Source organism: Narcine bancroftii, chromosome 1 (assembly GCF_036971445.1).
Source record: "Narcine bancroftii isolate sNarBan1 chromosome 1, sNarBan1.hap1, whole genome shotgun sequence".
NCBI lineage: Eukaryota > Metazoa > Chordata > Chondrichthyes > Torpediniformes > Narcinidae > Narcine > Narcine bancroftii.
In genome coordinates, this window is record NC_091469.1 from 311,783,036 (window position 1) to 311,855,124 (window position 72,089).

Here is a 72,089-nt window from a genome sequence, read left to right on the forward strand (position 1 = left end):
GTCTGATTCCCAGCCTCTCATTCCCCATGTCTGATTTCCTGCCTCTGATTCCCCGCCTCTGATTCACCATCTCTGATTCAGCACCTCTGATTCCCCACCTCTGATTCCCCATATCTGATTCCCCACCTAGGTTTCCCCGCCTCTGATTCCCCGCCTCTAATTCCCCATCTCTGATTCCCGGACTCTGATTCCCCACCTCTGATTCCCCATCTCTGATTCCGCACATCCGATTCCCTGCCTCTGATTCCGCGCCTCTGATTCCCCGCCTCTGATTCCCTGCCTGTGATTCCCCATCTCTGATACCGCACATCTGATTCCGTGCCTCTTATTCCCCACCTCTGATTCCCGGCCTCTGATTTCCAGCCTCTGATTCCCGGCCTCTCATTCCCGGCCTCTGATTCCCGGCCTCTGATTCAGCGCCTTTGATTCGCCACCTCTGATTCCCCATATCTGATTCCCCGCCTCTGATTCCCCGCCTCTGATTCCCCATCTCTGATTCAACGCCTTTGATTCGCCATCTCTGAATCCCCATATCTGATTCTCCGCCTCTGTTTCCCTGCCTCTGATTCCCCGCCTCTGATTCCCAATATCTCATTCCCCGCCTCTGATTCCCCATCTCTGATTCCCCGCCTCTGTTTCCCCGCCTCTGATTCCCCACCTCTGATTCCCCATATCTCATTCCCCGCCTCTGATTCCCCATCTCTGATTCCCGGACTCTGATTCCCCACCTCTGATTCCTGGCCTCTTATTCCCGGCATCTGATTCCCGGCCTCTGATTCCCGGCCTCTGATTCCCCGCTTCTGATTCTGATTCCAAGCCTCTGATTCCCCATCTCTGATTCCGCACATCTGATTCCCTGCCTCTGATTCCCCACATCTGATTCCCCATATCTGATTCCCCGCCTCTGTTTCCCCACCTCTGATCCCCCGCCTCTGTTTCCCCATATCTGATTCCCCGCCTCTGATACCCCAACTCAGATTCCCCGCCTCTTATTCCCCAGCTCTGATACCTGGCCTCTGCTTCCCTGCAACTTATTCCCCACCTCTGATTCCCCATATCTGATTCCCCGCCTCTGTTTCCCCGCTCTGATTCCCCTCCTCTGTTTCCCCATATCTAATTCCCGGCCTCTGATTCCCCAACTCTGATTCCCCGCCTCTGATTCCCCAGCTCTGATTCCCCGCCTCTGATTCCCCGCATCTGATTCCCTGCCTCTGATTCCCCACCTCTGATTCCCTGCCTCTGATTCCCAACCTCTGATTCCCCATATCTGATTCCCCGCCTCTGTTTCCCTGCTTCTGATTCCCCGCCTCTGATTCCCAATATCTCATTCCCTGCCTCTGATTCCCCATCTCCGATTCCCGGAATCTGATTCCCCACCTCTGATTCCCGGCCTCTTATTCCCCGCTTCTGATTCTGATTCTCTGCCTCTGATTCCCCACCTCTGATTCCCCATATCTGATTCCCCGCCTCTGATTCCCGGCCTCTGATTCCCTGCCTCTGATTCCCCGCCTCTGATTCCCCGCCTCTGATTCACCATCTCTGATTCCGCACATCTGATACCCTGCCTCTGATTCCCCGCCTCTGACTCCCCACCTCTGATTCCCTTCCTCTGATTCGCAACCTCTGATTCCCCACCTCTGATTCCCCATATCTGATTCCCCGCCTCTGTTTCCCCGCCTCTGATTCCCCGCCTCTGTTTCCCCATATCTGATTCCCCGCCTCTCATTCCCCAACTCTGATTCCCCGCCTCTGATTCCCCGTGTTTGATTCCCTGCCTCTGATTCCCCGCCTCTGATTCCCCATCTCTGATTCAGCGCCTTTGATTCGCCACCTCTGATTCCCCATTTCTGATTCCCCGCAACTGCTTCCCCGCCTCTGATTCCCCGCCTCTGATTCCCCATATCTCATTCCCCGCCTCTGATTCCCCATCTCTAATTCCCGGACTCTGATTCCCCATCTCTGATTCCGCACATCTGATTCCCTGCCTCTGATTCCCCGCCTCTGATTCCCCGCCTCTGATTACCTGCCTCTGATTCCCAACCACTGATTCCCCACCTCTGATTCCCCATATCCGATTCCCTGCCTCTGATTCCCAACCACTGATTCCCCACCTCTGATTCCCCATATCTGATTCCCCGCCTGTGTTTCCCGCCTCGTATTCCCCGCCTCGGTTTCCCCATATCTGATTCCCCACCTCTGATTCCCCATATCTGATTCCCCGCCTCTGTTTCCCCGCCTCTGATTCCCCGCCTCTGTTTCCCCATATCTGATCCCCGCCTCTGTTCCCCGCCTCTGTTTCCCCATATCTGATTCCCCGCCTCTGATTCCCCAACTCTGATTTCCCGCCTCTGATTCCCCAGCTATGATTCCCCGTCTCTCATTCCCCGTGTTTGATTCCCAACCTCTGATTCCCCACCTCTGATTCCCCATATCTGATTCCCCACCTCTGTTTCCCCGCCTCTGATTTCCCACCTCTGTTTCCCCATATCTGATTCCCCGCCTCTGATTCCCCAACTCTGACTCCCCGCCTCTGATTCCCAATATCTCATTCCCCGCCTCTGATTCCCCATCTCTGATTCCCGGACTCTGATTCCCCACCTCTGATTCCGCACATCTGATTCCCTGCCTCTGATTCCCCACCTCTGATTCCCCATATCTGATTCCCCGCCTCTGATTCCCGACCTCTGATTCCCTGCCTCTGATTCCCCGCCTCTGATTCCCCGCCTCTGTTTCCCCATATCTGATTCCACGCCTCTGATTCCCCAACTCTGATTCCCCGCCTCTGATTCCCCAGCTCTGATTCCCCGCCTCTGATTCCCCGTGTTTGTTTCCCTGCCTCTGATTCCCCGCCTCTGATTCCCCATCTCTGATTCACAACCTTTGATTCGCCACCTCTGATTCCCCATATCTGATTCCCCACCTCTGTTTCCCCGCCTCTGATTCCCCACCTCTGTTTCCCCATATCTGATTCCCCGCCTCTGATTCCCCAACTCTGATTCCCCGCCTCTGATTCCCCGCCTCTGATTCCCCATCTCTGATTCAACGCCTTTGATTCGCCATCTCTGATTCCCCATATCTGATTCTCCGCCTCTGTTTCCCTGCCTCTGATTCCCCGCCTCTGATTCCCAATATCTCATTCCCCGCCTCTGATTCCCCATCTCTGATTCCCGGACTCTGTTTCCCCACCTCTGATTACCGTCCTCTTATTCCCCGCTTCTGATTCTGATTCTCTGCCTCTGATTCCCCATCTCTGATTCCGCACATCTGATTCCCTGCCTCTGATTCCCCGTGTCTGATTCCCAGCCTCTCATTCCCCATGTCTGATTTCCTGCCTCTGATTCCCCGCCTCTGATTCACCATCTCTGATTCAGCACCTCTGATTCCCCACCTCTGATTCCCCATATCTGATTCCCCACCTAGGTTTCCCCGCCTCTGATTCCCCGCCTCTAATTCCCCATCTCTGATTCCCGGACTCTGATTCCCCACCTCTGATTCCCCATCTCTGATTCCGCACATCCGATTCCCTGCCTCTGATTCCGCGCCTCTGATTCCCCGCCTCTGATTCCCTGCCTGTGATTCCCCATCTCTGATACCGCACATCTGATTCCGTGCCTCTTATTCCCCACCTCTGATTCCCGGCCTCTGATTTCCAGCCTCTGATTCCCGGCCTCTCATTCCCGGCCTCTGATTCCCGGCCTCTGATTCAGCGCCTTTGATTCGCCACCTCTGATTCCCCATATCTGATTCCCCGCCTCTGATTCCCCGCCTCTGATTCCCCATCTCTGATTCAACGCCTTTGATTCGCCATCTCTGAATCCCCATATCTGATTCTCCGCCTCTGTTTCCCTGCCTCTGATTCCCCGCCTCTGATTCCCAATATCTCATTCCCCGCCTCTGATTCCCCATCTCTGATTCCCCGCCTCTGTTTCCCCGCCTCTGATTCCCCACCTCTGATTCCCCATATCTCATTCCCCGCCTCTGATTCCCCATCTCTGATTCCCGGACTCTGATTCCCCACCTCTGATTCCTGGCCTCTTATTCCCGGCATCTGATTCCCGGCCTCTGATTCCCGGCCTCTGATTCCCCGCTTCTGATTCTGATTCCAAGCCTCTGATTCCCCATCTCTGATTCCGCACATCTGATTCCCTGCCTCTGATTCCCCACATCTGATTCCCCATATCTGATTCCCCGCCTCTGTTTCCCCACCTCTGATCCCCCGCCTCTGTTTCCCCATATCTGATTCCCCGCCTCTGATACCCCAACTCAGATTCCCCGCCTCTTATTCCCCAGCTCTGATACCTGGCCTCTGCTTCCCTGCAACTTATTCCCCACCTCTGATTCCCCATATCTGATTCCCCGCCTCTGTTTCCCCGCTCTGATTCCCCTCCTCTGTTTCCCCATATCTAATTCCCGGCCTCTGATTCCCCAACTCTGATTCCCCGCCTCTGATTCCCCAGCTCTGATTCCCCGCCTCTGATTCCCCGCATCTGATTCCCTGCCTCTGATTCCCCACCTCTGATTCCCTGCCTCTGATTCCCAACCTCTGATTCCCCATATCTGATTCCCCGCCTCTGTTTCCCTGCTTCTGATTCCCCGCCTCTGATTCCCAATATCTCATTCCCTGCCTCTGATTCCCCATCTCCGATTCCCGGAATCTGATTCCCCACCTCTGATTCCCGGCCTCTTATTCCCCGCTTCTGATTCTGATTCTCTGCCTCTGATTCCCCACCTCTGATTCCCCATATCTGATTCCCCGCCTCTGATTCCCGGCCTCTGATTCCCTGCCTCTGATTCCCCGCCTCTGATTCCCCGCCTCTGATTCACCATCTCTGATTCTGCACATCTGATACCCTGCCTCTGATTCCCCGCCTCTGACTCCCCACCTCTGATTCCCTTCCTCTGATTCGCAACCTCTGATTCCCCACCTCTGATTCCCCATATCTGATTCCCCGCCTCTGTTTCCCCGCCTCTGATTCCCCGCCTCTGTTTCCCCATATCTGATTCCCCGCCTCTCATTCCCCAACTCTGATTCCCCGCCTCTGATTCCCCGTGTTTGATTCCCTGCCTCTGATTCCCCGCCTCTGATTCCCCATCTCTGATTCAGCGCCTTTGATTCGCCACCTCTGATTCCCCATTTCTGATTCCCCGCAACTGCTTCCCCGCCTCTGATTCCCCGCCTCTGATTCCCCATATCTCATTCCCCGCCTCTGATTCCCCATCTCTAATTCCCGGACTCTGATTCCCCATCTCTGATTCCGCACATCTGATTCCCTGCCTCTGATTCCCCGCCTCTGATTCCCCGCCTCTGATTACCTGCCTCTGATTCCCAACCACTGATTCCCCACCTCTGATTCCCCATATCCGATTCCCTGCCTCTGATTCCCAACCACTGATTCCCCACCTCTGATTCCCCATATCTGATTCCCCGCCTGTGTTTCCCGCCTCGTATTCCCCGCCTCGGTTTCCCCATATCTGATTCCCCACCTCTGATTCCCCATATCTGATTCCCCGCCTCTGTTTCCCCGCCTCTGATTCCCCGCCTCTGTTTCCCCATATCTGATCCCCGCCTCTGTTCCCCGCCTCTGTTTCCCCATATCTGATTCCCCGCCTCTGATTCCCCAACTCTGATTTCCCGCCTCTGATTCCCCAGCTATGATTCCCCGTCTCTCATTCCCCGTGTTTGATTCCCAACCTCTGATTCCCCACCTCTGATTCCCCATATCTGATTCCCCACCTCTGTTTCCCCGCCTCTGATTTCCCACCTCTGTTTCCCCATATCTGATTCCCCGCCTCTGATTCCCCAACTCTGACTCCCCGCCTCTGATTCCCAATATCTCATTCCCCGCCTCTGATTCCCCATCTCTGATTCCCGGACTCTGATTCCCCACCTCTGATTCCGCACATCTGATTCCCTGCCTCTGATTCCCCACCTCTGATTCCCCATATCTGATTCCCCGCCTCTGATTCCCGACCTCTGATTCCCTGCCTCTGATTCCCCGCCTCTGATTCCCCGCCTCTGTTTCCCCATATCTGATTCCACGCCTCTGATTCCCCAACTCTGATTCCCCGCCTCTGATTCCCCAGCTCTGATTCCCCGCCTCTGATTCCCCGTGTTTGTTTCCCTGCCTCTGATTCCCCGCCTCTGATTCCCCATCTCTGATTCACAACCTTTGATTCGCCACCTCTGATTCCCCATATCTGATTCCCCACCTCTGTTTCCCCGCCTCTGATTCCCCACCTCTGTTTCCCCATATCTGATTCCCCGCCTCTGATTCCCCAACTCTGATTCCCCGCCTCTGATTCCCCGCCTCTGATTCCCCATCTCTGATTCAACGCCTTTGATTCGCCATCTCTGATTCCCCATATCTGATTCTCCGCCTCTGTTTCCCTGCCTCTGATTCCCCGCCTCTGATTCCCAATATCTCATTCCCCGCCTCTGATTCCCCATCTCTGATTCCCGGACTCTGTTTCCCCACCTCTGATTACCGTCCTCTTATTCCCCGCTTCTGATTCTGATTCTCTGCCTCTGATTCCCCATCTCTGATTCCGCACATCTGATTCCCTGCCTCTGATTCCCCACCTCTGATTCCCCATATCTGATTCCCCGCCTATGATTCCCGGCCTCTGATTCCCTGCCTCTGATTCCCCGCCTCTGATTCCCTTCCTCTGATTCCCCATCTCTGATTCCGCATATCTGATTCCCTGCCACTCATTCCCCGCCTCTGATTCCCCGCCTCAGTTTCCCCGCCTCTGATTCCCCGCCTCTGTTTCCCCAATATCTGAGTCCCCGCCTCTGATTCCCCAACTCTGATTCCCCACCTCTGATTCCCTGTGTTTGATTCCCTGCCTCTGATTCCCCGCCTCTGATTCCCCATCTCTGATTCAGCGCCTTTGATTCGCCACCTCTGATTCCCCATATCTGATTCCCGGCCTCTGATTCCCTGCCTCTGATTCCCCGCCTCTGATTCCCTTCCTCTGATTCCCCATCTCTGATTCCGCATATCTGATTCCCTGCCACTCATTCCCCGCCTCTGATTCCCCGCCTCTGTTTCCCCGCCTCTGATTCCCCGCCTCTGTTTCCCCAATATCTGAGTCCCCGCCTCTGATTCCCCAACTCTGATTCCCCACCTCTGATTCCCTGTGTTTGATTCCCTGCCTCTGATTCCCCGCCTCTGATTCCCCATCTCTGATTCAGCGCCTTTGATTCGCCACCTCTGATTCCCCATATCTGATTCCCCGCCTCTGTTTCCCCGCCTCTGATTCCCCGCCTCTGATTCCCCATATCTCATTCCCCGCCTCTGATTCCCCATTTCTGATTCCCGGACTCAGATTCCCCACCTCTGATTCCCGGCCTCTTATTCCCGGCATCTGATTCCCGGCCTCTGATTCCCGGCCTCTGATTCTCCGCTTCTGATTCTGATTCCATGCCTCTGATACCCCATCTCTGATTCCGCACATCTGATTCCCTGCCTCTGATTCCCCACCTCTGATTCCCCATATCTGATTCCCCGCCTCTGTTTCCCCGCCTCTGATGCCCCGCATGTTTCCCCATATCTGATTCCCCTCCTCTGATAACCCAACTCAGATTCCCCGCCTCTGATTCCCCAGCTCTGATACCCCGCCTCTGCTTCCCTGCCACTTATTCCCCACCTCTGATTCCCCATATCCGATTCCACGCCTCTGTTTCCCCGCCTCTGATTCCCCTCCTCTGTTTCCCCATATCTAATTCCCTGCCTCTGATTCCCCAAATCTGATTCCCCGCCTCTGATTCCCCAGCTCTGATTCCCCGCCTCTGATTCCCCGCATCTGATTCCCCATCTCTTATTCAGCGCCTTTGATTCCCCACCTCTGATTCCACATATCTCATTCCCCGCCTCTGATTCCCCATCTCTGATTCCCGGACTCTGATTCCCCATCTCTGATTCCGCACATCTGATTCCCTGCCTCTGATTCAGCGCCTCTGATTCCCCACCTCTGATTCCCCATATCTGATTCCACGCCTCTGATTCCCCAACTCTGATTCCCCGCCTCTGGTTCCCCAGCTCTGATTCCCCGCCTCTGATTCCCCGTGTTTGATTCCCTGCCTCTGATTCCCCGCCTCTGATTCACCATCTCTGATTCACAACCTTTGATTCGCCACCTCTGATTCCCCATATCTGATTCCCCGCCTCTGTTTCCCCGCCTCTGATTCCCCACCTCTGATTCCCCATATCTCATTCCCCGCCTCTGATTCCCCATCTCTGATTCCCGGACTCTGATTCCCCACCTCTGATTCCTGGCCTCTTATTCCCGGCATCTGATTCCCGGCCTCTGATTCCCGGCCTCTGATTCCCCGCTTCTGATTCTGATTCCAAGCCTCTGATTCCCCATCTCTGATTCCGCACATCTGATTCCCTGCCTCTGATTCCCCACATCTGATTCCCCATATCTGATTCCCCGCCTCTGTTTCCCCACCTCTGATCCCCCGCCTCTGTTTCCCCATATCTGATTCCCCGCCTCTGATACCCCAACTCAGATTCCCCGCCTCTTATTCCCCAGCTCTGATACCTGGCCTCTGCTTCCCTGCAACTTATTCCCCACCTCTGATTCCCAATATCTGATTCCCCGCCTCTGTTTCCCCGCTCTGATTCCCCTCCTCTGTTTCCCCATATCTAATTCCCGGCCTCTGATTCCCCAACTCTGATTCCCCGCCTCTGATTCCCCAGCTCTGATTCCCCGCCTCTGATTCCCCGCATCTGATTCCCTGCCTCTGATTCCCCACCTCTGATTCCCTGCCTCTGATTCCCAACCTCTGATTCCCCATATCTGATTCCCCGCCTCTGTTTCCCTGCTTCTGATTCCCCGCCTCTGATTCCCAATATCTCATTCCCTGCCTCTGATTCCCCATCTCCGATTCCCGGAATCTGATTCCCCACCTCTGATTCCCGGCCTCTTATTCCCCGCTTCTGATTCTGATTCTCTGCCTCTGATTCCCCACCTCTGATTCCCCATATCTGATTCCCTGCCTCTGATTCCCGGCCTCTGATTCCCTGCCTCTGATTCCCCGCCTCTGATTCCCCGCCTCTGATTCACCATCTCTGATTCCGCACATCTGATACCCTGCCTCTGATTCCCCGCCTCTGACTCCCCACCTCTGATTCCCTTCCTCTGATTCGCAACCTCTGATTCCCCACCTCTGATTCCCCATATCTGATTCCCCGCCTCTGTTTCCCCGCGTCTGATTCCCCGCCTCTGTTTCCCCATATCTGATTCCCCGCCTCTCATTCCCCAACTCTGATTCCCCGCCTCTGATTCCCCGTGTTTGATTCCCTGCCTCTGATTCCCCGCCTCTGATTCCCCATCTCTGATTCAGCGCCTTTGATTCGCCACCTCTGATTCCCCATTTCTGATTCCCCGCAACTGCTTCCCCGCCTCTGATTCCCCGCCTCTGATTCCCCATATCTCATTCCCCGCCTCTGATTCCCCATCTCTAATTCCCGGACTCTGATTCCCCATCTCTGATTCCGCACATCTGATTCCCTGCCTCTGATTCCCCGCCTCTGATTCCCCGCCTCTGATTACCTGCCTCTGATTCCCAACCACTGATTCCCCACCTCTGATTCCCCATATCCGATTCCCTGCCTCTGATTCCCAACCACTGATTCCCCACCTCTGATTCCCCATATCTGATTCCCTGCCTGTGTTTCCCGCCTCGTATTCCCCGCCTCGGTTTCCCCATATCTGATTCCCCACCTCTGATTCCCCATATCTGATTCCCCGCCTCTGTTTCCCCGCCTCTGATTCCCCGCCTCTGTTTCCCCATATCTGATTCCCCGCCTCTGTTCCCCGCCTCTGTTTCCCCATATCTGATTCCCCGCCTCTGATTCCCCAACTCTGATTTCCCGCCTCTGATTCCCCAGCTATGATTCCCCGTCTCTCATTCCCCGTGTTTGATTCCCAACCTCTGATTACCCACCTCTGATTCCCCATATCTGATTCCCCACCTCTGTTTCCCCGCCTCTGATTTCCCACCTCTGTTTCCCCATATCTGATTCCCCGCCTCTGATTCCCCAACTCTGATTCCCCGCCTCTGATTCCCAATATCTCATTCCCCGCCTCTGATTCCCCATCTCTGATTCCCGGACTCTGATTCCCCACCTCTGATTCCGCACATCTGATTCCCTGCCTCTGATTCCCCACCTCTGATTCCCCATATCTGATTCCCCGCCTCTGATTCCCGACCTCTGATTCCCTGCCTCTGATTCCCCAACTCTGATTCCCCGCCTCTGATTCCCCAGCTCTGATTCCCCGCCTCTGATTCCCCGTGTTTGTTTCCCTGCCTCTGATTCCCCGCCTCTGATTCCCCATCTCTGATTCACAACCTTTGATTCGCCACCTCTGATTCCCCATATCTGATTCCCCACCTCTGTTTCCCCGCCTCTGATTCCCCACCTCTGTTTCCCCATATCTGATTCCCCGCCTCTGATTCCCCAACTCTGATTCCCCGCCTCTGATTCACCGCCTCTGATTCGCCATCTCTGATTCAACGCCTTTGATTCGCCATCTCTGATTCCCCATATCTGATTCTCCGCCTCTGTTTCCCTGCCTCTGATTCCCCGCCTCTGATTCCCAATATCTCATTCCCCGCCTCTGATTCCCCATCTCTGATTCCCGGACTCTGTTTCCCCACCTCTGATTCCCGTCCTCTTATTCCCCGCTTCTGATTCTGATTCTCTGCCTCTGATTCCCCATCTCTGATTCCGCACATCTGATTCCCTGCCTCTGATTCCCCACCTCTGATTCCCCATATCTGATTCCCCGCCTATGATTCCCGGCCTCTGATTCCCTGCCTCTGATTCCCCGCCTCTGATTCCCTTCCTCTGATTCCCCATCTCTGATTCCGCATATCTGATTCCCTGCCACTCATTCCCCGCCTCTGATTCCCCGCCTCTGTTTCCCCGCCTCTGATTCCCCGCCTCTGTTTCCCCAATATCTGAGTCCCCGCCTCTGATTCCCCAACTCTGATTCCCCACCTCTGATTCCCTGTGTTTGAATCCCTGCCTCTGATTCCCCGCCTCTGATTCCCCATCTCTGATTCAGCGCCTTTGATTCGCCACCTCTGATTCCCCATATCTGATTCCCGGCCTCTGATTCCCTGCCTCTGATTCCCCGCCTCTGATTCCCTTCCACTGATTCCCCATCTCTGATTCCGCATATCTGATTCCCTGCCACTCATTCCCCGCCTCTGATTCCCCGCCTCTGTTTCCCCGCCTCTGATTCCCCGCCTCTGTTTCCCCAATATCTGAGTCCCCGCCTCTGATTCCCCAACTCTGATTCCCCACCTCTGATTCCCTGTGTTTGATTCCCTGCCTCTGATTCCCCGCCTCTGATTCCCCATCTCTGATTCAGCGCCTTTGATTCGCCACCTCTGATTCCCCATATCTGATTCCCCGCCTCTGTTTCCCCGCCTCTGATTCCCCGCCTCTGATTCCCCATATCTCATTCCCCGCCTCTGATTCCCCATTTCTGATTCCCGGACTCAGATTCCCCACCTCTGATTCCCGGCCTCTTATTCCCGGCATCTGATTCCCGGCCTCTGATTCCCGGCCTCTGATTCTCTGCTTCTGATTCTGATTCCATGCCTCTGATACCCCATCTCTGATTCCGCACATCTGATTCCCTGCCTCTGATTCCCCACCTCTGATTCTCCATATCTGATTCCCCGCCTCTGTTTCCCCGCCTCTGATGCCCCGCATGTTTCCCCATATCTGATTCCCCTCCTCTGATAACCCCTCAGATTCCCCGCCTCTGATTCCCCAGCTCTGATACCCCGCCTCTGCTTCCCTGCCACTTATTCCCCACCTCTGATTCCCCATATCTGATTCCACGGCTCTGTTTCCCCGCCTCTGATTCCCCTCCTCTGTTTCCCCATATCTAATTCCCTGCCTCTGATTCCCCAAATCTGATTCCCCGCCTCTGATTCCCCAGCTCTGATTCCCCGCCTCTGATTCCCCGCATCTGATTCCCCGTCTCTGATTCAGCGCCTTTGATTCGCCACCTCTGATTCCCCATATCTGATTCCCAGCATCTGTTTCCCCGCCTCTGATTCCCCACCTCTGATTCCCCATATCTCTTTCCCCGCCTCTGATTCCCCATCTCTGATTCCCGGACTCTGATTCCCCATCTCTGATTCCGCACATCTGATTCCCTGCCTCTGAATCCCCGCCTCTGATTCCCCATATCTCATTCCCCGCCTCTGATTGCCCATCTCTGATTCCCGGACTCTGATTCCCCATATCTGATTCCGCACATCTGATTCCCAACCTCTGATTCCCCATATCTGATTCCCTGCCTCTGATTCCCAACCACTGATTCCCCACCTCTGATTCCCCATATCTGATTCCCCGCCTCTGTTTCCCCGCCTCTGATTCCCCGCCTCTGTTTCCCCATATCTGATTCCCCACCTCTGATTCCCCATATCTGATTCCCCGCCTCTGTTTCCCCGCCTCTGATTTCCCGCCTCTGTTTCCCCATATCTGATTCACCGCCTCTGATTCCCCAACTCTGATTCCCCGCCTCTGATTCCCCAGCTATGATTCCCCGTCTCTCATTCCCCGTGTTTGATTCCCTGCCTCTGATTGCCCGCCTCTGATTCCCCATCTCTGATTCACCGCCTTTGATTCGCCACCTCTGATTCCCCATATCTGATTCCCCGCCTCTGTTTCCCCGCCTCTGATTCCCCGCCACTAATTCCCCATATCTCATTCCCCGCCTCTGATTCCCGGACTCTGATTACCCTCCTCTGATTCCCGGCCTCTTATTCCCGGCCTCTGATTCCCCTCCTCTAATTCCCCGCCTCTGTTTCCCCATATCTAATTCCCTGCCTCTGATTCCCCAACTCTGATTCCCTGCCTCTGATTCCTCGCCTCTGAATCCCCACCTCTTATTCCCCGCATCTGATTCCCTGCATCTGAATCCCAACCTCTGAGTCCCTGCCGCTGATTCCCAACCTCTGATTCCCCTCCTCTGATTCCCCATATCTGATTCCCCGCCTCTGTTTCCCTGCCTCTGATTCCCCGCCTCTGTTTCCCCATATCTGATTCCCCGCCTCTGATTCCCCAACTCTGATACCCCACCTCTGATTCCCCAGCTCTGATTCCCCACCTCTGATTCCCCGTGTCTGATTCCCAGCCTCTCATTCCCCATGTCTGATTTCCTGCCTCTGATTCCCCGCCTCTGATTCACCATCTCTGATTCAGCACCTCTGATTCCCCACCTCTGATTCCCCATATCTGATTCCCCACCTAGGTTTCCCCGCCTCTGATTCCCCGCCTCTAATTCCCCATCTCTGATTCCCGGACTCTGATTCCCCACCTCTGATTCCCCATCTCTGATTCCGCACATCCGATTCCCTGCCTCTGATTCCGCGCCTCTGATTCCCCGCCTCTGATTCCCTGCCTGTGATTCCCCATCTCTGATACCGCACATCTGATTCCGTGCCTCTTATTCCCCACCTCTGATTCCCGGCCTCTGATTTCCAGCCTCTGATTCCCGGCCTCTCATTCCCGGCCTCTGATTCCCGGCCTCTGATTCAGCGCCTTTGATTCGCCACCTCTGATTCCCCATATCTGATTCCCCGCCTCTGATTCCCTGCCTCTGATTCCCCATCTCTGATTCAACGCCTTTGATTCGCCATCTCTGAATCCCCATATCTGATTCTCCGCCTCTGTTTCCCTGCCTCTGATTCCCCGCCTCTGATTCCCAATATCTCATTCCCCGCCTCTGATTCCCCATCTCTGATTCCCGGACTCTGTTTCCCCACCTCTGATTCCCGTCCTCTTATTCCCCGCTTCTGATTCTGATTCTCTGCCTCTGATTCCCCATCTCTGATTCCGCACATCTGATTCCCTGCCTCTGATTCCCCACCTCTGATTCCCCATATCTGATTCCCCGCCTATGATTCCCGGCCTCTGATTCCCTGCCTCTGATTCCCCGCCTCTGATTCCCTTCCTCTGATTCCCCATCTCTGATTCCGCATATCTGATTCCCTGCCACTTATTCCCCGCCTCTGATTCCCCGCCTCTGATTCCCTGCCTCTGATTCGCAACCTCTGATTCCCCACCTCTGATTCCCTATATCTGATTCCCCGCCTCTGTTTCCCCGCCTCTGATTCCCCGCCTCTGTTTCCCCAATATCTGAGTCCCCGCCTCTGATTCCCCAACTCTGATTCCCCACCTCTGATTCCCTGTGTTTGATTCCCTGCCTCTGATTCCCCGCCTCTGATTCCCCATCTCTGATTCAGCGCCTTTGATTCGCCACCTCTGATTCCCCATATCTGATTCCCCGCCTCTGTTTCCCCGCCTCTGATTCCCCGCCTCTGATTCCCCATATCTCATTCCCCGCCTCTGATTCCCCATTTCTGATTCCCGGACTCAGATTCCCAACCTCTGATTCCCGGCCTCTTATTCCCGGCATCTGATTCCCGGCCTCTGATTCCCGGCCTCTGATTCTCCGCTTCTGATTCTGATTCCATGCCTCTGATACCCCATCTCTGATTCCGCACATCTGATTCCCTGCCTCTGATTCCCCACCTCTGATTCCCCATATCTGATTCCCCGCCTCTGTTTCCCCGCCTCTGATGCCCCGCATGTTTCCCCATATCTGATTCCCCTCCTCTGATAACCCAACTCAGATTCCCCGCCTCTGATTCCCCAGCTCTGATACCCCGCCTCTGCTTCCCTGCCACTTATTCCCCACCTCTGATTCCCCATATCTGATTCCACGCCTCTGTTTCCCCGCCTCTGATTCCCCTCCTCTGTTTCCCCATATCTAATTCCCTGCCTCTGATTCCCCAAATCTGATTCCCCGCCTCTGATTCCCCAGCTCTGATTCCCCGCCTCTGATTCCCCGCATCTGATTCCCCATCTCTGATTCAGCGCCTTTGATTCGCCACCTCTGATTCCCCATATCTGATTCCCAGCATCTGTTTCCCCGCCTCTGATTCCCCACCTCTGATTCCCCATATCTCTTTCCCCGCCTCTGATTCCCCATCTCTGATTCCCGGACTCTGATTCCCCATCTCTGATTCCGCACATCTGATTCCCTGCCTCTGAATCCCCGCCTCTGATTCCCCATATCTCATTCCCCGCCTCTGATTCCCCATCTCTGATTCCCGGACTCTGATTCCCCATATCTGATTCCGCACATCTGATTCCCAACCTCTGATTCCCCATATCTGATTCCCTGCCTCTGATTCCCAACCACTGATTCCCCACCTCTGATTCCCCATATCTGATTCCCCGCCTCTGTTTCCCCGCCTCTGATTCCCCGCCTCTGTTTCCCCATATCTGATTCCCCACCTCTGATTCCCCATATCTGATTCCCCGCCTCTGTTTCCCCGCCTCTGATTTCCCGCCTCTGTTTCCCCATATCTGATTCACCGCCTCTGATTCCCCAACTCTGATTCCCCGCCTCTGATTCCCCAGCTATGATTCCCCGTCTCTCATTCCCCGTGTTTGATTCCCTGCCTCTGATTCCCCGCCTCTGATTCCCCATCTCTGATTCACCGCCTTTGATTCGCCACCTCTGATTCCCCATATCTGATTCCCTGCCTCTGTTTCCCCGCCTCTGATTCCCCGCCTCTAATTCCCCATATCTCATTCCCCGCCTCTGATTCCCGGACTCTGATTACCCTCCTCTGATTCCCGGCCTCTTATTCCCGGCCTCTGATTCCCCGCCTCTAATTCCCCGCCTCTGTTTCCCCATATCTAATTCCCTGCCTCTGATTCCCCAACTCTGATTCCCTGCCTCTGATTCCTCGCCTCTGAATCCCCACCTCTTATTCCCCGCATCTGATTCCCTGCATCTGAATCCCAACCTCTGAGTCCCTGCCTCTGATTCCCAACCTCTGATTCCCCTCCTCTGATTCCCCATATCTGATTCCCCGCCTCTGTTTCCCTGCCTCTGATTCCCCGCCTCTGTTTCCCCATATCTGATTCCCCGCCTCTGATTCCCCAACTCTGATACCCCACCTCTGATTCCCCAGCTCTGATTCCCCACCTCTGATTCCCCGTGTCTGATTCCCAGCCTCTCATTCCCCATGTCTGATTTCCTGCCTCTGATTCTCCGCCTCTGATTCACCATCTCTGATTCAGCACCTCTGATTCCCCACCTCTGATTCCCCATATCTGATTCCCCACCTAGGTTTCCCCGCCTCTGATTCCCCGCCTCTAATTCCCCATCTCTGATTCCCGGACTCTGATTCCCCACCTCTGATTCCCCATCTCTGATTCCGCACATCCGATTCCCTGCCTCTGATTCCGCGCCTCTGATTCCCCGCCTCTGATTCCCTGCCTGTGATTCCCCATCTCTGATACCGCACATCTGATTCCGTGCCTCTTATTCCCCACCTCTGATTCCCGGCCTCTGATTTCCAGCCTCTGATTCCCGGCCTCTCATTCCCGGCCTCTGATTCCCGGCCTCTGATTCAGCGCCTTTGATTCGCCACCTCTGATTCCCCATATCTGATTCCCCGCCTCTGATTCCCCGCCTCTGATTCCCCATCTCTGATTCAACGCCTTTGATTCGCCATCTCTGATTCCCCATATCTGATTCTCCGCCTCTGTTTCCCTGCCTCTGATTCCCCGCCTCTGATTCCCAATATCTCATTCCCCGCGTCTGATTCCCCATCTCTGATTCCCGGACTCTGTTTCCCCACCTCTGATTCCCGTCCTCTTATTCCCCGCTTCTGATTCCCCATATCTGATTCCCCGCCTATGATTCCCGGCCTCTGATTCCCTGCCTCTGATTCCCCGCCTCTGATTCCCTTCCTCTGATTCCCCATCTCTGATTCCGCATATCTGATTCCCTGCCACTTATTCCCCGCCTCTGATTCCCCGCCTCTGATTCCCTGCCTCTGATTCGCAACCTCTGATTCCCCACCTCTGATTCCCTATATCTGATTCCCCGCCTCTGTTTCCCCGCCTCTGATTCCCCGCCTCTGTTTCCCCAATATCTGAGTCCCCGCCTCTGATTCCCCAACTCTGATTCCCCACCTCTGATTCCCTGTGTTTGATTCCCTGCCTCTGATTCCCCGCCTCTGATTCCCCATCTCTGATTCAGCGCCTTTGATTCGCCACCTCTGATTCCCCATATCTGATTCCCCGCCTCTGTTTCCCCGCCTCTGATTCCCAGCCTCTGATTCCCCATATCTCATTCCCCGCCTCTGATTCCCCATTTCTGATTCCCGGACTCAGATTCCCCACCTCTGATTCCCGGCCTCTTATTCCCGGCATCTGATTCCCGGCCTCTGATTCCCGGCCTCTGATTCTCCGCTTCTGATTCTGATTCCATGCCTCTGATACCCCATCTCTGATTCCGCACATCTGATTCCCTGCCTCTGATTCCCCACCTCTGATTCCCCATATCTGATTCCCCGCCTCTGTTTCCCCGCCTCTGATGCCCCGCATGTTTCCCCATATCTGATTCCCCTCCTCTGATAACCCAACTCAGATTCCCCGCCTCTGATTCCCCAGCTCTGATACCCCGCCTCTGCTTCCCTGCCACTTATTCCCCACCTCTGATTCCCCATATCTGATTCCACGCCTCTGTTTCCCCGCCTCTGATTCCCCTCCTCTGTTTCCCCATATCTAATTCCCTGCCTCTGATTCCCCAAATCTGATTCCCCTCCTCTGATTCCCCAGCTCTGATTCCCCGCCTCTGATTCCCCGCATCTGATTCCCCATCTCTGATTCAGCGCCTTTGATTCGCCACCTCTGATTCCCCATATCTGATTCCCAGCATCTGTTTCCCCGCCTCTGATTCCCCACCTCTGTTTCCCCATATCTCTTTCCCCGCCTCTGATTCCCCATCTCTGATTCCCGGACTCTGATTCCCCATCTCTGATTCCGCACATCTGATTCCCTGCCTCTGATTCCCCGCCTCTGATTCCCCATATCTCATTCCCCGCCTCTGATTCCCCATCTCTGATTCCCGGACTCTGATTCCCCATATCTGATTCCGCACATCTGATTCCCAACCTCTGATTCCCCATATCTGATTCCCTGCCTCTGATTCCCAACCACTGATTCCCCACCTCTGATTCCCCATATCTGATTCCCCGCCTCTGTTTCCCCGCCTCTGATTCCCCGCCTCTGTTTCCCCATATCTGATTCCCCACCTCTGATTCCCCATATCTGATTCCCCGCCTCTGTTTCCCCGCCTCTGATTTCCCGCCTCTGTTTCCCCATATCTGATTCACCGCCTCTGATTCCCCAACTCTGATTCCCCGCCTCTGATTCCCCAGCTATGATTCCCCGTCTCTCATTCCCCGTGTTTGATTCCCTGCCTCTGATTCCCCGCCTCTGATTCCCCATCTCTGATTCACCGCCTTTGATTCACCACCTCTGATTCCCCATATCTGATTCCCCGCCTCTGTTTCCCCGCCTCTGATTCCCCGCCTCTAATTCCCCATATCTCATTCCCCGCCTCTGATTCCCGGACTCTGATTACCCACCTCTGATTCCCGGCCTCTTATTCCCGGCCTCTGATTCCCCGCCTCTAATTCCCCGCCTCTGTTTCCCCATATCTAATTCCCTGCCTCTGATTCCCCAACTCTGATTCCCTGCCTCTGATTCCTCGCCTCTGAATCCCCACCTCTTATTCCCCGCATCTGATTCCCTGCATCTGAATCCCAACCTCTGAGTCCCTGCCTCTGATTCCCAACCTCTGATTCCCCTCCTCTGATTCCCCATATCTGATTCCCCGCCTCTGTTTCCCTGCCTCTGATTCCCCGCCTCTGTTTCCCCATATCTGATTCCCCGCCTCTGATTCCCCAACTCTGATTCCCCACCTCTGATTCCCCAGCTCTGATTCCCCACCTCTGATTCCCCGTGTCTGATTCCCAGCCTCTCATTCCCCATGTCTGATTTCCTGCCTCTGATTCCCCGCCTCTGATTCACCATCTCTGATTCAGCACCTCTGATTCCCCACCTCTGATTCCCCATATCTGATTCCCCACCTAGGTTTCCCCGCCTCTGATTCCCCGCCTCTAATTCCCCATCTCTGATTCCCGGACTCTGATTCCCCACCTCTGATTCCCCATCTCTGATTCCGCACATCCGATTCCCTGCCTCTGATTCCGCGCCTCTGATTCCCCGCCTCTGATTCCCTGCCTGTGATTCCCCATCTCTGATACCGCACATCTGATTCCGTGCCTCTTATTCCCCACCTCTGATTCCCGGCCTCTGATTTCCAGCCTCTGATTCCCGGCCTCTCATTCCCGGCCTCTGATTCCCGGCCTCTGATTCAGCGCCTTTGATTCGCCACCTCTGATTCCCCATATCTGATTCCCCGCCTCTGATTCCCCATCTCTGATTCAACGCCTTTGATTCGCCATCTCTGATTCCCCATATCTGATTCTCCGCCTCTGTTTCCCTGCCTCTGATTCCCCGCCTCTGATTCCCAATATCTCATTCCCCGCCTCTGATTCCCCATCTCTGATTCCCGGACTCTGTTTCCCCACCTCTGATTCCCGTCCTCTTATTCCCCGCTTCTGATTCTGATTCTCTGCCTCTGATTCCCCATCTCTGATTCCGCACATCTGATTCCCTGCCTCTGATTCCCCACCTCTGATTCCCCATATCTGATTCCCCGCCTATGATTCCCGGCCTCTGATTCCCTGCCTCTGATTCCCCGCCTCTGATTCCCTTCCTCTGATTCCCCATCTCTGATTCCGCATATCTGATTCCCTGCCACTTATTCCCCGCCTCTGATTCCCCGCCTCTGATTCCCTGCCTCTGATTCGCAACCTCTGATTCCCCACCTCTGATTCCCTATATCTGATTCCCCGCCTCTGTTTCCCCGCCTCTGATTCCCCGCCTCTGTTTCCCCAATATCTGAGTCCCCGCCTCTGATTCCCCAACTCTGATTCCCCACCTCTGATTCCCTGTGTTTGATTCCCTGCCTCTGATTCCCCGCCTCTGATTCCCCATCTCTGATTCAGCGCCTTTGATTCGCCACCTCTGATTCCCCATATCTGATTCCCCGTCTCTGTTTCCCCGCCTCTGATTCGCCGCCTCTGATTCCCCATATCTCATTCCCCGCCTCTGATTCCCCATTTCTGATTCCCGGACTCAGATTCCCCACCTCTGATTCCCGGCCTCTTATTCCCGGCATCTGATTCCCGGCCTCTGATTCCCGGCCTCTGATTCTCCGCTTCTGATTCTGATTCCATGCCTCTGATACCCCATCTCTGATTCCGCACATCTGATTCCCTGCCTCTGATTCCCCACCTCTGATTCCCCATATCTGATTCCCCGCCTCTGTTTCCCCGCCTCTGATGCCCCGCATGTTTCCCCATATCTGATTCCCCTCCTCTGATAACCCAACTCAGATTCCCCGCCTCTGATTCCCCAGCTCTGATACCCCGCCTCTGCTTCCCTGCCACTTATTCCCCACCTCTGATTCCCCATATCTGATTCCACGCCTCTGTTTCCCCGCCTCTGATTCCCCTCCTCTGTTTCCCCATATCTAATTCCCTGCCTCTGATTCCCCAAATCTGATTCCCCTCCTCTGATTCCCCAGCTCTGATTCCCCGCCTCTGATTCCCCGCATCTGATTCCCCATCTCTGATTCAGCGCCTTTGATTCGCCACCTCTGATTCCCCATATCTGATTCCCAGCATCTGTTTCCCCGCCTCTGATTCCCCACCTCTGTTTCCCCATATCTCTTTCCCCGCCTCTGATTCCCCATCTCTGATTCCCGGACTCTGATTCCCCATCTCTGATTCCGCACATCTGATTCCCTGCCTCTGATTCCCCGCCTCTGATTCCCCATATCTCATTCCCCGCCTCTGATTCCCCATCTCTGATTCCCGGACTCTGATTCCCCATATCTGATTCCGCACATCTGATTCCCAACCTCTGATTCCCCATATCTGATTCCCTGCCTCTGATTCCCAACCACTGATTCCCCACCTCTGATTCCCCATATCTGATTCCCCGCCTCTGTTTCCCCGCCTCTGATTCCCCGCCTCTGTTTCCCCATATCTGATTCCCCACCTCTGATTCCCCATATCTGATTCCCCGCCTCTGTTTCCCCGCCTCTGATTTCCCGCCTCTGTTTCCCCATATCTGATTCACCGCCTCTGATTCCCCAACTCTGATTCCCCGCCTCTGATTCCCCAGCTATGATTCCCCGTCTCTCATTCCCCGTGTTTGATTCCCTGCCTCTGATTCCCCGCCTCTGATTCCCCATCTCTGATTCACCGCCTTTGATTCGCCACCTCTGATTCCCCATATCTGATTCCCCGCCTCTGTTTCCCCGCCTCTGATTCCCCGCCTCTAATTCCCCATATCTCATTCCCCGCCTCTGATTCCCGGACTCTGATTACCCACCTCTGATTCCCGGCCTCTTATTCCCGGCCTCTGATTCCCCGCCTCTAATTCCCCGCCTCTGTTTCCCCATATCTAATTCCCTGCCTCTGATTCCCCAACTCTGATTCCCTGCCTCTGATTCCTCGCCTCTGAATCCCCACCTCTTATTCCCCGCATCTGATTCCCTGCATCTGAATCCCAACCTCTGAGTCCCTGCCTCTGATTCCCAACCTCTGATTCCCCTCCTCTGATTCCCCATATCTGATTCCCCGCCTCTGTTTCCCTGCCTCTGATTCCCCGCCTCTGTTTCCCCATATCTGATTCCCCGCCTCTGATTCCCCAACTCTGATTCCCCACCTCTGATTCCCCAGCTCTGATTCCCCACCTCTGATTCCCCGTGTCTGATTCCCAGCCTCTCATTCCCCATGTCTGATTTCCTGCCTCTGATTCCCCGCCTCTGATTCACCATCTCTGATTCAGCACCTCTGATTCCCCACCTCTGATTCCCCATATCTGATTCCCCACCTAGGTTTCCCCGCCTCTGATTCCCCGCCTCTAATTCCCCATCTCTGATTCCCGGACTCTGATTCCCCACCTCTGATTCCCCATCTCTGATTCCGCACATCCGATTCCCTGCCTCTGATTCCGCGCCTCTGATTCCCCGCCTCTGATTCCCTGCCTGTGATTCCCCATCTCTGATACCGCACATCTGATTCCGTGCCTCTTATTCCCCACCTCTGATTCCCGGCCTCTGATTTCCAGCCTCTGATTCCCGGCCTCTCATTCCCGGCCTCTGATTCCCGGCCTCTGATTCCCGGCCTCTGATTCCCCGCCTCTGATTCCCCGCCTCTGATTCCCTGCCTCTGATTCCCCTTCTCTGATTCTGCACATCTGATTCCCTGCCTCTGATTCCCCGCCTCTGATTCCCCGCCTCTGATTCCCTGCCTCTGACTCCCAACCTCTGATTCCCCACCTCTGATTCCCCATATCTGATTCCCCGCCTCTGTTTCCCCGCCTCTGATTCCCCGCCTCTGTTTCCCCATATCTGATTCCACGCCTCTGATTCCCCAACTCTGATTCCCCGCCTCTGATTCCCCAGCTCTGATTCCCCGCCTCTGATTCCCCGTGTTTGTTTCCCTGCCTCTGATTCCCCGCCTCTGATACCCCATCTCTGATTCACAACCTTTGATTCGCCACCTCTGATTCCCCATATCTGATTCCCCGCCTCTGTTTCCCCGCCTCTGATTCCCCGCCTCTGATTCCCCATATCTCATTCCCCGCCTCTGATTCCTCATTTTTGATTCCCGGACTCAGATTCCCCACCTCTGATTCCCGGCCTCTTATTCCCGGCATCTGATTCCCGGCCTCTGATTCCCGGCCTCTGATTCTCCGCTTCTGATTCTGATTCCATGCCTCTGATACCCCATCTCTGATTCCGCACATCTGATTCCCTGCCTCTGATTCCCCACCTCTGATTCCCCAAATCTGATTCCCCGCCTCTGTTTCCCCGCCTCTGATGCCCCGCATGTTTCCCCATATCTGATTCCCCTCCTCTGATAACCCAACTCAGATTCCCCGCCTCTGATTCCCCAGCTCTTATACCCCGCCTCTGCTTCCCTGCCACTTATTCCCCACCTCTGATTCCCCATATCTGATTCCACGCCTCTGTTTCCCCGCCTCTGATTCCCCTCCTCTGTTTCCCCATATCTAATTCCCTGCCTCTGATTCCCCAAATCTGATTCCCCGCCTCTGATTCCCCAGCTCTGATTCCCCGCCTCTGATTCCCCGCATCTGATTCCCAGCCTCTGATTCCCCACTTCTGATTCCCTGCCTCTGATTCCCAACCTCTGATTCCCCATATCTGATTCCCCGCCTCTGTTTCCCTGCCTCTGATTCCCCGCCTCTGATTCCCAATATCTCATTCCCCGCCTCTGATTCCCCATCTCTGATTCCCGGACTCTGATTCCCCACCTCTGATTCCCCGCCTCTTATTCCCCGCTTCTGATTCTGATTCTCTGCCTCTGACTCCCCATCTCTGATTCCGCACATCTGATACCCTGCCTCTGATTCCCCACCTCTGAATCCCCATATCTGATTCCCCGCCTCTGATTCCCGGCCTCTGATTCCCTGCCTCTGATTCCCCGCCTCTGATTCCCTGCCTCTGATTCCCCATCTCTGATTCCGCACATCTGATTCCCTGCCTCTGATTCCCCGCCTCTGATTCCCCGCCTCTGATTCACTGCCTCTGATTCGTAACATCTGATTCCCCACCTCTGATTCCCCATATCTGATACCCCGCCTCTGTTTCCCCGCCTCTGATTCCCCCCCTCTGATTCCCCAACTCTGATTCCCCGCCTCTGATTCCCCGTGTTTGATTCCCTGCCTCTGATTCCCCGCCTCTGATTCCCCATCTCTGATTCAGCGCCTTTGATTCGCCACCTCTGATTCCCCATATCTGATTCACCGCATCTGTTTCCCCACCTCTGATTCCCCGCTTCTGATTCCCCATATCTCATTCCCCGCCTCTGATTCCCCATCTCTGATTCCCGGACTCTGATTCCCCATCTCTGATTCCGCACATCTGATTCCCTGCCTCTGATTCCCCGCCTCTGATTCCCCGCCTCTGATTACCTGCCTCTTATTCCCAACCACTGATTCCCCAACTCTGATTCCCCATATCTGATTCCCTGCCTCTGATTCCCAACCACTGATTCCCCGCCTCTGTTTTCCGCCTCTGATTCCCCACCTCTGTTTCCCCATATCTGATTCCCCACCTCTGATTCCCCATATCTGATTCCCCGCCTCTGTTTCCCCGCCTCTGATTCCCTGCCTCTGTTTCCCCATATCTGATTCCACGCCTCTGATTCCTCAACTCTGATTCCCCGCCTCTGGTTCCCCAGCTCTGATTCCCCGCCTCTGATTCCCCGTGTTTGATTCCCTGCCTCTGATTCCCCGTCTCTGATTCACCATCTCTGATTCACAACCTTTGATTCGCCACCTCTGATTCCCCATATCTGATTCCCCGCCTCTGTTTCCCCGCCTCTGATTCCCCACCTCTGATTCCCCATATCTCATTCCCCGCCTCTGATTCCCCATCTCTGATTCCCGGACTCTGATTCCCCACCTCTGATTCCTGGCCTCTTATTCCCGGCATCTGATTCCCGGCCTCTGATTCCCGGCCTCTGATTCCCCGCTTCTGATTCTGATTCCAAGCCTCTGATTCCCCATCTCTGATTCCGCACATCTGATTCCCTGCCTCTGATTCCCCACATCTGATTCCCCATATCTGATTCCCCGCCTCTGTTTCCCCACCTCTGATCCCCCGCCTCTGTTTCCCCATATCTGATTCCCCGCCTCTGATACCCCAACTCAGATTCCCCGCCTCTTATTCCCCAGCTCTGATACCTGGCCTCTGCTTCCCTGCAACTTATTCCCCACCTCTGATTCCCCATATCTGATTCCCCGCCTCTGTTTGCCCGCTCTGATTCCCCTCCTCTGTTTCCCCATATCTAATTCCCGGCCTCTGATTCCCCAACTCTGATTCCCCGCCTCTGATTCCCCAGCTCTGATTCCCCGCCTCTGATTCCCCGCATCTGATTCCCTGCCTCTGATTCCCCACCTCTGATTCCCTGCCTCTGATTCCCAACCTCTGATTCCCCATATCTGATTCCCCGCCTCTGTTTCCCTGCTTCTGATTCCCCGCCTCTGATTCCCAATATCTCATTCCCTGTATCTGATTCCCCGCCTCTGTTTCCCCGCCTCTGATTCCCCGCCTCTGTTTCCCCATATCTGATTCCCCGCCTCTGTTCCCCGCCTCTGTTTCCCCATATCTGATTCCCCGCCTCTGATTCCCCAACTCTGATTCCCCGCCTCTGATTCCCCAGCTATGATTCCCCGTCTCTCATTCCCCGTGTTTGATTCCCAACCTCTGATTCCCCACCTCTGATTCCCCATATCTGATTCCCCACCTCTGTTTCCCCGCCTCTGATTTCCCACCTCTGTTTCCCCATATCTGATTCCCCGCCTCTGATTCCCCAACTCTGATTCCCCGCCTCTGATTCCCCGCCTCTGATTCCCCATCTCTGATTCAACGCCTTTGATTCGCCATCTCTGATTCCCCATATCTGATTCTCCGCCTCTGTTTCCCTGCCTCTGATTCCCCGCCTCTGATTCCCAATATCTCATTCCCCGCCTCTGATTCCCCATCTCTGATTCCCGGACTCTGATTCCCCACCTCTGATTCCGCACATCTGATTCCCTGCCTCTGATTCCCCACCTCTGATTCCCCATATCTGATTCCCCGCCTCTGATTCCCGACCTCTGATTCCCTGCCTCTGATTCCCCGCCTCTGATTCCCCGCCTCTGTTTCCCCATATCTGATTCCACGCCTCTGATTCCCCAACTCTGATTCCCCGCCTCTGATTCCCCAGCTCTGATTCCCCGCCTCTGATTCCCCGTGTTTGTTTCCCTGCCTCTTATTCCCCGCCTCTGATTCCCCATCTCTGATTCACAACCTTTGATTTGCCACCTCTGATTCCCCATATCTGATTCCCCACCTCTGTTTCACCGCCTCTGATTCCCCACCTCTGTTTCCCCATATCTGATTCCCCGCCTCTGATTCCCCAACTCTGATTCCCCGCCTCTGATTCCCCGCCTCTGATTCCCCATCTCTGATTCAACGCCTTTGATTCGCCATCTCTGATTCCCCATATCTGATTCTCCGCCTCTGTTTCCCTGCCTCTGATTCCCCGCCTCTGATTCCCAATATCTCATTCCCCGCCTCTGATTCCCCATCTCTGATTCCCGGACTCTGTTTCCCCACCTCTGATTCCCGGCCTCTTATTCCCCGCTTCTGATTCTGATTCTCCGCCTCTGATTCCCCATCTCTGATTCCGCACATCTGATTCCCTGCCTCTGATTCCCCACCTCTGATTCCCCATATCTGATTCCCCGCCTCTGATTCCCGGCCTCTGATTCCCTGCCTCTGATTCCCCGCCTCTGATTCCCTGCCTCTGATTCCCCATCTCTGATTCCGCATATCTGAATCCCTGCCACTCATTCCCCGCCTCTGATTCCCCGCCTCTGATTCCCTGCCTCTGATTCCACATATCTGATTCCCCGCCTCTGTTTCCCCGCCTCTGATTCCCCGCCTCTGTTTCCCCAATATCTGAGTCCACGCCTCTGATTCCCCAACTCTGATTCCCCGCCTCTGATTCCCCGTGTTTGATTCCCTGCCTCTGATTCCCCGCCTCTGATTCCCCATCTCTGATTCAGCGCCTTTGATTCGCCACCTCTGATTCCCCATATGTGATTCCCAGCATCTGTTTCCCCGCCTCTGATTCCCCACCTCTGATTCCCCATATCTCATTCCCCGCCTCTGATTCCCCATCTCTGATTCCCGGACTCTGATTCCCCATCTCTGATTCCGCACATCTGATTCCCTGCCTCTGATTCCCCGCCTCTGATTCCCCATATCTCATTCCCCGCCTCTGATTCCCCATCTCTGATTCCCGGACTCTGATTCCCCATATCTGATTCCCCACCTCTGTTTCCCCGCCTCTGATTTCCCGCCTCTGTTTCCCCATATCTGATTCACCGCCTCTGATTCCCCAACTCTGATTCCCCGCCTCTGATTCCCCAGCTATGATTCCCCGTCTCTCATTCCCCGTGTTTGATTCCCTGCCTCTGATACCCCGCCTCTGATTCCGCACATCTGATTCCCTGCCTCTGATTCCCCACATCTGATTCCCCATATCTGATTCCCCGCCTCTGTTTCCCCACCTCTGATCCCCCGCCTCTGTTTCCCCATATCTGATTCCCCGCCTCTGATACCCCAACTCAGATTCCCCGCCTCTTATTCCCCAGCTCTGATAACTGGCCTCTGCTTCCCTGCAACTTATTCCCCACCTCTGATGCCCCATATCTGATTCCCCGCCTCTGTTTCCCCGCTCTGATTCCCCTCCTCTGTTTCCCCATATCTAATTCCCGGCCTCTGATTCCCCAACTCTGATTCCCCGCCTCTGATTCCCCAGCTCTGATTCCCCGCCTCTGATTCCCCGCATCTGATTCCCTGCCTCTGATTCCCCACCTCTGATTCCCTGCCTCTGATTCCCAACCTCTGATTCCCCATATCTGATTCCCCGCCTCTGTTTCCCTGCTTCTGATTCCCCGCCTCTGATTCCCAATATCTCATTCCCTGCCTCTGATTCCCCATCTCTGATTCCCGGAATCTGATTCCCCACCTCTGATTCCCGGCCTCTTATTCCCCGCTTCTGATTCTGATTCTCTGCCTCTGATTCCCCATCTCTGATTCCGTACATCTGATTCCCTGCCTCTGATTCCCCACCTCTGATTCCCCATATCTGATTCCCCGCCTCTGATTCCCGGCCTCTGATTCCCTGCCTCTGATTCCCCGCCTCTGATTCCCTGCCTCTGATTCACCATCTCTGATTCCGCACATCTGATTCCCTGCCTCTGATTCCCCGCCTCTGATTCCCCACCTCTGATTCCCTTCCTCTGATTCGCAACCTCTGATTCCCCACCTCTGATTCCCCATATCTGATTCCCCGCCTCTGTTTCCCCGCCTCTGATTCCCCTCCTCTGTTTCCCCAATATCTGAGTCCCCGCCTCTGATTCCCCAACTCTGATTCCCCACCTCTGATTCCCTGTGTTTGATTCCCTGCCTCTGATTCCCCGCCTCTGATTCCCCATCTCTGATTCAGCGCCTTTGATTCGCCACCTCTGATTCCCCATATCTGATTCCCCGCCTCTGTTTCCCCGCCTCTGATTCCCCGCCTCTGATTCCCCATATCTCATTCCCCGCCTCTGATTCCCCATTTCTGATTCCCGGACTCAGATTCCCCACCTCTGATTCCCGGCCTCTTATTCCCGGCATCTGATTCCCGGCCTCTGATTCCCAGCCTCTGATTCTCCGCTTCTGATTCTGATTCCATGCCTCTGATACCCCATCTCTGATTCCGCACATCTGATTCCCTGCCTCTGATTCCCCACCTCTGATTCCCCATATCTGATTCCCCGCCTCTGTTTCCCCGCCTCTGATGCCCCGCATGTTTCCCCATATCTGATTCCCCTCCTCTGATAACCCAACTCAGATTCCCCGCCTCTGATTCCCCAGCTCTGATACCCCGCCTCTGCTTCCCTGCCACTTATTCCCCACCTCTGATTCCCCATATCTGATTCCACGCCTCTGTTTCCCCGCCTCTGATTCCCCTCCTCTGTTTCCCCATATCTAATTCCCTGCCTCTGATTCCCCAAATCTGATTCCCCGCCTCTGATTCCCCTGCTCTGATTCCCCGCCTCTGATTCCCCGCATCTGATTCCCCATCTCTGATTCAGCGCCTTTGATTCGCCACCTCTGATTCCCCATATCTGATTCCCAGCATCTGTTTCCCCGCCTCTGATTCCCCACCTCTGATTCCCCATATCTCTTTCCCCGCCTCTGATTCCCCATCTCTGATTCCCGGACTCTGATTCCCCATCTCTGATTCCGCACATCTGATTCCCTGCCTCTGATTCCCCGCCTCTGATTCCCCATATCTCATTGGCCGCCTCTGATTCCCCATCTCTGATTCCCGGACTTTGATTCCCCATATCTGATTCCGCACATCTGATTCCCAACCTCTGATTCCCCATATCTGATTCCCTGCCTCTGATTCCCAACCACTGATTCCCCACCTCTGATTCCCCATATCTGATTCCCCGCCTCTGTTTCCCCGCCTCTGATTCCCCGCCTCTGTTTCCCCATATCTGATTCCCCACCTCTGATTCCCCATATCTGATTCCCCGCCTCTGTTTCCCCGCCTCTGATTTCCCGCCTCTGTTTCCCCATATCTGATTCACCGCCTCTGATTCCCCAACTCTGATTCCCCGCCTCTGATTCCCCAGCTATGATTCCCCGTCTCTCATTCCCCGTGTTTGATTCCCTGCCTCTGATTCCCCGCCTCTGATTCCCCATCTCTGATTCACCACCTTTGATTCGCCACCTCTGATTCCCCGCCTCTGTTTCCCCATATCTGATTCCCCGCCTCTGATTCCCCAACTCTGATTCCCCACCTCTGATTCCCCAGCTCTGATTCCCCACCTCTGATTCCCCGTGTCTGATTCCCAGCCTCTCATTCCCCATGTCTGATTTCCTGCCTCTGATTCCCCGCCTCTGATTCACCATCTCTGATTCAGCACCTCTGATTCCCCACCTCTGATTCCCCATATCTGATTCCCCACCTAGGTTTCCCCGCCTCTGATTCCCCGCCTCTAATTCCCCATCTCTGATTCCCGGACTCTGATTCCCCACCTCTTATTCCCCATCTCTGATTCCGCACATCCGATTCCCTGCCTCTGATTCCGCGCCTCTGATTCCCCGCCTCTGATTCCCTGCCTGTGATTCCCCATCTCTGATACCGCACATCTGATTCCGTGCCTCTTATTCCCCACCTCTGATTCCCGGCCTCTGATTTCCAGCCTCTGATTCCCGGCCTCTCATTCCCGGCCTCTGATTCCCGGCCTCTGATTCCCGGCCTCTGATTCCCCGCCTCTGATTCCCCGCCTCTGATTCCCTGCCTCTGATTCCCCTTCTCTGATTGTGCACATCTGATTCCCCGCCTCTGTTTCCCCGCCTCTGATTCCCCGCCTCTGTTTCCCCATATCTGATTCCACGCCTCTGATTCCCCAACTCTGATTCCCCGCCTCTGATTCCCCAGCTCTGATTCCCCGCCTCTGATTCCCCGTGTTTGTTTCCCTGCCTCTGATTCCCCGCCTCTGATTCCCCATCTCTGATTCACAACCTTTGATTCGCCACCTCTGATTCCCCATATCTGATTCCCCGCCTCTGTTTCCCCGCCTCTGATTCCCCGCCTCTGATTCCCCATATCTCATTCCCCGCCTCTGATTCCTCATTTCTGATTCCCGGACTCAGATTCCCCACCTCTGATTCCCGGCCTCTTATTCCCGGCATCTGATTCCCGGCCTCTGATTCCCGGCCTCTGATTCTCCGCTTCTGATTCTGATTCCATGCCTCTGATACCCCATCTCTGATTCCGCACATCTGATTCCCTGCCTCTGATTCCCCACCTCTGATTCCCCATATCTGATTCCCCGCCTCTGTTTCCCCGCCTCTGATGCCCCGCATGTTTCCCCATATCTGATTCCCCTCCTCTGATAACCCAACTCAGATTCCCCGCCTCTGATTCCCCAGCTCTTATACCCCGCCTCTGCTTCCCTGCCACTTATTCCCCACCTCTGATTCCCCATATCTGATTCCACGCCTCTGTTTCCCCGCCTCTGATTCCCCTCCTCTGTTTCCCCATATCTAATTCCCTGCCTCTGATTCCCCAAATCTGATTCCCCGCCTCTGATTCCCCAGCTCTGATTCCCCGCCTCTGATTCCCCGCATCTGATTCCCAGCCTCTGATTCCCCACTTCTGATTCCCTGCCTCTGATTCCCAACTTCTGATTCCCCATATCTGATTCCCCGCCTCTGTTTCCCTGCCTCTGATTCCCCGCCTCTGATTCCCAATATCTCATTCCCCGCCTCTGATTCCCCATCTCTGATTCCCGGACTCTGATTCCCCACCTCTGATTCCCGGCCTCTTATTCCCCGCTTCTGATTCTGATTCTCTGCCTCTGACTCCCCATCTCTGATTCCGCACATCTGATACCCTGCCTCTGATTCCCCACCTCTGATTCCCCATATCTGATTCCCCGCCTCTGATTCCCGGCCTCTGATTCCCTGCCTCTGATTCCCCGCCTCTGATTCCCTGCCTCTGATTCCCCATCTCTGATTCCGCACATCTGATTCCCTGCCTCTGATTCCCCGCCTCTGATTCCCCGCCTCTGATTCACTGCCTCTGATTCGTAACATCTGATTCCCCACCTCTGATTCCCCATATCTGATTCCCCGCCTCTGTTTCCCCGCCTCTGATTCCCCGCCTCTGATGCCCCAACTCTGATTCCCCATCTCTGATTCCGCACATCTGATTCCCTGCCTCTGATTCCCCGCCTCTGATTCCCCGCCTCTGATTACCTGCCTCTGATTCCCAAACACTGATTCCCCACCTCTGATTCCCCATATCTGATTCCCTGCCTCTGATTCCCAACCACTGATTCCCCGCCTCTGTTTTCCGCCTCTGATTCCCCGCCTCTGTTTCCCCATATCTGATTCCCCACCTCTGATTCCCCATATCTGATTCCCCGCCTCTGTTTCCCCGCCTCTGATTCCCTGCCTCTGTTTCCCCATATCTGATTCCACGCCTCTGATTCCTCAACTCTGATTCCCCGCCTCTGGTTCCCCAGCTCTGATTCCCCGCCTCTGATTCCCCGTGTTTGATTCCCTGCCTCTGATTCCCCGCCTCTGATTCACCAACTCTGATTCACAACCTTTGATTCGCCACCTCTGATTCCCCATATCTGATTCCCCGCCTCTGTTTCCCCGCCTCTGATTCCCCACCTCTGATTCCCCATATCTCATTCCCCGCCTCTGATTCCCCATCTCTGATTCCCGGACTCTGATTCCCCACCTCTGATTCCTGGCCTCTTATTCCCGGCATCTGATTCCCGGCCTCTGATTCCCGGCCTCTGATTCCCCGCTTCTGATTCTGATTCCAAGCCTCTGATTCCCCATCTCTGATTCCGCACATCTGATTCCCTGCCTCTGATTCCCCACATCTGATTCCCCATATCTGATTCCCCGCCTCTGTTTCCCCACCTCTGATCCCCCGCCTCTGTTTCCCCATATCTGATTCCCCGCCTCTGATACCCCAACTCAGATTCCCCGCCTCTTATTCCCCAGCTCTGATACCTGGCCTCTGCTTCCCTGCAACTTATTCCCCACCTCTGATTCCCCATATCTGATTCCCCGCCTCTGTTTCCCCGCTCTGATTCCCCTCCTCTGTTTCCCCATATCTAATTCCCGGCCTGTGATTCCCCAACTCTGATTCCCCGCCTCTGATTCCCCAGCTCTGATTCCCCGCCTCTGATTCCCCGCATCTGATTCCCTGCCTCTGATTCCCCACCTCTGATTCCCTGCCTCTGATTCCCAACCTCTGATTCCCCATATCTGATTCCCCGCCTCTGTTTCCCTGCTTCTGATTCCCCGCCTCTGATTCCCAATATCTCATTCCCTGTATCTGATTCCCCGCCTCTGTTTCCCCGCCTCTGATTCCACGCCTCTGTTTCCCCATATCTGATTCCCCGCCTCTGTTCCCCGCCTCTGTTTCCCCATATCTGATTCCCCGCCTCTGATTCCCCAACTCTGATTCCCCGCCTCTGATTACCCAGCTATGATTCCCCGTCTCTCATTCCCCGTGTTTGATTCCCAACCTCTGATTCCCCACCTCTGATTCCCCATATCTGATTCCCCACCTCTGTTTCCCCGCCTCTGATTTCCCTCCTCTGTTTCCCCATATCTGATTCCCCGCCTCTGATTCCCCAACTCTGATTCCCCGCCTCTGATTCCCCGCCTCTGATTCCCCATCTCTGATTCAATGCCTTTGATTCGCCATCTCTGATTCCCCATATCTGATTCTCCGCCTCTGTTTCCCTGCCTCTGATTCCCCGCCTATGATTCCCAATATCTCATTCCCCGCCTCTGATTCCCCATCTCTGATTCCCGGACTCTGATTCCCCACCTCTGATTCCGCACATCTGATTCCCTGCCTCTGATTCCCCACCTCTGATTCCCCATATCTGATTCCCCGCCTCTGATTCCCGACCTCTGATTCCCTGCCTCTGATTCCCCGCCTCTGATTCCCCTCCTCTGTTTCCCCATATCTGATTCCACGCCTCTGATTCCCCAACTCTGATTCCCCGCCTCTGATTCCCCAGCTCTGATTCCCCGCCTCTGATTCCCCGTGTTTGTTTCCCTGCCTCTGATTCCCCGCCTCTGATTCCCCATCTCTGATTCACAACCTTTGATTCGCCACCTCTGATTCCCCATATCTGATTCCCCACCTCTGTTTCCCCGCCTCTGATTCCCCACCTCTGTTTCCCCATATCTGATTCCCCGCCTCTGATTCCCCAACTCTGATTCCCCGCCTCTGATTCCCCGCCTCTGATTCCCCATCTCTGATTCAACGCCTTTGATTCGCCATCTCTGATTCCCCATATCTGATTCTCCGCCTCTGTTTCCCTGCCTCTGATTCCCCGCCTCTGATTCCCAATATCTCATTCCCCGCCTCTGATTCCCCATCTCTGATTCCCGGACTCTGTTTCCCCACCTCTGATTCCCGGCCTCTTATTCCCCGCTTCTGATTCTGATTCTCTGCCTCTGATTCCCCATCTCTGATTCCGCACATCTGATTCCCTGCCTCTGATTCCCCACCTCTGATTCCCCATATCTGATTCCCCGCCTCTGATTCCCGGCCTCTGATTCCCTGCCTCTGATTCCCCGCCTCTGATTCCCTGCCTCTGATTCCCCATCTCTGATTCCGCATATCTGATTCCCTGCCACTCATTCCCCGCCTCTGATTCCCCGCCTCTGATTCCCTGCCTCTGATTCGCAACCTCTGATTCCCCACCTCTGATTCCCCATATCTGATTCCCCGCCTCTGTTTCCCCGCCTCTGATTCCCCGCCTCTGTTTCCCCAATATCTGTGTCCCCGCCTCTGATTCCCCAACTCTGATTCCCCGCCTCTGATTCCCCGTGTTTGATTCCCTGCCTCTGATTCCCCGCCTCTGATTCCCCATCTCTGATTCAGCGCCTTTGATTCGCCACCTCTCATTCCCCATATGTGATTCCCAGCATCTGTTTCCCCGCCTCTGATTCCCCACCTCTGATTCCCCATATCTCATTCCCCGCCTCTGATTCCCCATCTCTGATTCCCGGACTCTGATTCCCCATCTCTGATTCCGCACATCTGATTCCCTGCCTCTGATTCCCCGCCTCTGATTCCCCATATCTCATTCCCCGCCTCTGATTCCCCATCTCTGATTCCCGGACTCTGATTCCCCATATCTGATTCCCCGCCTCTGTTTCCCTGCCTCTGATTTCCCGCCTCTGTTTCCCCATATCTGATTCACCGCCTCTGATTCCCCAACTCTGATTCCCCGCCTCTGATTCGCCAGCTATGATTCCCCGTCTCTCATTCCCCGTGTTTGATTCCCTGCCTCTGATTCCCCGCCTCTGATTCCGCACATCTGATTCCCTGCCTCTGATTCCCCACATCTGATTCCCCATATCTGATTCCCCGCCTCTGTTTCCCCACCTCTGATCCCCCGCCTCTGTTTCCCCATATCTGATTCCCCGCCTCTGATACCCCAACTCAGATTCCCCGCCTCTTATTCCCCAGCTCTGATACCTGGCCTCTGCTTCCCTGCAACTTATTCCCCACCTCTGATTCCCCATATCTGATTCCCCGCCTCTGTTTCCCCGCTCTGATTCCCCTCCTCTGTTTCCCCATATCTAATTCCCGGCCTCTGATTCCCCAACTCTGATTCCCCGCCTCTGATTCCCCAGCTCTGATTCCCCGCCTCTGATTCCCCGCATCTGATTCCCTGCCTCTGATTCCCCACCTCTGATTCCCTGCCTCTGATTCTCAACCTCTGATTCCCCATATCTGATTCCCCGCCTCTGTTTCCCTGCTTCTGATTCCCCGCCTCTGATTCCCAATATCTCATTCCCTGCCACTGATTCCCCATCTCTGATTCCCGGAATCTGATTCCCCACCTCTGATTCCCGGCCTCTTATTCCCCGCTTCTGATTCTGATTCTCTGCCTCTGATTCCCCATCTCTGATTCCGTACATCTGATTCCCTGCCTCTGATTCCCCACCTCTGATTCCCCATATCTGATTCCCCGCCTCTGATTCCCGGCCTCTGATTCCCTGCCTCTGATTCCCCGCCTCTGATTCCCCGCCTCTGATTCACCATCTCTGATTCCGCACATCTGATTCCCTGCCTCTGATTCCCCGCCTCTGACTCCCCACCTCTGATTCCCTTCCTCTGATTCGCAACCTCTGATTCCCCACCTCTGATTCCCCATATCTGATTCCCCGCCTCTCTTTCCCCGCCTCTGATTCCCCGCCTCTGTTTCCCCATATCTGATTCCCCGCCTCTCATTCCCCAACTCTGATTCCCCGCCTCTGATTCCCCGTGTTTGATTCCCGTCCTCTGATTCCCCGCCTCTGATTCCCCATCTCTGATTCAGCGCCTTTGATTCGCCACCTCTGATTCCCCATATCTGATTCCCCGCAACTGCTTCCCCGCCTCTGATTCCCCGCCTCTGATTCCCCATATCTCATTCCCCGCCTCTGATTCCCCATCTCTGATTCCCGGACTCTGATTCCCCATCTCTGATTCCGCACATCCGATTCCCTGCCTCTGATTCCCCGCCTCTGATTCCCCGCCTCTGATTACCTGCCTCTGATTCCCAACCACTGATTCCCCACCTCTGATTCCCCATATCCGATTGCCTGCCTCTGATTCCCAACCACTGATTCCCCACCTCTGATTCCCCATATCTGATTCCCCGCCTGTGTTTCCCGCCTCGTATTCCCCGCCTCTGTTTCCCCATATCTGATTCCCCACCTCTGATTCCCCATATCTGATTCCCCGCCTCTATTTCCCCGCCTCTGATTCCCCGCCTCTGTTTCCCCATATCTGATTCCCCGCCTCTGTTCCCCGCCTCTGTTTCCCCATATCTGATTCCCCGCCTCTGATTCCCCAACTCTGATTCCCCGCCTCTGATTCCCCAGCTATGATTCCCCGTCTCTCATTCCCCGTGTTTGATTCCCAACCTCTGATTCCCCACCTCTGATTCCCCATATATGATTCCCCACCTCTGTTTCCCCGCCTCTGATTTCCCACCTCTGATTCCCCATATCTGATTCCCCGCCTCTATTTCCCCGCCTCTGATTCCCTGCCTCTGTTTCCCCATATCTGATTCCACGCCTCTGATTCCCCAACTCTGATTCCCCGCCTCTGGTTCCCCAGCTCTGATTCCCCGCCTCTGATTCCCCGTGTTTGATTCCCTGCCTCTGATTCCCCGCCTCTGATTCACCATCTCTGATTCACAACCTTTGATTCGCAACCTCTGATTCCCCATATCTGATTCCCCGCCTCTGTTTCCCCGCCTCTGATTCCCCACCTCTGATTCCCCATATCTCATTCCCCGCCTCTGATTCCCCATCTCTGATTCCCGGACTCTGATTCCCCACCTCTGATTCCTGGCCTCTTATTCCCGGCATCTGATTCCCGGCCTCTGATTCCCGGCCTCTGATTCCCCGCTTCTGATTCTGATTCCAAGCCTCAGATTCCCCATCTCTGATTCCGCACATCTGATTCCCTGCCTCTGATTCCCCACATCTGATTCCCCATATCTGATTCCCCGCCTCTGATTCCCCACCTCTGATCCCCCGCCTCTGTTTCCCCATATCTGATTCCCCGCCTCTGATACCCCAACTCAGATTCCCCGCCTCTTATTCCCCAGCTGTGATACCTGGCCTCTATTTCCCTGCAACTTATTCCCCACCTCTGATTCCCCATATCTGATTCCCCGCCTCTGTTTCCCCGCTCTGATTCCCCTCCTCTGTTTCCCCATATGTAATTCCCGGCCTCTGATTCCCCAACTCTGATTCCCCGCCTCTGATTCCCCAGCTCTGATTCCCCGCCTCTGATTCCCCGCATCTGATTCCCTGCCTCTGATTCCCCACCTCTGATTCCCTGCCTCTGATTCCCAACCTCTGATTCCCCATATCTGATTCCCCGCCTCTGTTTCCCTGCTTCTGATTCCCCGCCTCTGATTCCCAATATCTCATTCCCTGTATCTGATTCCCCGCCTCTGTTTCCCCGCCTCTGATTCCCCGCCTCTGTTTCCCCATATCTGATTCCCCGCCTCTGTTCCCCGCCTCTGTTTCCCCATATCTGATTCCCCGCCTCTGATTCCCCAACTCTGATTCCCCGCCTCTGATTCCCCAGCTATGATTCCCCGTCTCTCATTCCCCGTGTTTGATTCCCAACCTCTGATTCCCCACCTCTGATTCCCCATATCTGATTCCCCACCTCTGTTTCCCCGCCTCTGATTTCCCACCTCTGTTTCCCCATATCTGATTCCCCGCCTCTGATTCCCCAACTCTGATTCCCCGCCTCTGATTCCCCGCCTCTGATTCCCCATCTCTGATTCAACGCCTTTGATTCGCCATCTCTGATTCCCCATATCTGATTCTCCGCCTCTGTTTCCCTGCCTCTGATTCCCCGCCTCTGATTCCCAATATCTCATTCCCCGCCTCTGATTCCCCATCTCTGATTCCCGGACTCTGATTCCCCACCTCTGATTCCGCACATCTGATTCCCTGCCTCTGATTCCCCACCTCTGATTCCCCATATCTGATTCCCCGCCTCTGATTCCCGACCTCTGATTCCCTGCCTCTGATTCCCCGCCTCTGATTCCCCGCCTCTGTTTCCCCATATCTGATTCGACGCCTCTGATTCCCCAACTCTGATTCCCCGCCTCTGATTCCCCAGCTCTGATTCCCCGCCTCTGATTCCCCGTGTTTGTTTCCCTGCCTCTGATTCCCCGCCTCTGATTCCCCATCTCTGATTCACAACCTTTGATTCGCCACCTCTGATTCCCCATATCTGATTCCCCACCTCTGTTTCCCCGCCTCTGATTCCCCACCTCTGTTTCCCCATATCTGATTCCCCGCCTCTGATTCCCCAACTCTGATTCCCCGCCTCTGATTCCCCGCCTCTGATTCCCCATCTCTGATTCAACGCCTTTGATTCGCCATCTCTGATTCCCCATATCTGATTCTCCGCCTCTGTTTCCCTGCCTCTGATTCCCCGCCTCTGATTCCCAATATCTCATTCCCCGCCTCTGATTCCCCATCTCTGATTCCCGGACTCTGTTTCCCCACCTCTGATTCCCGGCCTCTTATTCCCCGCTTCTGATTCTGATTCTCTGCCTCTGATTCCCCATCTCTGATTCCGCACATCTGATTCCCTGCCTCTGATTCCCCACCTCTGATTCCCCATATCTGATTCCCCGCCTCTGATTCCCGGCCTCTGATTCCCTGCCTCTGATTCCCCGCCTCTGATTCCCTGCCTCTGATTCCCCATCTCTGATTCCGCATATCTGATTCCCTGCCACTCATTCCCCGCCTCTGATTCCCCGCCTCTGATTCCCTGCCTCTGATTCGCAACCTCTGATTCCCCACCTCTGATTCCCCATATCTGATTCCCCGCCTCTGTTTCCCCGCCTCTGATTCCCCACCTCTGTTTCCCCAATATCTGAGTCCCCGCCTCTGATTCCCCAACTCTGATTCCCCGCCTCTGATTCCCCGTGTTTGATTCCCTGCCTCTGATTCCCCGCCTCTGATTCCCCATCTCTGATTCAGCGCCTTTGATTCGCCACCTCTGTTTCCCCATATGTGATTCCCAGCATCTGATTCCCCGCCTCTGATTCCCCACCTCTGATTCCCCATATCTCATTCCCCGCCTCTGATTCCCCATCTCTGATTCCCGGACTCTGATTCCCCATCTCTGATTCCGCACATGTGATTCCCTGCCTCTGATTCCCCGCCTCTGATTCCCCATATCTCATTCCCCGCCTCTGATTCCCCATCTCTGATTCCCGGACTCTGATTCCCCATATCTGATTCCCCGCCTCTGTTTCCCCGCCTCTGATTTCCCGCCTCTGTTTCACCATATCTGATTCACCGCCTCTGATTCCCCAACTCTGATTCCCCGCCTCTGATTCCCCAGCTATGATTCCCCGTCTCTCATTCCCCGTGTTTGATTCCCTGCCTCTGATTCCCCGCCTCTGATTCCGCACATCTGATTCCCTGCCTCTGATTCCCCACATCTGATTCCCCATATCTGATTCCCCGCCTCTGTTTCCCCACCTCTGATCCCCCGCCTCTGTTTCCCCATATCTGATTCCCCGCCTCTGATACCCCAACTCAGATTCCCCGCCTCTTATTCCCCAGCTCTGATACCTGGCCTCTGCTTCCCTGCAACTTATTCCCCACCTCTGATTCCCTGTATCTGATTCCCCGCCTCTGTTTCCCCGCCTCTGATTCCCCGCCTCTGTTTCCCCATATCTGATTCCCCGCCTCTGTTCCCCGCCTCTGTTTCCCTATATCTGATTCCCCGCCTCTGATTCCCCAACTCTGATTCCCCGCCTCTGATTCCCCAGCTATGATTCCCCGTCTCTCATTCCCCGTGTTTGATTCCCAACCTCTGATTCCCCACCTCTGATTCCCCATATCTGATTCCCCACCTCTGTTTCCCCGCCTCTGATTTCCCACCTCTGTTTCCCCATATCTGATTCCCCGCCTCTGATTCCCCAACTCTGATTCCCCGCCTCTGATTCCCCGCCTCTGATTCCCCATCTCTGATTCAACGCCTTTGATTCGCCATCTCTGATTCCCCATATCTGATTCTCCGCCTCTGTTTCCCTGCCTCTGATTCCCCGCCTCTGATTCCCAATATCTCATTCCCCGCCTCTGATTCCCAATATCTCATTCCCTGCCTCTGATTCCCCATCTCTGATTCCCGGAATCTGATTCCCCACCTCTGATTCCCGGCCTCTTATTCCCCGCTTCTGATTCTGATTCTCTGCCTCTGATTCCCCATCTCTGATTCCGTACATCTGATTCCCTGCCTCTGATTCCCCACCTCTGATTCCCCATATCTGATTCCCCGCCTCTGATTCCCGGCCTCTGATACCCTGCCTCTGATTCCCCGCCTCTGATTCCCCGCCTCTGATTCACCATCTCTGATTCCGCACATCTGATTCCCTGCCTCTGATTCCCCGCCTCTGATTCCCCACCTCTGATTCCCTTCCTCTGATTCGCAACCTCTGATTCCCCACCTCTGATTCCCCATATCTGATTCCCCGCCTCTCTTTCCCCGCCTCTGATTCCCCGCCTCTGTTTCCCCATATCTGATTCCCCGCCTCTCATTCCCCAACTCTGATTCCCCGCCTCTGATTCCCCGTGTTTGATTCCCGTCCTCTGATTCCCCGCCTCTGATTCCCCATCTCTGATTCAGCGCCTTTGATTCGCCACCTCTGATTCCCCATATCTGATTCCCCGCAACTGCTTCCCCGCCTCTGATTCCCCGCCTCTGATTCCCCATATCTCATTCCCCGCCTCTGATTCCCCATCTCTGATTCCCGGACTCTGATTCCCCATCTCTGATTCCGCACATCTGATTCCCTGCTTCTGATTCCCCGCCTCTGATTCCCCGCCTCTGATTACCTGCCTCTGATTCCCAACCACTGATTCCCCACCTCTGATTCCCCATATCCGATTCCCTGCCTCTGATTCCCAACCACTGATTCCCCACCTCTGATTCCCCATATCTGATTCCCCGCCTGTGTTTCCCGCCTCGTATTCCCCGCCTCTGTTTCCCCATATCTGATTCCCCACCTCTGATTCCCCATATCTGATTCCCCGCCTCTATTTCCCCGCCTCTGATTCCCCGCCTCTGTTTCCCCATATCTGATTCCCCGCCTCTGTTCCCCACCTCTGTTTCCCCATATCTGATTCCCCGCCTCTGATTCCCCAACTCTGATTCCCCGCCTCTGATTCCCCAGCTATGATTCCCCGTCTCTCATTCCCCGTGTTTGATTCCCAACCTCTGATTCCCCACCTCTGATTCCCCATATCTGATTCCCCACCTCTGTTTCCCCGCCTCTGATTTCCCACCTCTGTTTCCCCATCTCTGATTCCCCGCCTCTGATTCCCCATCTCTGATTCAACACCTTTGATTCGCCATCTCTGATTCCCCATATCTGATTCTCCGCCTCTGTTTCCCTGCCTCTGATTCCCCGCCTCTGATTCCCAATATCTCATTCCCCGCCTCTGATTCCCCATCTCTGATTCCCGGACTCTGATTCCCCACCTCTGATTCCGCACATCTGATTCCCTGCCTCTGATTCCCCACCTCTGATTCCCCATATCTGATTCCCCGCCTCTGATTCCCGACCTCTGATTCCCTGCCTCTGATTCCCCGCCTCTGATTCCCCGCCTCTGTTTCCCCATATCTGATTCCACGCCTCTGATTGCCCAACTCTGATTCCCCGCCTCTGATTCCCCAGCTCTGATTCCCCGCCTCTGATTCCCCGTGTTTGTTTCCCTGCCTCTGATTCCCCGCCTCTAATTCCCCATCTCTGATTCACAACCTTTGATTCGCCACCTCTGATTCTCCATATCTGATTCCCCACCTCTGTTTCCCCGCCTCTGATTCCCCACCTCTGTTTCCCCATATCTGATTCCCCGCCTCTGATTCCCCAACTCTGATTCCCCGCCTCTGATTCCCCGCCTCTGATTCCCCATCTCTGATTCAACGCCTTTGATTCGCCATCTCTGATTCCCCATATCTGATTCTCCGCCTCTGTTTCCCTGCCTCTGATTCCCCGCCTCTGATTCCCAATATCTCATTCCCCGCCTCTGATTCCCCATCTCTGATTCCCGGACTCTGTTTCCCCACCTCTGATTCCCGGCCTCTTATTCCCCGCTTCTGATTCTGATTCTCTGCCTCTGATTCCCCATCTCTGATTCCGCACATCTGATTCCCTGCCTCTGATTCCCCACCTCTGATTCCCCATATCTGATTTCCCGCCTCTGATTCCCGGCCTCTGATTCCCTGCCTCTGATTCCCCGCCTCTGATTCCCTGCCTCTGATTCCCCATCTCTGATTCCGCATATCTGATTCCCTGCCACTCATTCCCCGCCTCTGATTCCCCGCCTCTGATTCCCTGCCTCTGATTCGCAACCTCTGATTCCCCACCTCTGATTCCCCATATCTGATTCCCCGCCTCTGTTTCCCCGCCTCTGATTCCCCGCCTCTGTTTCCCCAATATCTGAGTCCCCGCCTCTGATTCCCCAACTCTGATTCCCCGCCTCTGATTCCCCGTGTTTGATTCCCTGCCTCTGATTCCCCGCCTCTGATTCCCCATCTCTGATTCAGCGCCTTTGATTCGCCACCTCTGATTCCCCATATGTGATTCCCAGCATCTGTTTCCCCGCCTCTGATTCCCCACCTCTGATTCCCCATATCTCATTCCCCGCCTCTGATTCCCCATCTCTGATTCCCGGACTCTGATTCCCCATCTCTGATTCCGCACATCTGATTCCCTGCCTCTGATTCCCCGCCTCTGATTCCCCATATCTCATTCCCCGCCTCTGATTCCCCATCTCTGATTCCCGGACTCTGATTCCCCATATCTGATTCCCCGCCTCTGTTTCCCCGCCTCTGATTTCCCGCCTCTGTTTCCCCATATCTGATTCACCGCCTCTGATTCCCCAACTCTGATTCCCCGCCTCTGATTCCCCAGCTATGATTCCCCGTCTCTCATTCCCCGTGTTTGATTCCCTGCCTCTGATTCCCCGCCTCTGATTCCGCACATCTGATTCCCTGCCTCTGATTCCCCACATCTGATTCCCCATATCTGATTCCCCGCCTCTGTTTCCCCACCTCTGATCCCCCGCCTCTGTTTCCCCATATCTGATTCCCCGCCTCTGATACCCCAACTCAGATTCCCCGCCTCTTATTCCCCAGTTCTGATACCTGGCCTCTGCTTCTCTGCAACTTATTCCCCACCTCTGATTCCCCATATCTGATTCCCCGCCTCTGTTTCCCCGCTCTGATTCCCCTCCTCTGTTTCCCCATATCTAATTCCCGGCCTCTGATTCCCCAACTCTGATTCCCCGCCTCTGATTCCCCGGCTCTGATTCCCCGCCTCTGATTCCCCGCATCTGATTCCCTGCCTCTGATTCCCCACCTCTGATTCCCTGCCTCTGATTCCCAACCTCTGATTCCCCATATCTGATTCCCCGCCTCTGTTTCCCTGCTTCTGATTCCCCGCCTCTGATTCCCAATATCTCATTTCCTGCCTCTGATTCCCCATCTCTGATTCCCGGAATCTGATTCCCCACCTCTGATTCCCGGCCTCTTATTCCCCGCTTCTGATTCTGATTCTCTGCCTCTGATTCCCCATCTCTGATTCCGTACATCTGATTCCCTGCCTCTGATTCCCCACCTCTGATTCCCCGCCTCTGATTCCCCGCCTCTGATTCACCATCTCTGATTCCGCACATCTGATTCCCTGCCTCTGATTCCCCGCCTCTGATTCCCCACCTCTGATTCCCTTCCTCTGATTCGCAACCTCTGATTCCCCACCTCTGATTCCCCATATCTGATTCCCCGCCTCTCTTTCCCCGCCTCTGATTCCCCGCCTCTGTTTCCCCATATCTGATTCCCCGCCTCTCATTCCCCAACTCTGATTCCCCGCCTCTGATTCCCCGTGCTTGATTCCCGTCCTCTGATTCCCCGCCTCTGATTCCCCATCTCTGATTCAGCGCCTTTGATTCGCCACCTCTGATTCCCCATATCTGATTCCCCGCAACTGCTTCCCCGCCTCTGATTCCCCGCCTCTGATTCCCCATATCTCATTCCCCGCCTCTGATTCCCCATCTCTGATTCCCGGACTCTGATTCCCCATCTCTGATTCCGCACATCTGATTCCCTGCTTCTGATTCCCCGCCTCTGATTCCCCGCCTCTGATTACCTGCCTCTGATTCCCAACCACTGATTCCCCACCTCTGATTCCCCATATCCGATTCCCTGCCTCTGATTCCCAACCACTGATTCCCCACCTCTTATTCCCCATATCTGATTCCCCGCCTGTGTTTACCGCCTCGTATTCCCCGCCTCTGTTTCCCCATATCTGATTCCCCACCTCTGATTCCCCATATCTGATTCCCCGCCTCTATTTCCCCGCCTCTGATTCCCCGCCTCTGTTTCCCCATATCTGATTCCCCGCCTCTGTTCCCCGCCTCTGTTTCCCCATATCTGATTCCCCGCCTCTGATTCCCCAACTCTGATTCCCCGCCTCTGATTCCCCAGCTATGATTCCCCGTCTCTCATTCCCCGTGTTTGATTCCCAACCTCTGATTCCCCACCTCTGATTCCCCATATCTGATTCCCCACCTCTGTTTCCCCGCCTCTGATTTCCCACCTCTGTTTCCCCATCTCTGATTCCCCGCCTCTGATTCCCCATCTCTGATTCAACGCCTTTGATTCGCCATCTCTGATTCCCCATATCTGATTCTCCGCCTCTGTTTCCCTGCCTCTGATTCCCCGCCTCTGATTCCCAATATCTCATTCCCCGCCTCTGATTCCCCATCTCTGATTCCCGGACTCTGATTCCCCACATCTGATTCCGCACATCTGATTCCCTGCCTCTGATTCCCCACCTCTGATTCCCCATATCTGATTCCCCGCCTCTGATTCCCGACCTCTGATTCCCTGCCTCTGATTCCCCGCCTCTGATTCCCCGCCTCTGTTTCCCCATATCTGATTCCACGCCTCTGATTGCCCAACTCTGATTCCCCACCTCTGATTCCCCAGCTCTGATTCCCCGCCTCTGATTCCCCGTGTTTGTTTCCCTGCCTCTGATTCCCCGCCTCTAATTCCCCATCTCTGATTCACAACCTTTGATTCGCCACCTCTGATTCTCCATATCTGATTCCCCACCTCTGTTTCCCCGCCTCTGATTCCCCACCTCTGTTTCCCCATATCTGATTCCCCGCCTCTGTTTCCCTGCTTCTGATTCCCTGCCTCTGATTCCCCGCCTCTGATTCCCCATATCTCATTCCCCGCCTCTGATTCCCCATCTCTGATTCCCGGACTCTGATTCCCCATATCTGATTCCCCGCCTCTGTTTTCCCGCCTCTGATTTCCCGCCTCTGTTTCCCCATATCTGATTCACCGCCTCTGATTCCCCAACTCTGATTCCCCGCCTCTGATTCCCCAGCTATGATTCCCCGTCTCTCATTCCCCGTGTTTGATTTCCTGCCTCTGATTCCCCGCCTCTGATTCCGCACATCTGATTCCCTGCCTCTGATTCCCCACATCTGATTCCCCATATCTGATTCCCCGCCTCTGTTTCCCCACCTCTGATCCCCCGCCTCTGTTTCCCCATATCTGATTCCCCGCCTCTGATACCCCAGCTCTCATACCTGGCCTCTGCTTCCCTGCAACTTATTCCCCACCTCTGATTCCCCATATCTGATTCCCCGCCTCTGTTTCCCCGCTCTGATTCCCCTCCTCTGTTTCCCCATATCTAATTCCCGGCCTCTGATTCCCCAACTCTGATTCCCCGCCTCTGATTCCCCAGCTCTGATTCCCCGCCTCTGATTCCCCGCATCTGATTCCCTGCCTCTGATTCCCCACCTCTGATTCCCTGCCTCTGATTCCCAACCTCTGATTCCCCATATCTGATTCCCCGCCTCTGTTTCCCTGCTTCTGATTCCCCGCCTCTGATTCCCAATATCTCATTTCCTGCCTCTGATTCCCCATCTCTGATTCACGGAATCTCATTCCCCACCTCTGATTCCCGGCCTCTTATTCCCCGCTTCTGATTCTGATTCTCTGCCTCTGATTCCCCATCTCTGATTCCGTACATCTGATTCCCTGCCTCTGATTCCCCACCTCTGATTCCCCATATCTGATTCCCCGCCTCTGATTCCCGGCCTCTGATTCCCTGCCTCTGATTCCCCGCCTCTGATTCCCCGCCTCTGATTCACCATCTCTGATTCCGCACATCTGATTCCCTGCCTCTGATCCCCGCCTCTGATTCCCCACCTCTGATTCCCTTCCTCTGATTCGCAACCTCTGATTCCCCACCTCTGATTCCCCATATCTGATTCCCCGCCTCTCTTTCCCCGCCTCTGATTCCCCGCCTCTGTTTCCCCATATCTGATTCCCCGCCTCTCATTCCCCAACTCTGATTCCCCGCCTCTGATTCCCCGTGTTTGATTCCCGTCCTCTGATTCCCCGCCTCTGATTCCCCATCTCTGATTCAGCGCCTTTGATTCGCCACCTCTGATTCCCCATATCTGATTCCCCGCAACTGCTTCCCCGCCTCTGATTCCCCGCCTCTGATTCCCCATATCTCATTCCCCGCCTCTGATTCCCCATCTCTGATTCCCGGACTCTGATTCCCCATCTCTGATTCCGCACATCTGATTCCCTGCTTCTGATTCCCCGCCTCTGATTCCCCGCCTCTGATTACCTGCCTCTGATTCCCAACCACTGATTCCCCACCTCTGATTCCCCATATCCGATTCCCTGCCTCTGATTCCCAACCACTGATTCCCCACCTCTTATTCCCCATATCTGATTCCCCGCCTGTGTTTCCCGCCTCGTATTCCCCGCCTCTGTTTCCCCATATCTGATTCCCCACCTCTGATTCCCCATATCTGATTCCCCGCCTCTATTTCCCCGCCTCTGATTCCCCGCCTCTGTTTCACCATATCTGATTCCCCGCCTCTGTTCCCCGCCTCTGTTTCCCCATATCTGATTCCCCGCCTCTGATTCCCCAACTCTGATTCCCCGCCTCTGATTCCCCAGCTATGATTCAACACCTTTGATTCGCCATCTCTGATTCCCCATATCTGATTCTCCGCCTCTGTTTCCCTGCCTCTGATTCCCCGCCTCTGATTCCCAATATCTCATTCCCCGCCTCTGATTCCCCATCTCTGATTCCCGGACTCTGATTCCCCACCTCTGATTCCGCACATCTGATTCCCTGCCTCTGATTCCCCACCTCTGATTCCCCATATCTGATTCCCCGCCTCTGATTCCCGACCTCTGATTCCCTGCCTCTGATTCCCCGCCTCTGATTCCCCGCCTCTGTTTCCCCATATCTGATTCCACGCCTCTGATTGCCCAACTCTGATTCCCCGCCTCTGATTCCCCAGCTCTGATTCCCCGCCTCTGATTCCCCGTGTTTGTTTCCCTGCCTCTGATTCCCCGCCTCTAATTCCCCATCTCTGATTCACAACCTTTGATTCGCCACCTCTGATTCTCCATATCTGATTCCCCACCTCTGTTTCCCCGCCTCTGATTCCCCACCTCTGTTTCCCCATATCTGATTCCCCGCCTCTGATTCCCCAACTCTGATTCCCCGCCTCTGATTCCCCGCCTCTAATTCCCCATCTCTGATTCAACGCCTTTGATTCGCCATCTCTGATTCCACATATCTGATTCTCCGCCTCTGTTTCCCTGCCTCTCATTCCCCGCCTCTGATTCCCAATATCTCATTCCCCGCCTCTGATTCCCCATCTCTGATTCCGCACATCTGATTCCCTGCCTCTGATTCCCCACCTCTGATTCCCCATATCTGATTCCCCGCCTCTGATTCCCGGCCTCTGATTCCCTGCCTCTGATTCCCCGCCTCTGATTCCCTGCCTCTGATTCCCCATCTCTGATTCCGCATATCTGATTCCCTGCCACTCATTCCCCGCCTCTGATTCCCCGCCTCTGATTCCCTGCCTCTGATTCGCAACCTCTGATTCCCCACCTCTGATTCCCCATATCTGATTCCCCGCCTCTGTTTCCCCGCCTCTGATTCCCCGCCTCTGTTTCCCCAATATCTGAGTCCCCGCCTCTGATTCCCCAACTCTGATTCCCCGCCTCTGATTCCCCGTGTTTGATTCCCTGCCTCTGATTCCCCGCCTCTGATTCCCCATCTCTGATTCAGCGCCTTTGATTCGCCACCTCTGATTCCCCATATGTGATTCCCAGCATCTGTTTCCCCGCCTCTGATTCCCCGCCTCTGATTCCCCATATCTCATTCCCCGCCTCTGATTCCCCATCTCTGATTCCCGGACTCTGATTCCCCATATCTGATTCCCCGCCTCTGTTTCCCCGCCTCTGATTTCCCGCCTCTGTTTCCCCATATCTGATTCACCGCCTCTGATTCCCCAACTCTGATTCCCCGCCTCTGATTCCCCAGCTATGATTCCCCGTCTCTCATTCCCCGTGTTTGATTCCCTGCCTCTGATTCCCCATCTCTGATTCCGCACATCTGATTCCCTGCCTCTGATTCCCCACCTCTGATTCCCCATATCTGATTCCCCGCCTCTGATTCCCGGCCTCTGATTCCCTGCCTCTGATTCCCCGCCTCTGATTCCCTGCCTCTGATTCCCCATCTCTGATTCCGCATATCTGATTCCCTGCCACTCATTCCCCGCCTCTGATTCCCCGCCTCTGATTCCCTGCCTCTGATTCGCAACCTCTGATTCCCCACCTCTGATTCCCCATATCTGATTCCCCGCCTCTGTTTCCCCGCCTCTGATTCCCCGCCTCTGTTTCCCCAATATCTGAGTCCCCGCCTCTGATTCCCCAACTCTGATTCCCCGCCTCTGATTCCCCGTGTTTGATTCCCTGCCTCTGATTCCCCGCCTCTGATTCCCCATCTCTGATTCAGCGCCTTTGATTCGCCACCTCTGATTCCCCATATGTGATTCCCAGCATCTGTTTCCCCGCCTCTGATTCCCCGCCTCTGATTCCCCATATCTCATTCCCCGCCTCTGATTCCCCATCTCTGATTCCCGGACTCTGATTCCCCATATCTGATTCCCCGCCTCTGTTTCCCCGCCTCTGATTTCCCGCCTCTGTTTCCCCATATCTGATTCACCGCCTCTGATTCCCCAACTCTGATTCCCCGCCTCTGATTCCCCAGCTATGATTCCCCGTCTCTCATTCCCCGTGTTTGATTCCCTGCCTCTGATTCCCCGCCTCTGATTCCGCACATCTGATTCCCTGCCTCTGATTCCCCACATCTGATTCCCCATATCTGATTCCCCGCCTCTGTTTCCCCACCTCTGATCCCCCGCCTCTGTTTCCCCATATCTGATTCCCCGCCTCTGATACCCCAACTCAGATTCCCCGCCTCTTATTCCCCAGCTCTGATACCTGGCCTCTGCTTCCCTGCAACTTATTCCCCACCTCTGATTCCCCATATCTGATTCCCCGCCTCTGTTTCCCCGCTCTGATTCCCCTCCTCTGTTTCGCCATATCTAATTCCCGGCCTCTGATTCCCCAACTCTGATTCCCCGCCTCTGATTCCCCAGCTCTGATTCCCCGCCTCTGATTCCCCGCATCTGATTCCCTGCCTCTGATTCCCCACCTCTGATTCCCTGCCTCTGATTCCCAACCTCTGATTCCCCATATCTGATTCCCCGCCTCTGTTTCCCTGCTTCTGATTCCCCGCCTCCGATTCCCAATATCTCATTTCCTGCCTCTGATTCCCCATCTCTGATTCCCGGAATCTGATTCCCCACCTCTGATTCCCGGCCTCTTATTCCCCGCTTCTGATTCTGATTCTCTGCCTCTGATTCCCCATCTCTGATTCCGTACATCTGATTCCCTGCCTCTGATTCCCCACCTCTGATTCCCCATATCTGATTCCCCGCCTCTGATTCCCGGCCTCAGATTCCCTGCCTCTGATTCCCCGCCTCTGATTCCACGCATCCGATTCACCATCTCTGATTCCGCACATCTGATTCCCTGCCTCTGATTCCCCGCCTCTGATTCCCCACCTCTGATTCCCTTCCTCTGATTCGCAACCTCTGATTCCCCACCTCTGATTCCCCATATCTGATTCCCCGCCTCTCTTTCCCCGCCTCTGATTCCCCGCCTCTGTTTCCCCATATCTGATTCCCCGCCTCTCATTCCCCAACTCTGATTCCCCGCCTCTGATTCCCCGTGCTTGATTCCCGTCCTCTGATTCCCCATCTCTGATTCAGCGCCTTTGATTCGCCACCTCTGATTCCCCATATCTGATTCCCCGCAACTGCTTCCCCGCCTCTGATTCCCCGCCTCTGATTCCCCATATCTCATTCCCCGCCTCTGATTCCCCGCCTCTGATTCCCCGCCTCTGATTACCTGCCTCTGATTCCCAACCACTGATTCCCCACCTCTGATTCCCCATATCCGATTCCCTGCCTCTGATTCCCAACCACTGATTCCCCACCTCTTATTCCCCATATCTGATTCCCCGCCTGTGTTTCCCGCCTCGTATTCCCCGCCTCTGTTTCCCCATATCTGATTCCCCACCTCTGATTCCCCATATCTGATTCCCCGCCTCTATTTCCCCACCTCTGATTCCCCGCCTCTGTTTCCCCATATCTGATTCCCCGCCTCTGTTCCCCGCCTCTGTTTCCCCATATCTGATTCCCCGCCTCTGATTCCCCAACTCTGATTCCCCGCCTCTGATTCCCCAGCTATGATTCCCCGTCTCTCATTCCCCGTGTTTGATTCCCAACCTCTGATTCCCCACCTCTGATTCCCCATATCTGATTCCCCACCTCTGTTTCCCCGCCTCTGATTTCCCACCTCTGTTTCCCCATCTCTGATTCCCCGCCTCTGATTCCCCATCTCTGATTCAACGCCTTTGATTCGCCATCTCTGATTCCCCATATCTGATTCTCCGCCTCTGTTTCCCTGCCTCTGATTCCCCGCCTCTGATTCCCAATATCTCATTCCCCGCCTCTGATTCCCCATCTCTGATTCCCGGACTCTGATTCCCCACATCTGATTCCGCACATCTGATTCCCTGCCTCTGATTCCCCACCTCTGATTCCCCATATCTGATTCCCCGCCTCTGATTCCCGACCTCTGATTCCCTGCCTCTGATTCCCCGCCTCTGATTCCCCGCCTCTGTTTCCCCATATCTGATTCCACGCCTCTGATTGCCCAACTCTGATTCCCCACCTCTGATTCCCCAGCTCTGATTCCCCGCCTCTGATTCCCCGTGTTTGTTTCCCTGCCTCTGATTCCCCGCCTCTAATTCCCCATCTCTGATTCACAACCTTTGATTCGCCACCTCTGATTCTCCATATCTGATTCCCCACCTCTGTTTCCCCGCCTCTGATTCCCCACCTCTGTTTCCCCATATCTGATTCCCCGCCTCTGTTTCCCTGCTTCTGATTCCCTGCCTCTGATTCCCCGCCTCTGATTCCCCATATCTCATTCCCCGCCTCTGATTCCCCATCTCTGATTCCCGGACTCTGATTCCCCATATCTGATTCCCCGCCTCTGTTTCCCCGCCTCTGATTTCCCGCCTCTGTTTCCCCATATCTGATTCACCGCCTCTGATTCCCCAACTCTGATTCCCCGCCTCTGATTCCCCAGCTATGATTCCCCGTCTCTCATTCCCCGTGTTTGATTCCCTGCCTCTGATTCCCCGCCTCTGATTCCGCACATCTGATTCCCTGCCTCTGATTCCCCACATCTGATTCCCCATATCTGATTCCCCGCCTCTGTTTCCCCACCTCTGATCCCCCGCCTCTGTTTCCCCATATCTGATTCCCCGCCTCTGATACCCCAGCTCTGATACCTGGCCTCTGCTTCCCTGCAACTTATTCCCCACCTCTGATTCCCCATATCTGATTCCCCGCCTCTGTTTCCCCGCTCTGATTCCCCTCCTCTGTTTCCCCATATCTAATTCCCGGCCTCTGATTCCCCAACTCTGATTCCCCGCCTCTGATTCCCCAGCTCTGATTCCCCGCCTCTGATTCCCCGCATCTGATTCCCTGCCTCTGATTCCCCACCTCTGATTCCCTGCCTCTGATTCCCAACCTCTGATTCCCCATATCTGATTCCCCGCCTCTGTTTCCCTGCTTCTGATTCCCCGCCTCTGATTCCCAATATCTCATTTCCTGCCTCTGATTCCCCATCTCTGATTCCCGAAATCTGATTCCCCACCTCTGATTCCCGGCCTCTTATTCCCCGCTTCTGATTCTGATTCTCTGCCTCTGATTCCCCATCTCTGATTCCGTACATCTGATTCCCTGCCTCTGATTCCCCACCTCTGATTCCCCATATCTGATTCCCCGCCTCTGATTCCCGGCCTCTGATTCCCTGCCTCTGATTCCCCGCCTCTGATTCCCCGCCTCTGATTCACCATCTCTGATTCCGCACATCTGATTCCCTGCCTCTGATTCCCCGCCTCTGATTCCCCACCTCTGATTCCCTTCCTCTGATTCGCAACCTCTGATTCCCCACCTCTGATTCCCCATATCTGATTCCCCGCCTCTCTTTCCCCGCCTCTGATTCCCCGCCTCTGTTTCCCCATATCTGATTCCCCGCCTCTCATTCCCCAACTCTGATTCCCCGCCTCTGATTCCCCGTGTTTGATTCCCGTCCTCTGATTCCCCGCCTCTGATTCCCCATCTCTGATTCAGCGCCTTTGATTCGCCACCTCTGATTCCCCATATCTGATTCCCCGCAACTGCTTCCCCGCCTCTGATTCCCCGCCTCTGATTCCCCATATCTCATTCCCCGCCTCTGATTCCCCATCTCTGATTCCCGGACTCTGATTCCCCATCTCTGATTCCGCACATCTGATTCCCTGCTTCTGATTCCCCGCCTCTGATTCCCCGCCTCTGATTACCTGCCTCTGATTCCCAACCACTGATTCCCCACCTCTGATTCCCCATATCCGATTCCCTGCCTCTGATTCCCAACCACTGATTCCCCACCTCTTATTCCCCATATCTGATTCCCCGCCTGTGTTTCCCGCCTCGTATTCCCCGCCTCTGTTTCCCCATATCTGATTCCCCACCTCTGATTCCCCATATCTGATTCCCCGCCTCTATTTCCCCGCCTCTGATTCCCCGCCTCTGTGTCCCCATATCTGATTCCCCGCCTCTGTTCCCCGCCTCTGTTTCCCCATATCTGATTCCCCGCCTCTGATTCCCCAACTCTGATTCCCCGCCTCTGATTCCCCAGCTATGATTCCCCGTCTCTCATTCCCCGTGTTTGATTCCCAACCTCTGATTCCCCACCTCTGATTCCCCATATCTGATTCCCCACCTCTGTTTCCCCGCCTCTGATTTCCCACCTCTGTTTCCCCATCTCTGATTCCCCGCCTCTGATTCCCCATCTCTGATTCAACGCCTTTGATTCGCCATCTCTGATTCCCCATATCTGATTCTCCGCCTCTGTTTCCCTGCCTCTGATTCCCCGCCTCTGATTCCCAATATCTCATTCCCCGCCTCTGATTCCCCATCTCTGATTCCCGGACTCTGATTCCCCACATCTGATTCCGCACATCTGATTCCCTGCCTCTGATTCCCCACCTCTGATTCCCGACCTCTGATTCCCTGACTCTGATTCCCGACCTCTGATTCCCTGACTCTGATTCCCCGCCTCTGATTCCCCGCCTCTGTTTCCCCATATCTGATTCCACGCCTCTGATTGCCCAACTCTGATTCCCCGCCTCTGATTCCCCAGCTCTGATTCCCCGCCTCTGATTCCCCGTGTTTGTTTCCCTGCCTCTGATTCCCCGCCTCTAATTCCCCATCTCTGATTCACAACCTTTGATTCGCCACCTCTGATTCTCCATATCTGATTCCCCACCTCTGTTTCCCCGCCTCTGATTCCCCACCTCTGTTTCCCCATATCTGATTCCCCGCCTCTGATTCCCCAACTCTGATTCCCCGCCTCTGATTCCCCGCCTCTGATTCCCCATCTCTGATTCAACGCCTTTGATTCGCCATCTCTGATTCCCCATATCTGATTCTCCGCCTCTGTTTCCCTGCCTCTGATTCCCCGCCTCTGATTCCCAATATCTCATTCCCCGCCTCTGATTCCCCATCTCTGATTCCCGGACTCTGTTTCCCCACCTCTGATTCCCGGCCTCTTATTCCCCGCTTCTGATTCTGATTCTCTGCCTCTGATTCCCCATCTCTGATTCCGCACATCTGATTCCCTGCCTCTGATTCCCCACCTCTGATTCCCCATATCTGATTCCCCGCCTCTGATTCCCGGCCTCTGATTCCCTGCCTCTGATTCCCCGCCTCTGATTCCCTGCCTCTGATTCCCCATCTCTGATTCCGCATATCTGATTCCCTGCCACTCATTCCCCGCCTCTGATTCCCCGCCTCTGATTCCCTGCCTCTGATTCGCAACCTCTGATTCCCCAACTCTGATTCCCCGCCTCTGATTCCCCGTGTTTGATTCCCTGCCTCTGATTCCCCGCCTCTGATTCCCCATCTCTGATTCAGCGCCTTTGATTCGCCACCTCTGATTCCCCATATGTGATTCCCAGCATCTGTTTCCCCGCCTCTGATTCCCCACCTCTGATTCCCCATATCTCATTCCCCGCCTCTGATTCCCCATCTCTGATTCCCGGACTCTGATTCCCCATCTCTGATTCCGCACATCTGATTCCCTGCCTCTGATTCCCCGCCTCTGATTCCCCATATCTCATTCCCCGCCTCTGATTCCCCATCTCTGATTCCCGGACTCTGATTCCCCATATCTGATTCCCCGCCTCTGTTTCCCCGCCTCTGATTTCCCGCCTCTGTTTCCCCATATCTGATTCACCGCCTCTGATTCCCCAACTCTGATTCCCCGCCTCTGATTCCCCAGCTATGATTCCCCGTCTCTCATTCCCCGTGTTTGATTCCCTGCCTCTGATTCCCCGCCTCTGATTCCGCACATCTGATTCCCTGCCTCTGATTCCCCACATCTGATTCCCCATATCTGATTCACCGCCTCTGTTTCCCCACCTCTGATCCCCCGCCTCTGTTTCCCCATATCTGATTCCCCGCCTCTGATACCCCAACTCAGATTCCCCGCCTCTTATTCCCCAGCTCTGATACCTGGCCTCTGCTTCCCTGCAACTTATTCCCCACCTCTGATTCCCCATATCTGATTCCCCGCCTCTGTTTCCCCGCTCTGATTCCCCTCCTCTGTTTCCCCATATCTAATTCCCGGCCTCTGATTCCACAACTCTGATTCCCCGCCTCTGATTCCCCAGCTCTGATTCCCCGCCTCTGATTCCCCGCATCTGATTCCCTGCCTCTGATTCCCCACCTCTGATTCCCTGCCTCTGATTCCCAACCTCTGATTCCCCATATCTGATTCCCCGCCTCTGTTTCCCTGCTTCTGATTCCCCGCCTCTGATTCCCAATATCTCATTCCCTGCCTCTGATTCCCCTTCTCTGATTCCCGGAATCTGATTCCCCACCTCTGATTCCCGGCCTCTTATTCCCCGCTTCTGATTCTGATTCCCTGCCTCTGATTCCCCATCTCTGATTCCGTACATCTGATTCCCTGCCTCTGATTCCCCACCTCTGATTCCCCATATCTGATTCCCCGCCTCTATTTCCCCGCCTCTGATTCCCGGCCTCTGATTCCCTGCCTCTGATTCCCCGCCTCTGATTCCCCGCCTCTGATTCACCATCTCTGATTCCGCACATCTGATTCCCTGCCTCTGATTCCCCGCCTCTGATTCCCCACCTCTGATTCCCTTCCTCTGATTCGCAACCTCTGATTCCCCACCTCTGATTCCCCATATCTGATTCCCCGCCTCTCTTTCCCCGCCTCTGATTCCCCGCCTCTGTTTCCCCATATCTGATTCCCCGCCTCTCATTCCCCAACTCTGATTCCCCGCCTCTGATTCCCCGTGTTTGATTCCCGTCCTCTGATTCCCCGCCTCTGATTCCCCATCTCTGATTCAGCGCCTTTGATTCGCCACCTCTGATTCCCCATATCTGATTCCCCGCAACTGCTTCCCTGCCTCTGATTCCCCGCCTCTGATTCCCCATATCTCATTCCCCGCCTCTGATTCCCCATCTCTGATTCCCTGCCTCTGATTCCCCGCCTCTGATTCCCCGCCTCTGATTACCTGCCTCTGATTCCCAACCACTGATTCCCCACCTCTGATTCCCCATATCCGATTCCCTGCCTCTGATTCCCAACCACTGATTCCCCACCTCTGATTCCCCATATCTGATTCCCCGCCTGTGTTTCCCGCCTCGTATTCCCCGCCTCTGTTTCCCCATATCTGATTCCCCACCTCTGATTCCCCATATCTGATTCCCCGCCTCTATTTCCCCGCCTCTGATTCCCCGCCTCTGTTTCCCCATATCTGATTCCCCGCCTCTGTTCCCCGCCTCTGTTTCCCCATATCTGATTCCCCGCCTCTGATTCCCCAACTCTGATTCCCCGCCTCTGATTCCCCAGCTATGATTCCCCGTCTCTCATTCCCCGTGTTTGATTCCCAACCTCTGATTCCCCACCTCTGATTCCCCATATCTGATTCCCCACCTCTGTTTCCCCGCCTCTGATTTCCCACCTCTGTTTCCCCATATCTGATTCCCCGCCTCTGATTCCCCAACTCTGATTCCCCGCCTCTGATTCCCCGCCTCTGATTCCCCATCTCTGATTCAACGCCTTTGATTCGCCATCTCTGATTCCCCATATCTGATTCTCCGCCTCTGTTTCCCTGCCTCTGATTCCCCGCCTCTGATTCCCAATATCTCATTCCCCGCCTCTGATTCCCCATCTCTGATTCCCGGACTCTGATTCCCCACCTCTGATTCCGCACATCTGATTCCCTGCCTCTGATTCCCCACCTCTGATTCCCCATATCTGATTCCCCGCCTCTGATTCCCGACCTCTGATTCCCTGCCTCTGATTCCCCGCCTCTGATTCCCCGCCTCTGTTTCCCCATATCTGATTCCACGCCTCTGATTGCCCAACTCTGATTCCCCGCCTCTGATTCCCCGCCTCTGATTCCCCATCTCTGATTCACAACCTTTGATTCGCCACCTCTGATTCTCCATATCTGATTCCCCACCTCTGTTTCCCCGCCTCTGATTCCCCACCTCTGTTTCCCCATATCTGATTCCCCGCCTCTGATTCCCCAACTCTGATTCCCCGCCTCTGATTCCCCGTCTCTGATTCCCCATCTCTGATTCAACGCCTTTGATTCGCCATCTCTGATTCCCCATATCTGATTCTCCGCCTCTGTTTCCCTGCCTCTGATTCCCCGCCTCTGATTCCCAATATCTCATTCCCCGCCTCTGATTCCCCATCTCTGATTCCCGGACTCTGTTTCCCCACCTCTGATTCCCGGCCTCTTATTCCCCGCTTCTGATTCTGATTCTCTGCCTCTGATTCCCCATCTCTGATTCCGCACATCTGATTCCCTGCCTCTGATTCCCCACCTCTGATTCCCCATATCTGATTCCCCGCCTCTGATTCCCGGCCTCTGATTCCCTGCCTCTGATTCCCCACCTCTGATTCCCTGCCTCTGATTCCCCATCTCTGATTCCGCATATCTGATTCCCTGCCACTCATTCCCCGCCTCTGATTCCCCGCCTCTGTTTCCCCGCCTCTGATTCCCCGCCTCTGTTTCCCCAATATCTGAGTCCCCGCCTCTGATTCCCCAACTCTGATTCCCCGCCTCTGATTCCCCGTGTTTGATTCCCTGCCTCTGATTCCCCGCCTCTGATTCCCCATCTATGAATCAGCGCCTTTGATTCGCCACCTCTGATTCCCCATATCTGATTCCCAGCATCTGTTTCCCCGCCTCTGATTCCCCACCTCTGATTCCACATATCTCATTCCCCGCCTCTGATTCCCCATCTCTGATTCCCGGACTCTGATTCCCCATCTCTGATTCCGCACATCTGATTCCCTGCCTCTGATTCCCCGCCTCTGATTCCCCATATCTCATTCCCCGCCTCTGATTCCCCATCTCTGATTCCCGGACTCTGATTCCCCATATCTGATTCCGCACATCTGATTCCCAACCTCTGATTCCCCATATCTGATTCCCTGCCTCTGATTCCCAACCACTGATTCCCCACCTCTGATTCCCCATATCTGATTCCCCGCCTCTGTTTCCCCGCCTCTGATTCCCCGCCTCTGTATCCCCATATCTGATTCCCCACCTCTGATTCCCCATATCTGATTCCCCGCCTCTGTTTCCCCGCCTCTGATTTCCCGCCTCTGTTTCTCCATATCTGATTCACCGCCTCTGATTCCCCAACTCTGATTCCCTGCCTCTGATTCCCCAGCTATGATTCCCCGTCTCTCATTCCCCGTGTTTGATTCCCTGCCTCTGATTCCCCGCCTCTGATTCCCCATCTCTGATTCACCGCCTTTGATTCGCCACCTCTGATTCCCCATATCTGATTCCCCGCCTCTGTTTCCCCGCCTCTGATTCCCCGCCTCTAATTCCCCATATCTCATTCCCCGCCTCTGATTCCCGGACTCTGATTACCCACCTCTGATTCCCGGCCTCTTATTCCCGGCCTCTGATTCCCCGCCTCTAATTCCCCGCCTCTGTTTCCCCATATCTAATTCCCTGCCTCTGATTCCCCAACTCTGATTCCCTGCCTCTGATTCCTCGCCTCTGAATCCCCACCTCTTATTCCCCGCATCTGATTCCCTGCATCTGAATCCCAACCTCTGAGTCCCTGCCTCTGATTCCCAACCTCTGATTCCCCTCCTCTGATTCCCCATATCTGATTCCCCGCCTCTGTTTCCCTGCCTCTGATTCCCCGCCTCTGTTTCCCCATATCTGATTCCCCGCCTCTGATTCCCCAACTCTGATTCCCCACCTCTGATTCCCCAGCTCTGATTCCCCACCTCTGATTCCCCGTGTCTGATTCCCAGCCTCTCATTCCCCATGTCTGATTTCCTGCCTCTGATTCCCCGCCTCTGATTCACCATCTCTGATTCAGCACCTCTCATTCCCCACCTCTGATTCCCCATATCTGATTCCCCACCTATGTTTCCCCGCCTCTGATTCCCCGCCTCTAATTCCCCATCTCTGATTCCCGGACTCTGATTCCCCACCTCTGATTCCCCATCTCTGATTCCGCACATCCGATTCCCTGCCTCTGATTCCGCGCCTCTGATTCCCCGCCTCTGATTCCCTGCCTGTGATTCCCCATCTCTGATACCGCACATCTGATTCCGTGCCTCTTATTCCCCACCTCTGATTCCCGGCCTCTGATTTCCAGCCTCTGATTCCCGGCCTCTCATTCCCGGCCTCTGATTCCCGGCCTCTGATTCCCGGCCTCTGATTCCCCGCCTCTGATTCCCCGCCTCTGATTCCCTGCCTCTGATTCCCCTTCTCTGATTCTGCACATCTGATTCCCTGCCTCTGATTCCCCGCCTCTGATTCCCCGCCTCTGATTCCCTGCCTCTGACTCCCAACCTCTGATTCCCCACCTCTGATTCCCCATATCTGATTCCCCGCCTCTGTTTCCCCGCCTCTGATTCCCCGCCTCTGTTTCCCCATATCTGATTCCACGCCTCTGATTCCCCAACTCTGATTCCCCGCCTCTGATTCCCCAGCTCTGATTCCCCGCCTCTGATTCCCCGTGTTTGTTTCCCTGCCTCTGATTCCCCGCCTCTGATTCCCCATCTCTGATTCACAACCTTTGATTCCCCGCCTCTGATTCCCCATATCTCATTCCCCGCCTCTGATTCCCCATTTGTGATTCCCGGACTCAGATTCCCCACCTCTGATTCCCGGCCTCTTATTCCCGGCATCTGATTCCCGGCCTCTGATTTCCGGCCTCTGATTCTCCGCTTCTGATTCTGATTCCATGCCTCTGATACCCCATCTCTGATTCCGCACATCTGATTCCCTGCCTCTGTTTCCCCATATCTAATTCCCGGCCTCTGATTCCCCAACTCTGATTCCCCGTCTCTGATTCCCCAGCTCTGATTCCCCGCCTCTGATTCCCCGCATCTGATTCCCTGCCTCTGATTCCCCACCTCTGATTCCCTGCCTCTGATTCCCAACCCATGATTCCCCATATCTGATTCCCTGCCTCTGTTTCCCTGCTTCTGATTCCCCGCCTCTGATTCCCAATATCTCATTCCCTGCCTCTGATTCCCCATCTCTGATTCCCGGAATCTGATTCCCCACCTCTGATTCCCGGCCTCTTATTCCCCGCTTCTGATTCTGATTCTCTGCCTCTGATTCCCCATCTCTGATTCCGTACATCTGATTCCCTGCCTCTGATTCCCCACCTCTGATTCCCCATATCTGATTCCCCGCCTCTGATTCCCGGCCTCTGATTCCCTGCCTCTGATTCCTCGCCTCTGATTCCCCGCCTCTGATTCACCATCTCTGATTCCGCACATCTGATTCCCTGCCTCTGATTCCCCGCCTCTGATTCCCCACCTCTGATTCCCTTCCTCTGATTCGCAACCTCTGATTCCCCACCTCTGATTCCCCATATCTGATTCCCCGGCTCTGTTTCCCCGCCTCTGATTCCCCGCCTCTGTTTCCCCATATCTGATTCCCCGCCTCTCATTCCCCAACTCTGATTCCCCGCCTCTGATTCCCCGTGTTTGATTCCCTGCCTCTGATTCCCCGCCTCTGATTCCCCATCTCTGATTCAGCGCCTTTGATTCGCCACCTCTGATTCCCCATATCTGATTCCCCGCAACTGCTTCCCCGCCTCTGATTCCCCGCCTCTGATTCCCCATATCTCATTCCCCGCCTCTGATTCCCCATCTCTGATTCCCGGACTCTGATTCCCCATCTCTGATTCCGCACATCTGATTCCCTGCCTCTGATTCCCCGCCTCTGATTCCCCGCCTCTGATTACCTGCCTCTGATTCCCAACCACTGATTCCCCACCTCTGATTCCCCATATTCGATTCCCTGCCTCTGATTCCCAACCACTGATCCCCCACCTCTGATTCCCCATATCTGATTCCCCGCCTGTGTTTCCCGCCTCGTATTCCCCGCCTCTGTTTCCCCATATCTGATTCCCCACCTCTGATTCCCCATATCTGATTCCCCGCCTCTGTTTCCCCGCCTCTGATTCCCCGCCTCTGTTTCCCCATATCTGATTCCCCGCCTCTGTTCCCCGCCTCTGTTTCCCCATATCTGATTCCCCGCCTCTGATTCCCCAACTCTGATTCCCCACCTCTGATTCCCCAGCTATGATTCCCCGTCTCTCATTCCCCGTGTTTGATTCCCAACCTCTGATTCCCCACCTCTGATTCCCCATATCTGATTCCCAACCTCTGTTTCCCCGCCTCTGATTTCCCACCTCTGTTTCACCATATCTGATTCCCCGCCTCTGATTCACCAACTCTGATTCCCCGCCTCTGATTCCTCGCCTCTGATTCCCCATCTCTGATCCAACGCCTTTGATTCGCCATCTCTGATTCCCCATATCTGATTCTCCGCCTCTGTTTCCCTGCCTCTGATTCCCCGCCTCTGATTCCCAATATCTCATTCCCCGCCTCTGATTCCCCATCTCTGATTCCCGGACTCTGATTCCCCACCTCTGATTCCGCACATCTGATTCCCTGCCTCTGATTCCCCACCTCTGATTTCCCATATCTGATTCCCCGCCTCTGATTCCCGACCTCTGATTCCCTGCCTCTGATTCCCTGCCTCTGATTCCCCGCCTCTGTTTCCCCATATCTGATTCCACGCCTCTGATTCCCCAACTCTGATTCCCCGCCTCTGATTCCCCAGCTCTGATTCCCCGCCTCTGATTCCCCGTGTTTGTTTCCCTGCCTCTGATTGCCCGCCTCTGATTCCCCATCTCTGATTCACAACCTTTGATTCGCCACCTCTGATTCCCCATATCTGATTCCCCACCTCTGTTTCCCCGCCTCTGATTCCCCACCTCTGTTTCCCCATATCTGATTCCCCGCCTCTGATTCGTCAACTCTGATTCCCCGCCTCTGATTCCCCGCCTCTGATTCCCCATCTCTGATTCAACGCCTTTGATTCGCCATCTCTGATTCCCCATATCTGATTCTCCGCCTCTGTTTCCCTGCCTCTGATTCCCCGCCTCTGATTCCCAATATCTCATTCCCCGCCTCTGATTCCCCATCTCTGATTCCCGGACTCTGATTCCCAATCTCTGATTCCGCACATCTGATTCCCTGCCTCTGATTCCCCGCCTCTGATTCCCCGCCTCTGATTCACTGCCTCTGATTCGTAACATCTGATTCCCCACCTCTGATTCCCCATATCTGATTCCCCGCCTCTGTTTCGCCGCCTCTGATTCCCCGCCTCTGATTCCCCAACTCTGATTCCCCGCCTCTGATTCCCTGTGTTTGATTCCCTGCCTCTGATTCCCCGCCTCTGATTCCCCATCTCTGATTCAGCGCCTTTGATTCGCCACCTCTGATTCCCCATATCTGATTCACCGCATCTGTTTCCCCGGCTCTGATTTCCCGCCTCTGATTCCCCATATCTCATTCCCCGCCTCTGATTCCCCATCTCTGATTCCCGGACTCTGATTCCCCATCTCTGATTCCGCACATCTGATTCCCTGCCTCTGATTCCCCGCCTCTAATTCCCCGCCTCTGATTACCTGCCTCTGATTCCCAACCACTGATTCCCCACCTCTGATTCCACATATCTGATTCCCTGCCTCTGATTCCCAACCACTGATTCCCCGCCTCTGTTTTCCGCCTCTGATTCCCCGCCTCTGTTTCCCCATATCTGATTCCCCACCTCTGATTCCCCATATCTGATTCCCCGCCTCTGTTTCCCCGCCTCTGATTCCCCGCCTCTGTTTCCCCATATCTGATTCCACGCCTCTGATTCCCCAACTCTGATTCCCCGCCTCTGGTTCCCCAGCTCTGATTCCCCGCCTCTGATTCCCCGTGTTTGATTCCCTGCCTCTGATTCCCCGCCTCTTATTCACCATCTCTGATTCACAACCTTTGATTCGCCACCTCTGATTCCCCATATCTGATTCCCCGCCTCTGTTTCCCCGCCTCTGATTCCCCACCTCTGATTCCCCATATCTCATTCCCCGCCTCTGATTCTCCATCTCTGATTCCCGGACTCTGATTCCCCACCTCTGATTTCCTGCCTCTGATTCCCAACCTCTGATTCCCCATATCTGATTCCCCGCCTCTGTTTCCCTGCTTCTGATTCCCCGCCTCTGATTCCCAATATCTCATTCCCTACCTCTGATTCCCCATCTCTGATTCCCGGAATCTGATTCCCCACCTCTGATACCCGGCCTCTTATTCCCCGCTTCTGATTCTGATTCTCTGCCTCTGATTCCCCATCTCTGATTCCGTACATCTGATTCCCTGCCTCTGATTCCCCACCTCTGATTCCCCATATCTGATTCCCCGCCTCTGATTCCCGGCCTCTGATTCCCTGCCTCTGATTCCCCGCCTCTGATTCCCCGCCTCTGATTCACCATCTCTGATTCCGCACATCTGATTCCCTGCCTCTGATTACCCGCCTCTGATTCCCCACCTCTGATTCCCTTCCTCTGATTCGCAACCTCTGATTCCCCACCTCTGATTCCCCATATCTGATTCCCCGCCTCTCTTTCCCCGCCTCTGATTCCCCGCCTCTGTTTCACCATATCTGATTCCCCGCCTCTCATTCCCCAACTCTGATTCCCCGCCTCTGATTCCCCGTGTTTGATTCCCTGCCTCTGATTCCCCTCCTCTGATTCCCCATCTCTGATTCAGCGCCTTTGATTCGCCACCTCTGATTCCCCATATCTGATTCCCCGCAACTGCTTCCCCGCCTCTGATTCCCCGCCTCTGATTCCCCATATCTCATTCCCCGCCTCTGATTCCCCATCTCTGATTCCCGGACTCTGATTCCCCATCTCTGATTCCGCACATCTGATTCCCTGCCTCTGATTCCCCGCCTCTGATTCCCCGCCTCTGATTACCTGCCTCTGATTCCCAACCACTGATTCCCCACCTCTGATTCCCCATATCCGATTCCCTGCCTCTGATTCCCAACCACTGATTCCCCACCTCTGATTCCCCATATCTGATTCCCCGCCTGTGTTTCCCGCCTCGTATTCCCCGCCTCTGTTTCCCCATATCTGATTCCCCACCTCTGATTCCCCATATCTGATTCCCCGCCTCTATTTCCCCGCCTCTGATTCCCCGCCTCTGTTTCCCCATATCTGATTCCCCGCCTCTGTTCCCCGCCTCTGTTTCCCCATATCTGATTCCCCGCCTCTGATTCCCCAACTCTGATTCCCCGCCTCTGATTCTCCAGCTATGATTCCCCGTCTCTCATTCCCCGTGTTTGATTCCCAACCTCTGATTCCCCACCTCTGATTCCCCATATCTGATTCCCCACCTCTGTTTCCCCGCCTCTGATTTCCCACCTCTGTTTCCCCATATCTGATTCCCCGCCTCTGATTCCCCAACTCTGATTCCCCGCCTCTGATTCCCCGCCTCTGATTCCCCATCTCTGATTCAACGCCTTTGATTCGCCATCTCTGATTCCCCATATCTGATTCTCCGCCTCTGTTTCCCTGCCTCTGATTCCCCGCCTCTGATTCCCAATATCTCATTCCCCGCCTCTGATTCCCCATCTCTGATTCCCGGACTCTGATTCCCCACCTCTGATTCCGCACATCTGATTCCCTGCCTCTGATTCCCCACCTCTGATTCCCCATATCTGATTCCCCGCCTCTGATTCCCGATCTCTGATTCCCTGCCTCTGATTCCCCGCCTCTGATTCCCCGCCTCTGTTTCCCCATATCTGATTCCACGCCTCTGATTCCCCAACTCTGATTCCCCGCCTCTGATTCCCCAGCTCTGATTCCCCGCCTCTGATTCCCCGTGTTTGTTTTACTGCCTCTGATTCCCCGCCTCTGATTCCCCATCTCTGATTCACAACCTTTGATTCGCCACCTCTGATTCCCCATATCTGATTCCCCACCTCTGTTTCCCCGCCTCTGATTCCCCACCTCTGTTTCCCCATATCTGATTCCCCGCCTCTGATTCCCCGCCTCTGATTCCCCATCTCTGATTCAACGCCTTTGATTCGCCATCTCTGATTCCCCATATCTGATTCTCCGCCTCTGTTTCCCTGCCTCTGATTCCCCGCCTCTGATTCCCAATATCTCATTCCGCGCCTCTGATTCCCCATCTCTGATTCCCGGACTCTGTTTCCCCACCTCTGATTCCCGGCCTCTTATTCCCCGCTTCTGATTCTGATTCTCTGCCTCTGATTCCCCATCTCTGATTCCGCACATCTGATTCCCTGCCTCTGATTCCCCACCTCTGATTCCCCATATCTGATTCCCCGCCTCTGATTCCCGGCCTCTGATTCCCTGCCTCTAATTCCCCGCCTCTGATTCCCTGCCTCTGATTCCCCATCTCTGATTCCGCATATCTGATTCCCTGCCACTCATTCCCCGCCTCTGATTCCCCGCCTCTGATTCCCTGCCTCTGATTCGCAACCTCTGATTCCCCACCTCTGATTCCCCATATCTGATTCCCCGCCTCTGTTTCCCCGCCTCTGATTCCCCGCCTCTGTTTCCCCAATATCTGAGTCCCCGCCTCTGATTCCCCATCTCTGATTCAGCGCCTTTGATTCGCCACCTCTGATTCCCCATATCTGATTCCCAGCATCTGTATCCCCGCCTCTGATTCCCCACCTCTGATTCCCCATATCTCATTCCCCGCCTCTGATTCCCCATCTCTGATTCCCGGACTCTGATTCCCCATCTCTGATTCCGCACATCTGATTCCCTGCCTCTGATTCCCCGCCTCTGATTCCCCATATCTCATTCCCCGCCTCTGATTCCCCATCTCTGATTCCCGGACTCTGATTCCCCATATCTGATTCCGCACATCTGATTCCCAACCTCTGATTCCCCATATCTGATTCCCTGCCTCTGATTCCCAAACACTGATTCCCCTCCTCTGATTCCCCATATCTGATTCCCCGCCTCTGTTTCCCCGCCTCTGATTCCCCGCGTATGTTTCCCCATATCTGATTCCCCACCTCTGATTCCCCATATCTGATTCCCCGCCTCTGTTTCCCCGCCTCTGATTTCCCGCCTCTGTTTCCCCATATCTGATTCACCACCTCTGATTCCCCAACTCTGATTCCCCGCCTCTGATTCCCCAGCTATGATTCCCCGTCTCTCATTCCCCGTGTTTGATTCCCTGCCTCTGATTCCCCGCCTCTGATTCCCCATCTCTGATTCACCGCCTTTGATTCGCCACCTCTGATTCCCCATATCTGATTCCCCGCCTCTGTTTCCCCGCCTCTGATTCCCCGCCTCTAATTCCCCATATCTCATTCCCCGCCTCTGATTCCCGGACTCTGATTACCCACCTCTGATTCCCGACCTCTTATTCCCGGCCTCTGATTCCCCGCCTCTAATTCCCCGCCTCTGTTTCCCCATATCTAATTCCCTGCCTCTGATTCCCCAACTCTGATTCCCTGCCTCTGATTCCTCGCCTCTGAATCCCCACCTCTTATTCCCCGCATCTGATTCCCTGCATCTTAATCCCAACCTCTGAGTCCCTGCCTCTGATTCCCAACCTCTGATTCCCCTCCTCTGATTCCCCATATCTGATTCCCCGCCTCTGTTTCCCTGCCTCTGATTCCCCGCCTCTGTTTCCCCATATCTGATTCCCCGCCTCTGATTCCCCAACTCTGATTCCCCACCTCTGATTCCCCAGCTCTGATTCCCCACCTCTGATTCCCCGTGTCTGATTCCCAGCTTCTCATTCCCCATGTCTGATTTCCTGCCTCTGATTCCCCGCCTCTGATTCACCATCTCTGATTCAGCACCTCTGATTCCCCACCTCTGATTCCCCATATCTGATTCCCCACCTATGTTTCCCCGCCTCTGATTCCCCGCCTCTAATTCCCCATCTCTGATTCCCGGACTCTGATTCCCCACCTCTGATTCCCCATCTCTGATTCCGCACATCCGATTCCCTGCCTCTGATTCCGCGCCTCTGATTCCCCGCCTCTGATTCCCTGCCTGTGATTCCCCATCTCTGATACCGCACATCTGATTCCCTGCCTCTGATTCCCCGCCTCTGATTCCCCGCCTCTGATTCCCTGCCTCTGACTCCCAACCTCTGATTCCCCACCTCTGATTCCCCATATCTGATTCCCCGCCTCTGTTTCCCCGCCTCTGATTCCCCGCCTCTGTTTCCCCATATCTGATTCCACGCCTCTGATTCCCCAACTCTGATTCCCCGACTCTGATTCCCCAGCTCTGATTCCCCGCCTCTGATTCCCCGTGTTTGTTTCCCTGCCTCTGATTCCCCGCCTCTGATTCCCCATCTCTGATTCACAACCTTTGATTCCCCGCCTCTGATTCCCCATATCTCATTCCCCGCCTCTGATTCCCCATTTGTGATTCCGGACTCAGATTTCCAACCTCTGATTCCCGGCCTCTTATTCCCGGCATCTGATTCCCGGCCTCTGATTCCCGGCCTCTGATTCTCCGCTTCTGATTCTGATTCCATGCCTCTGATACCCCATCTCTGATTCCGCACATCTGAATCCCTGCCTCTGATTCCCCACCTCTGATTCCCCATATCTGATTCCCCGCCTCTGTTTACCCGCCTCTGATGCCCCGCATGTTTCCCCATATCTGATTCCCCTCCAATGATAACCCAACTCAGATTCCCCGCCTCTGATTCCCCAGCTCTGATACCCCGCCTCTGCTTCCCTGCCACTTATTCACCACCTCTGATTCCCCATATCTGATTCCCCATCTCTGATTCAACGCCTTTGATTCGCCATCTCTGATTCCCCATATCTGATTCTCCGCCTCTGTTTCCCTGCCTCTGATTCCCCGCCTCTGATTCCCAATATCTCATTCCCCGCCTCTGATTCCCCATCTCTGATTCCCGGACTCTGTTTCCCCACCTCTGATTCCCGGCCTCTTATTCCCCGCTTCTGATTCTGATTCTCTGCCTCTGATTCCCCATCTCTGATTCCGCACATCTGATTCCCTGCCTCTGATTCCCCACCTCTGATTCCCCATATCTGATTCCCCGCCTCTGATTCCCGGCCTCTGATTCCCTGCCTCTGATTCCCCACCTCTGATTCCCTGCCTCTGATTCCCCATCTCTGATTCCGCATATCTGATTCCCTGCCACTCATTCCCCGCCTCTGATTCCCCGCCTCTGATTCCCTGCCTCTGATTCGCAACCTCTGATTCCCCACCTCTGATTCCCCATATCTGATTGCCCGCCTCTGTTTCCCCGCCTCTGATTCCCCGCCTCTGTTTCCCCAATATCTGAGTCCCCGCCTCTGATTCCCCAACTCTGATTCCCCGCCTCTGATTCCCCGTGTTTGATTCCCTGCCTCTGATTCCCCGCCTCTGATTCCCCATCTATGATTCAGCGCCTTTGATTCGCCACCTCTGATTCCCCATATCTGATTCCCAGCATCTGTTTCCCCGCCTCTGATTCCCCACCTCTGATTCCACATATCTCATTCCCCGCCTCTGATTCCCCATCTCTGATTCCCGGACTCTGATTCCCCATCTCTGATTCCGCACATCTGATTCCCTGCCTCTGATTCCCCGCCTCTGATTCCACATATCTCATTCCCCGCCTCTGATTCCCCATCTCTGATTCCCGGACTCTGATTCCCCATATCTGATTCCGCACATCTGATTCCCAACCTCTGATTCCCCATATCTGATTCCCTGCCTCTGATTCCCAACCACTGATTCCCCACCTCTGATTCCCCATATCTGATTCCCCGCCTCTGTTTCCCCGCCTCTGATTCCCCGCCTCTGTTTCCCCATATCTGATTCCCCACCTCTGATTCCCCATATCTGATTCCCCGCCTCTGTTTCCCCGCCTCTGATTTCCCGCCTCTGTTTCCCATTATCTGATTCACCGCCTCTGATTCCCCAACTCTGATTCCCCGCCTCTGATTCCCCAGCTATGATTCCCCGTCTCTCATTCCCCGTGTTTGATTCCCTGCCTCTGATTCCCCGCCTCTGATTCCCCATCTCTGATTCACCGCCTTTGATTCGCCACCTCTGATTCCCCATATCTGATTCCCCGCCTCTGTTTCCCCGCCTCTGATTCCCCGCCTCTAATTCCCCATATCTCATTCCCCGCCTCTGATTCCCGGACTCTGATTACCCACCTCTGATTCCCGGCCTCTTATTCCCGGCCTCTGATTCCCCGCCTCTAATTCCCCGCCTCTGTTTCCCCATATCTAATTCCCTGCCTCTGATTCCCCAACTCTGATTCCCTGCCTCTGATTCCTCGCCTCTGAATCCCCACCTCTTATTCCCCGCATCTGATTCCCTGCATCTGAATCCCAACCTCTGAGTCCCTGCCTCTGATTCCCAACCTCTGATTCCCCTCCTCTGATTCCCCATATCTGATTCCCCGCCTCTGTTTCCCTGCCTCTGATTCCCCGCCTCTGTTTCCCCATATCTGATTCCCCGCCTCTGATTCCCCAACTCTGATTCCCCACCTCTGATTCCCCAGCTCTGATTCCCCACCTCTGATTTCCCGTGTCTGATTCCCAGCCTCTCATTCCCCATGTCTGATTTCCTGCCTCTGATTCCCCGCCTCTGATTGACCATCTCTGATTCAGCACCTCTCATTCCCCACCTCTGATTCCCCATATCTGATTCCCCACCTATGTTTCCCCGTCTCTGATTCCCCGCCTCTAATTCCCCATCTCTGATTCCCGGACTCTGATTCCCCACCTCTGATTCCCCATCTCTGATTCCGCACATCCGATTCCCTGCCTCTGATTCCGCGCCTCTGATTCCCCGCCTCTGATTCCCTGCCTGTGATTCCCCATACCTGATACCGCACATCTGATTCCGTGCCTCTTATTCCCCACTTCTGATTCCCGGCCTCTGATTTCCAGCCTCTGATTCCCGGCCTCTCATTCCCGGCCTCTGATTCCCGGCCTCTGATTCCCGGCCTCTGATTCCCCGCCTCTGATTCCCCGCCTCTGATTCCCTGCCTCTGATTCCCCTTCTCTGATTCTGCACATCTGATTCCCTGCCTCTGATTCCCCGCCTCTGATTCCCCGCCTCTGTTTCCCCATATCTGATTCCACGCCTCTGATTCCCCAACTCTGATTCCCCGCCTCTGATTCCCCAGCTCTGATTCCCCGCCTCTGATTCCCCGTGTTTGTTTCCCTGCCTCTGATTCCCCGCCTCTGATTCCCCATCTCTGATTCACAACCTTTGATTCCCCGCCTTTGATTCCCCATATCTCATTCCCCGCCTCTGATTCCCCATTTGTGATTCCCGGACTCAGATTCCCCACCTCTGATTCCCGGCCTCTTATTCCCGGCATCTGATTCCCGGCCTCTGATTCCCGGCCTCTGATTCTCCGCTTCTGATTCTGATTCCAAGCCTCTGATACCCCATCTCTGATTCCGCACATCTGATTCCCTGCCTCTGTTTCCCCATATCTAATTCCCGGCCTCTGATTCCCCAACTCTGATTCCCCGCCTCTGATTCCCCAGCTCTGATTCCCCGCCTCTGATTCCCCGCATCTGATTCCCTGCCTCTGATTCCCCACCTCTGATTCCCTGCCTCTGATTCCCAACCCATGATTCCCCATATCTGATTCCCCGCCTCTGTTTCCCTGCTTCTGATTCCCCGCCTCTGATTCCCAATATCTCATTCCCTGCCTCTGATTCCCCATCTCTGATTCCCGGAATCTGATTCCCCACCTCTGATTCCCGGCCTCTTATTCCCCGCTTCTGATTCTGATTCTCTGCCTCTGATTCCCCATCTCTGATTCCGTACATCTGATTCCCTGCCTCTGATTCCCCACCTCTGATTCCCCATATCTGATTCCCCGCCTCTGATTCCCGGCCTCTGATTCCCTGCCTCTGATTCCCCGCCTCTGATTCCCCGCCTCTGATTCACCATCTCTGATTCCGCACATCTGATTCCCTGCCTCTGATTCCCCGCCTCTGATTCCCCACCTCTGATTCCCTTCCTCTGATTCGCAACCTCTGATTCCCCACCTTTGATTCCCCATATCTGATTCCCCGCCTCTGTTTCCCCGCCTCTGATTCCCCGCCTCTGTTTCCCCATATCTGATTCCCCGCCTCTCATTCCCCAACTCTGATTCCCCGCCTCTGATTCCCCGTGTTTGATTCCCTGCCTCTGATTCCCCGCCTCTGATTCCCCATCTCTGATTCAGCGCCTTTGATTCGCCACCTCTGATTCCCCATATCTGATTCCCCGCAACTGCTTCCCCGCCTCTGATTCCCCGCCTCTGATTCCCCATATCTCATTCCCCGCCTCTGATTCCCCATCTCTGATTCCCGGACTCTGATTCCCCATCTCTGATTCCGCACATCTGATTCCCTGCCTCTGATTCCCCGCCTCTGATTCCCCACCTCTGATTACCTGCCTCTGATTCCCAACCACTGATTCCCCACCTCTGATTCCCCATATCCGATTCCCTGCCTCTGATTCCCAACCACTGATTCCCCACCTCTGATTCCCCATATCTGATTCCCCGCCTGTGTTTCCCGCCTCGTATTCCCCGCCTCTGTTTCCCCATATCTGATTCCCCACCTCTGATTCCCCATATCTGATTCCCCGCCTCTGTTTCCCCGCCTCTGATTCCCCGCCTCTGTTTCCCCATATCTGATTCCCCGCCTCTGTTCCCCGCCTCTGTTTCCCCATATCTGATTCCCCGCCTCTGATTCCCCAACTCTGATTCCCCGCCTCTGATTCCCCAGCTATGATTCCCCGTCTCTCATTCCCCGTGTTTGATTCCCAACCTCTGATTCCCCACCTCTGATTCCCCATATCTGATTCCCCACCTCTGTTTCCCCGCCTCTGATTTCCCACCTCTGTTTCACCATATCTGATTCCCCGCCTCTGATTCCCCAACTCTGATTCCCCGCCTCTGATTCACCATCTCTGATTCAGCACCTCTGATTCCCCACCTCTGATTCCCCATATCTGATTCCCCACCTATGTTTCCCCGCCTCTGATTCCCCGCCTCTAATTCCCCATCTCTGATTCCCGGACTCTGATTCCCCACCTCTGATTCCCCATCTCTGATTCCGCACATCCGATTCCCTGCCTCTGATTCCGCGCCTCTGATTCCCCGCCTCTGATTCCCTGCCTGTGATTCCCCATCTCTGATACCGCACATCTGATTCCGTGCCTCTTATTCCCCACCTCTGATTCCCGGCCTCTGATTTCCAGCCTCTGATTCCCGGCCTCTCATTCCCGGACTCTGATTCCCCATCTCTGATTCCGCACATCTGATTCCCTGCCTCTGATTCCCGGCCTCTGATTCCCGGCCTCTGATTCCCCGCCTCTGATTCCCCGCCTCTGATTCCCTGCCTCTGATTCCCCTTCTCTGATTCTGCACATCTGATTCCCTGCCTCTGATTCCCCGCCTCTGATTCCCCGCCTCT